The sequence below is a fragment of the Polypterus senegalus genome, chromosome 12 (genome assembly GCF_016835505.1).
Source record: "Polypterus senegalus isolate Bchr_013 chromosome 12, ASM1683550v1, whole genome shotgun sequence".
Classification (NCBI taxonomy): domain Eukaryota; kingdom Metazoa; phylum Chordata; class Cladistia; order Polypteriformes; family Polypteridae; genus Polypterus; species Polypterus senegalus.
The window spans coordinates 164599862-164658324 of record NC_053165.1 but is presented as its reverse complement, the minus strand read 5'-3'; the positions used below and the strand labels follow the sequence as shown (position 1 = coordinate 164658324).

Sequence of the window (58463 nt, the reverse complement as noted above, 5' to 3'; positions counted from 1 at the left end):
ATGTCTGCTCACTCTTTAGGGAGTAAATGTGGTCGCGATGCACTCCTCCAAGTATTTGGGGGTCCACATCAATGACAGGCTGGACTGGTCTAATAACACAGTGGAACTTGAGGAGAAAGGGCAGAGCAGACTGTAATGTGGGCAGTGACATCCATCCTTCACATCTTCTGTAACTTTGTGATGGCCAGTGTGGTGTGCTGGGCTGGTGACATCACATCAAGTGAAGCCCACTGAGTCAACAAGTGAATTAAAAAGGCAGGTCAGTTATGGGACACACTCTGGCCCCCCAGAGGTCATAGAAAAGGACGGAATGAAGACAAAACTGAATGCCAATATGAACAATGCGGCACATTCTGTCTCTGACAAAATGACCCTGAGGATTTTCAGCTGTGAATTGTTCATCAGAAGTGTGTCAGGAAACACCACTGGGGGCTCCTTAGTACCAACAGCAGTATCGCTGCATGGCGCCTTGCTGGCACTGGGACTGCCAAGTCAAACGTTTTCTTTCTTTTTAGCCATCCTGCTGTGGTCAGCCCACAGTGTCTATTTATATGTTTATTAATTTATTTATCGAGCTTCTGTAAAAAGGCAAATTTCCGCCAGGAGATAAATAAAGTTCTGTCTAATCTATCTAATCTAAAATAGCAATGAATTTAAAAAAATGACCTTCAAGATTTGAAGATAAGCGTCTTCAAAAGAAAATGATTTGAATAACCAAATGATCACATATTGCCATAAATAACACCAGCAAGATCAAAGTCTGCCGTCACTTCCTGGCACGCACCTCCAAGCAGACAGATGGCCCCGCTAAGCAGACTGACGAGCACAGGCAGCATCAGGACAACGTGGCTTCTGCTTTCTGGCAGCTTATTGAATGAAACGGGCAAAGGTGGCAAGCGTAAAAATTGAAACAAGATGTCCTTTTGACAAAAAGAGACGACATTTAGCATTCTCAAGGAAGAAGAAGAAGATAAGAAAGAGTTAAAGTCCTGACAGTCCAAATGTCACCGGTGTTAAATCCCAAAGCTTGGCAGTTGTGGCAGCCTGGAAACTGGGCAGAGAAATGAGGGGCTCTGAGTTTGTGAATTTCATAGAGAGAGCATTTGAAAAAGAAATGGCGACACAAGGATGAAGTTGGTCCTAATGTGTGGAGTTGTCAGACTCTCCTTGTGCTTCCTTGAATCAACTCCACCAACTGTGAGTCCCCAGATTTGTGTGCCTTCCGGCATGAAACGGCCTTCCTTCGTATAGCAGGAAGGGTCAATGCGTGGGCTCGCTTGGCATCTCAGTTTTGTTTGGCTGAAACTGAAGGAAAAACAAAAAACAATTAGGGGGTCTGAGTCTCAAAAACGCAAGTCAATGACAATGGAGGGAAGAGAAGTCAGTGAGTAGCAGAAACTCCTCACTGGTCAGCAAAGTGGCACGAAGGAAAACCTGCTGACACCAGAGCTGGACAGCCCTGAAGTAGACATTGACGAGTCCACTATGACCACTAGATCCTTCTCGTCGTTCTTAGTGTTTTATATGTTAAACCAAAGGGGGCAGGGCCACCTGATGGTACAGCAGTGGGGGTCTCTTCGCCATTTAAGGCCTGTGCCACCTCAGTTTAACGCTCTTGCTTGTGTTCTTTGGTTCATTTGATTTTGTAAATTCTCTTTGGTGATTTGTTTTCCACCTCATCTTTCTGATTTGGTTTTATTTTGTATTTATTTTGTTTCTTTGACTATTTCTGATATCAGCTGTTGATTTTGTACTTTTGAATAAACTTTATGATTGTTAAGAGACTCTATTTTTGTTTTTTGAGCCAGGGGTCACACTGCTCCCCTCTCCCTTTCTTGAGATGTATGGCTTGGCCCCTTGTGCTTGTAGGCTGCTCCTGCTTTATGCTTCAGGGCTTGGCTATATTGATATGGCAGGTCCTGCATACTGTCAGAGATGACTGGAGTGGCGACCCAGCCGGGATGCCCAGGAGGACCAGAGGAGGGCTTACATCCACCTCAGACCATGGGGGGGTGACCACCCTGGCTCCTATGGGCGCCCCTATGCCTACAGATCCCTGGAACTCAGCACTTCCACCACACCCGGCAGTGCTGGGGGGAAGAGGATCGGGGACACCTGGAGTGGTTCCGGGTACACAGCCAGTGCTTCCGCCACACAGGGGCGTGTCGGCGGAAGGTCACTGGAGGACACCTGGGGCACATCCGGGTGCATATAAAAGGGGCCGCCTCCCTTCAGACAATGGCTAGAGTCGGGTGGAAGAGGATGAGGTCTGGAGAAGAGACAAGGAGGTGGCCTGTAGGAAGAGACAAGGCATTGTATTGTGGCCAGGACTTTGGGGTTGTGTGGCACTGTACATAATGGTGAATAAACGTGTTGTGGATGACATGAACATGTCCACCTGTCTGTGTCCGGGCCGGCTGCCATAATACTTTGTGGGTAGAGGTGACCCACGTCATTCTGCTGCGCACTCTGTTAAGTAACAGTGTCCTCCTGCTGAGGGTCATGTTTCATACATCATCTGCTGTCCATGCTGAAGTAATAAACACCAAACAGAAGCAACAGCCAGCATGAATTTCCTGCCCAACATTTAGAAAACCTGCCAGCGTGAGTCAAATTTCATGAATTATTTAAAAAGAAAAGGACGTCCCCTGCGTACCCCAAGTCACAGTCCAGTACCACCCGCACGTCACTAGGGGTCACTGCACTCAGAGTCAGATCCTCGTTTGGTGACAGTAGATCCATTCACTTGATACCTGGCCGAGCTGCACCTCAGGGTCACCGTTGTCCCTTCTGATACTGCAGTGTCAGGAGTTATTGACACTTCTGTGTTCTTTGGGGAATCTAAAAACTGCAAGACATACGAAGAATGTTTAAGGGGTTTCAGTTATCAATGCAAAAAGTGAAAATGTAACCATGGACAGATGTGAGGAATTCCAAATGAGGAGGTGTAGTCCTTGAGCTCCACTGAAGCTGTGAGGGCCACATCAGCCATTACAGTACCTTCAGAAAATCTGCTGAGGTTTCAGGCTACGGTGGACAAACTTTGAGCTTTCCATTTGCACAATGCTTACAATACGCCGCAGTGTCAAGTGCTAGAAATCTTACATTTCACCTTCACTTGAATGCCTCACGCATTCCAACGTTTCCCATTATACACCACTCGACAGTGGATAAGAAGCTTGGAATGTCACAACAGATGACATGCAGTGTGGTCCCGTCCTCGTGCGTCACCTGCATTTCTGTCACATTCCTAATTAGGGTATTGCGTCACGTCAGGACCGGTGGGTCAGGAGGACACAGACAGCACTGGAGCTCTGCAGCTCTGACAGGTGGTTGTGTTCTCCATGATTGTTTCAATTCTGGGGACTACTGGCTTGTCTGGGTTGTCTGAAAATGAAAAATAAAACCACAGGGCGAATCAGGCATCCAACTGTAAGTAAAAAAACAAGGAGATGGACAAACAGATGAGAAGACAGGCTGAAACCGTCAGACGAAAGGAGGTTAGAAAATGAGACAGACAACAGGAAAGCAGACAAAGAACTGAAAATGTGTCTCGAAATCCGTGACTTCAGCACCAGAAGTTGTGTCGATGAGGGGCGACCTTTCGTTTTCTGGTGTAGTTGGACGGATTCTGTGTTGGACCAGATGGCTGAAGTTTATTTTTGCCTCTGAACCGTTATTTTTATGAATTTTATTAATGAACTGAACAAATATAAGAAACCATTGGACCCCCCAATCCCTAACCCTAACTTCAGCCAAACCAGCTAAATGATGACTCTCACGTTAAATAAATTACGTTACCGAGCCATTGACGTGACAAGCATATTAAACCTCAGAGCGATGAATCTGATGCACAGACTCGATTGTAGTCGCCTTCTTAGAGGACCAATGCTGCGTATTTGCACTGAAGCCCTTACTTGGTTTTACGTCAGTTTATATCGGCTTCCTGTTGTCACTTCACAGGACTAGCAACCAAAAATGTCCCTTGTTTTAAGCAGTGGCATGAAGTAAAGACCCTGATGTGGTTCACTCCCTGCATACTGAAAGGTTATGACAAGGAGAAGAAAGGGAGACAGCGACGTGTCAGACTGTTAGCACCCACCATAGTGACGGGTGAAGAGGCAGGATCTTCATTGAGTGGACTGGCCATTGATCGTGGCTCTAAGTAAAATCCCGTTGCCACTTGAGAATACTGTAGCATAAGATGAACGGGTTGGATAGAGAGGACCTTTTGGGAGGTTCGGGACTGTCATTGTGATTTCTGGGAATGCCAAGGAAACGGATGCACTATTTAAGTAGGGGTGCGAAAAGCCAGGAAGAGAAGGAAGAAAAGACAGCTCGAGTTTTTATGGTGGAGGAAAAAGACATGACCCATCTGAGTCCAGGAGAAAGAATGTTTTTGGGGAGCAGTCTGGGGAGGACACCTGGAAGATTCTGGAGACGCTGAGGGAAGTGAACTTTACCGTGAAAGGAATCGGAAGCAGCGTGAGCCGTAAAGCTTTTATTCTGGGATTGGCGTGTCTAAGAAACTGAACTATGGGGAAATAGGAGAATCGGATAAAAAAGACTAAATCCAATGGACGGTGGGGAATATTCTTGGGTACATCATTTTATGCCTTTTGTTCATTGTATGTATTGGAAGAAGGCGAGTTTTGGGGGATTGTAGAAAAGGTATTAATTACATTTTTTTTGTTGTATCTTTTCTCTGTGTGATTTTGTAAAAATCACTTTTATTATTATAAGTCATCTTTCTATGGGAAGGGGCTGAAGGAAGTCTGGAGTTGACGTACAATCATCAGTACAATTTTCACTGTAAACTTAGTGAAGTGTAGCGGATACAATCGTTACAATCTCCACATTCTATTATCTCTTTGGTGAAGTAACTGCCACAACGTCAAATGTGCCACCTCTCAAATCAGAAAAACAAAGGACAAAGGAGTGTCAGAGACGTCCTGAATCGTTACAATGTGCAGATAGCACAGATGTGCTGCTTGGCTTTAGGGTGAGGTTCCTGCCAATGGAAAGGAATACATAAATAAATATTATATTATGACCAACAACCACAAAAACCAATCCAACATTGGCTCCTTTTCAAATACACACCAGAATAACTGAAAAAGGGAAATAACTTGTGTGACTTGGCTAAAGATCAAAAGAGCCGTCCTGGCCCCAGTTTGGTGCTCTAAATTCATATTGCTGCCGGTATAACGGAGCTCCACTCCTGTTTCTTGAGACACTTTCATAAGAATGGACGCATGACAACCACAGTAGGTGCCCTTCGTATTTAATACCAACACACCTAAAAAGATTGACCTGCATATTCATGAAGGGTGGCACAGGTGATCTCCCGGCCTCCTCCTCCTCCTCCTCCTCCTCACAATTTGACAGTTTTGACTTTGAGTTCAGGACCCTGGCACTGCCTGTGTGCACTTTGCACGTTCTCTCCATGTCTCTTTGAAGTCTTGTGTCTCGGGCCTGCTAACGGCCTTACGGCCAGCACTACCAGGATGGGCTCCAGCTCCCTTCCACTCTGAAGTCATTGACTCAAATAGAAAATGGAAGGATTTATAACTGCACCAGAGGCCATTAAAATGGTAACCAGGACAAGTGAGCCACCGCAAACCTTAATGGGTGTAGCACATCTGATAGCATTTCAGTAGAATTGTGATTAAAACTGTCACTTCTGCTCTGTTTCATCTTTTGAAGTGATTTTATCATTAGCTTTCACTTCTCATTTGCCTCATGAAGGTTGGCACTGTCACTCATGTTGAGGAATTAGTCACAGTCAAGTGAGAGCAGAGGAGGATGAGGCACTGGACTGAAGACCACAAAGGCTGTCCATTCAGTCCCCACCGGTGACCTGCTGTGTCCCCTTCATCTGTCTGCACTCACAGGCTAAAGGACAGTAACTGTGCGCTCTTCCTGGACTTATAAAGCACCTCAGAGTGGTTGTCATTATTTGAATATGCCATCGGCTCAACTGCCACGTCACGTTTCTTTTCTTAAGGTATGTGGCATTGTCACCCCCTCTGGCTGAAGAGCCCCGAAGTTTTATTTTAAAAAGGGAATTTTCAAAAGCCCCTCTGAAAACTGATAAGAAGGTACTGATAACGAGCCGATAAAGGCGGCGCCACGACTCATCACTGCCCGCGCTGCACTTCACAATACGGATGACAGCACGATGAGGAGAAATTAGAGAGCCGAAGTCGGGCAACAGGAAGCTGTTGAAAGCTCCTCAGGTTTCCTGCATTTGACACCCAAAGATCCACAACATTTAAAAAAACTTTTTTTTTCTTTGAAATTCTTCTTTTTCTGCAAAGTCCTAAAAATTTTTCTTTGCGGAAAACATTTTTGGTGAAAATGAATTTCAGGCTGACGTGATTCTGCTACAAACTGCTTTGCCACAGACATCAGAGGGCCTCTTAGACGGAAAGACCAAGCTAATTATGGCGATGCCAATATGAGGTGGGCAGTGTGAACACAAAGAATATCACTTGAAAGAGCAGGAAAGGAGGAGGCCATTTTACAGGGTTTGGTCAAACAAGAGCCCCATTTATAGTGCCTTTGTGGATAAGCAGGTGACGTGGACTGACAGCGACAAGGAGGCCAGCAAACATATCGATGACTGAAGACATACGGGAGGCGCACGTGTTTGTACCGAGTGACCACCAGGGGGAGACAGAGAGAGAGAGCTGTCTGGGGTCAGTCCAGACAGTCGGGTCCATTCAGGCGTCTTGAGTCCTCGCTGCTTCTTTCCTTATCAGCCAGGGTCTCCTCCTCCTCCTCTTTTAAATGTTACTTTTTTAAATATTATTATGGATTACAGTTTTATCTCTTTTGAGTTAGAATATGTGCCAAATGAATACTTTATTTACAGTATTGTGTTATGTTCACATTTGTTGCTTTTGTTTTGTGCCTTTCTCACTTAGGATAAAGCCTCTGTGGCCTGGACCCCCTTGACATTGCAGCTGATGGCCCACCTTCTGTAATGTGTCTCTTTGAGGCTGCGTGGATTTTATGTTTAATTTTTGAGTTATTATTTTTCAGGCCTAAATGTCATTTTTTTGTGATCTGTCCCTTTAAAGAAGTTCTGCTCCTTGTTCTTTGTGGGTGGTGCCCTGGGAGGCGGGGCCACTTTGAAGTCACCCTTCCTGACCCCTCCCTCAAATATTGAAATTGGTTGAGAAGGCTCAGGAGTCCCTCAGGAGAACCAATGTTTCTTGTAAGAGCTTCTAGATGTTTCGATGATATCTCGCTTTGTTTTAAGGATTTTGATTTGTGGATATCAAGGTTGTCTTTTTGGTAACTTCTACTTCTTGAATTTTTGCACCTTTCTTTGTATTTTGCTATTTTATTTTTGAAAATATGCTGTTTATAAAGGTTCTGCATTTGCCTTTTTAACCACAAGCCAAAGGTTTATGGTCATCCCTGCTCTTGTGGGGCTTTTGTTATAATTCAAGTTGTTTTGCCAGCTCCACATTGTTGGGCCTGGTCCAGTTGAAGCCTGCATTTGGAGGCCTCACACCATCGTTGGCCTTGGAAGAAACTCCAATTCACTCTTCACTGAGACGTTTCACTCCTGTTGATTTCTCTTCAGCCGTTGTTTCAGTGTTTTGGTTCTCGACTTCATCTTTATCTTTTGGATTCTGATTGTGGATTATGTACTCTTTCTGTATTGCTTGGCTCTCCCAAGTTAGTTTTGACTTTGTTTTGTATGACGGAGTAGAAAGAAACAGAACAGTCCTTGATGGTTTCAGATTAAGTCTCAGGAGATGAAGTCAGAAAAGCAAGCTGAGGAAGATGTCAGTAAGAAGATGTCAAACAGAAACCAGAGTCAAAAAGGAGACAACGAGAAGGTCAGGAGATATGAAGTCGATTAACATTTATTAACCAATGAAAGAGACCAAAGTGGGTGTCAGGACGGCCAAACGAGTGAAAACCAAAAGATTAAACTCGTATGATAAGCCGCCCAGCGAGTTCTTAGACGTAATCTCAGATAGGTGAATGAAGACAGGGGCTCCAACTCTAAAAACGAAACAAAATGAAACAACGTTTAATGGTCTGAAGAGGATCTGAAAAGGAATGTAAGAGCAGGTGAGCGTCTGGTTACGGTTTGAACGTTTCAGACAATGGAATATTATACCCATCCTGCGTGTTCAGTGGGGTGGGCAGACGATGCAGTTATCCATAAAAACAAAAAGCAGACAAAGCAAAAGACAACAAACAAAGAACCATTTTTATTTTGTTGGAGATTTGATTTTTCCTGAGGGTCAAAAGAGTTAAAACTTTTAAACATTAAAGATGAAGCTGATCAAACTCAATTTAACAGTCAAGGACATTTTACAGGAAGTAGTTGTCCGTGTCAGAAAATGAGATAAATCAATTGGCAAACTTCAGTCCGGTGGCATACATGCCACGGCAGCCTGCTGTGGTCTTTTTCTGAGGTGCTGTGCAGAGATTTTATTTTATTTGGAGAGAACGGTGACGATGTGCTAGTTTTGGTCCTGCTTCTCCACGAGATACTCAAAACGAGATTGTGGTCAAACACATGCACCAGAGTCGAAAACCAAAAAGTCTCACCGATCTTCTACCGAACCTAAATGCTAACTAAACTATCAGAGGACCTCGGGTAGAGTGACAGCCTAAATATCGTGAGCAGCCGCAACCTCCTGGTGGATGATGGGAGTATCGTCATAGTAACGAGAATACTAATCTATGAGAAGAACAACAAGCGTAAAAATGGCGTTGTGGAATAACAAGATTAAAAATACAACTTTCAAACGATTCTCATAACGATAAAACACTCAGCGTCATACCGCTTACGGTCACATAGTGTAGAATTTTAAACTGGAAAAATAAAACTGAAGTTGAGAGAAATGGAAATGTCAACGACTCCAATTCTGAATGTCGTTTGCTTCTGTTCGGGGATTTTATACCCTTCAGTGTCCATTAGCTTCATTTATTTATGAAATCTACTTATAGTTTTCACTCTGGTTTTGATTTGGACCACCGTTCTGACAAGATTATTGTTGATTACCGTTGCTAGGGCCATTCTGGAGTGGGTGTGTCCTAAGTGGTGGTGGCCTGTCAATCATGATGTGACAAGATAAAAGGTCACCCAGGGGTCCGCTTCCCCATCAGACTACATGGATTCCAAAAGCCTTCAGACCTTTTTCTGAGAAGTCGTGTCCTCTGTGTTTTGTTTCTGTGGTTTTTGGACTCTCTGGGCTCCTCTTGACTTGTGATCCTTGGCTCAGGTTACCATTAGATGTTCTCCTGGTTCTGTCCTTGTCTTCCAGTCACCCTCTGAACTCTTGTGCCTACTGGGAATAACAGGAAACTCCTGATTTGAAATGAACAAACACCTCAACATTCGAATGACATGACACCATCAGAGAGAGGTCTGGTTATGAAGAATAATGAAACCAGGAGATAAAGTACGATACAAAGCTAACTTCATGAGCAGATAAGCAGTTCAGAACTCCAGTTTAAAAATCAAAGTGGAGAAAGCAAGCCAGAGCACGAAATTCAAAAGTCTTTTATGGACAAAAACACAGCAACAAACAGAAATGTTAATACGGTGGGTGACCTCAAAGATGCCAACCTCTGAAGTGTCGTGTGGCTGATGTCACCTGAAGCACCGTCTGCTGCTGTCTGTCCAAACGCATGACGATACTCTGAAATACTTTTAGTTCAAGTATAAGGAATTACTAAGGAGAAGACAGAAGTTATTAGGAACAGTCAGCGTGGCCTCAGACGAGGGAGGTCCTGTTTTACTAACATGAGGAGGCAACAAAAGGATACGACCAGAGTGGAGCAGATGAGATTATTGATGTGGACTTTCAGAAAGCATCTGATAAGGTGCCAGATGAAAGGGTGGGCATCAGACTAAAAGAAGTGGCAGCTCAGGGTGTGGGGTGTAGAATTGGCTCAGACACAGGAAGAAGCAGAGGGTGATGGTGTGAGGAACCTCATCAGAATTGGGTGACATTAAGAGTGGCAGTCCGCAGCGGTTAGGGTTTTTAATATCTATAAATGATTTAGAGAGGAATATAAGGAACAAGCTGGTGAAGTTTGCAGATGATACCAAGATAGGCGGATTAGCAGATAATTTGGAATTCGTTAAATCATCACAGAGGGACTTGGACATCAGACAGGCTTGTCAGAATCGGAATATGGAGAGTCCACCTTATTAGAAGGATTTAGGAGTCATAGTGGACTCTACACTCTCAACTGCCAGGCAGTGTTCAGAAACCATTAAAAAGGCTAACAGACTGTCAGGTTATATAGCGCCTTGACGTGTGGAGTAGAAGACACAGGAGGTTCTGCTCAAGCTTTATAACACACTGGTGAGGCCTCATCTGGAGTCTTGGGTGCAGTTTGGGTCTCCATAAAGACATAACAGCACTAGAGAAGGTCCAGAGAAGAACGACTAGGCTGATTCCAGGGCTACAGGGGATGAGTTAGGAGGAACGATTAAAAGAGCTGAGCCTTTACAGTTGAAGGATTAATGTGTTTAAAATGATGAAGGGAGTTAGTCCAGTGGACCTAGACTATGACTTTAAAATGAGTTCATCAAGAACACGGGGACACAGTTGGAAACTTGTGAAGGGGAAATTTCGCACAAATATTAGGAAGAACAATCAACACTTGGAATAAGCGACCAAGTCGTGTGGTAGACAAGAGGACGTTAGGGACTTTCTTGATATATTTTTGGAAGAATTAAGTGAGTAGGACTGGCGAGCTTTCTTAGGCTGAATGGCCTGTCCTCGTTCAGATTGTTCTAATGTCCTAATAACATTTAATTTAGGCCAAAATATTCAGCAGAACCATAAAGAGACCAGAAACAAACCCCACAAGCACATTGCATGGATTCAGCAAAACTAAAATGAGAAGCGCGATCGTAACTTGGAGCGCCGCTTCACAGACCTCTTGGCCTCGGCTCCCTCTCTTATCTGATTTTGTTCATTTTAATGTAAACTGGGCAGCATCTTACCCTGAATGCCACGCGTTAACACATAAGAGTGACATGAATTACATTTTGAATAACGCCACACAGACAGTCGGTGCTTCCTGACCCATCGTACAACATCTGATGACAGGACGGGCTCATGAAGAGAACTCAGGCAGACAGATCCGTTTCACAGGTGGTCTTTATTGGTGTATTATGTACAGAATTCCATTAATAAATAAGAGTGAGCTCGTCGAATTCGAGGTGTTAAGTGTATTTACAGGCTGAGGCGACGCTGCGACACGAGCAGAGCTGGGCCAGCTTTATACAGATTCGGAGGAACCCAGGAGCTTCCTCAGGCCGGCCTGTCGCCGTTCAGGAGTCGCTCCTGCTGCCTTTCGCTTTTCACATTTCCTCATTTTTGAGATTTACATAATAAAAAAAAGTTCATTTTTTTGTTTGTTGTATTCACACCATGATTAAAAAGGTTAAAGCAGAAGATCCAAGGAAGTGACATGAAGGTGCTGCCCTCAGGGAGACACCCTGCCTGCCTGCCTGCCTGGCCATCAGTGAAAAGCCGTTAGCATCACACAGTTAAGTTACGGTAAGTTTCTTTGCATTTTGCTTAAATGTCTGCAGCCGCACTTCAGGCCTCGGTGCTCATCCAATGGGCCTGAACGACTGATGTCCTCTCAGCTGATTTGCAGTGGTTAGTCGGGTATTTCTCATGCATACAGTCCTCGTATGTACAAAACACTGGAGAAGCCCACCGGAATGCAGGGGCGCGCTGATGGGAGGCGTCAGAGTTTTCTGGGGAGTGCTGGGACGTTCAGAGGCACTCTTCTCTGCTGCCGTCGTCTTTTTGCCGTATGTTGCTTATTTGATCATTTTGTTTTGACTTGAATGTTTTAAGGTGGTCCTCTGAGCCAGTCCACTGAGAAATGACGTGCGTGATATCTAACGAATACGGACATGCAGGTGTATAGCGCCTTTACACGTACACCTCGCTCACAGGGAGAGGGTTAGAGGAGCGGGCAAGCGAGCGAGAGAGAGAGAGAGAGGCTGAGGTGGTGAGGGCGAGAGAGAGAGGGGAGGTACAGAGGATGCCCCCGCCCACTACTGATGACATCCAATCAGCTGGTGCTTGTCTTTGTGCGCCTTTGAAACACAACCCCCGGCCGAAGATCTCCTGTTCTGGTTGCAGTCCCACTCTGTACCATCAAGTTCACCCCTTCAATGTTAAATTGGCATATTTAGTACATAAAGGTGTCTAACATTATAAACATTTAATGGATTTATAAAAATACCAGTCGGTTCTTTGGACTGGCAACCAGTCCTTCGTGAAGAATCCTGAAGTGAGCAGACATCCCAAGAATGGCAGACCATCTTATTCATGATGGAGACAGTTCAGGTGAATGGGCACTGCCATCCCCAGCTCTTGTGGCATTGCCCAGTACAAGGAACTGTAAACCTTATGGTGTGAAGGTGTGGTGTAATGTGGGCCTGGGCATTTGTTATTTACTGATCTTAAAAAAGTCAAAGTGATTGAATTACAAATTTACTTTACTCCTCAACATTCCCTTCCACTGTCAAAATGTCGAATCGATTTTGGATTCGGTGAATGTTGGGCATCTCTGAGATCCTTTGTCAGAGTTGGGCAGTTGATGAAGAATAGCTTCAGATATGGTCAGTCGTTGGAATCTGCCGTGGAGTTCATGCAAACACGTGGATGGGATGAGGGGGCAGGTGAGATGTTAGCTAACCAGATGGCCACGATGGAGAGCTAATATCTCAGTTGTCTCACGTCGTGATCCTTATCAGGATGGTCTGATGGGACGCCAGACGTCTAGTTAATATTCTCTGTTAGGTCACCTCCAGCACTTCTGTTCTCCTGAACACACAGCCCTGAAGGACGGCCTGCTTGGACCAGCAGTGATGGAGGCCCACCAAAGGGTGACCTCATAGTGCCTGCGATCTTCATCTTCTTTAATGTCATTAAATGGAGTTTCGTCCATCTTAGACCCTAAAATCCTTATGTGTTTCTATGTTCTTGTATTGCACAGCATGAAGACACTGCAGGGTTTAAAATGTCCTCCTGCTATTCTATCCTGATATCCTAGGAGTCGTCCCGGACCGGATGGACACCTGTGGTCCCAGGCTGCTTGGAGAAATCAAATGACTGAGAGCAGCTCCGGGGACATCACGATTTAAAGATGTGACAATCAGTCCCTTGGTGGACTCATTTAGTGGCAGCGTGCTGGGTTTGTGCTTCGGTTTGCGACTCTTCTTTTCGTTTCTGACTTCTTTCGATTCTCTCTGACCTCACAGTCTGGCCCGCTGACGTTTGTTTTTGGTTAGCCATCTTCTAGAACATTGCTTGTGTTCTGACATTACTAAGGACAGAAGTACAGGGAAACAAAAATACTTTGAATTGGGAAGAAACTACTGCTGAAAATATATAAAGCTGACGGAGGAAGGAATTAGTTAGGAATATTGAGCTTCTTTTGAAGAGCGGTGCTGGTTTGGGGTAATTACAGGGCTCTATGCCGCTTGATAGCTTTTGTCTTTACGATTTGATGGTGCTGAATTGGCCTAATCTTGGAATATTGTTACCTTCTTTATTCCTTGGTAAATACAAACATATTTGAGTGAGTAGTGATGGCCGTTTCGATTTGCACGCAGTTTCACCGACACTACCATCTGTTTTGCAGGCCCCGTTATGATTGCTCAACACAAAGCCCCCTAAAGAGTTTTTTGGGGTACAAACCAAGGAACATTGCTTCCTAAAGCTTTGTTTCCTCCTTCCGTGTTCGCCCATTTCTGTAGCACACGTGACGTGAGTTACGTCAATATCGTCAATTCCGTCTACGCCTCTCGTTCATAATCGCCGCGGAGCAGTGCAATACGTTTTTTCTTTTCCACGTCAATACGCACCGCCATGCGCTTCTGTTTCCTCTACTGCCTAATCCCGCCCCCTACTGCCGTTACCTAGCAACCATCATATCCGTGTTGAGGTTATGCACACGTCTGTCGGTTTGCTAGTTTTTGGACTGGAGGACTTTATTTAAATATTAAATCACAGGCGGACGTCTGTGGATATTAAAGCATGAAAAGACTCCCAGGCAGGAACTCGACGCCTTTTGTTTCAGGTGAATGACACAAAATGAACGACTTAAAAAGAGATGGAAAGACTCTGATTTACAGTATAAAGCAGTTAGAAGTTCAAAAGAGAAGGCAAAGTTGTTCAAACCTTACTGTCCTCACGTGTCAATCGCCAAGCAAAAATCAAAGAAGGAAATGGCACAAACGATGTGCGGTAATCCAAAATTGCTTGAATGGTAAAGTAAAGACCCTTACTGGTGTTTGTATCCAATACTCCGATAGTCGTAGACCCCACGTGCTGACCTTAATACGGGCCCACTGATAACGTCGCACACTCCCAGGGGATGGTGAGTAACTACCATTGTAACGGTCGATGCAAAACGTCGATGCCCATGAACAACACAAAACGCTGTCATGGGAAGGATTCATGGTAGGAAAAAACTAACATCAGAATTCCATTCCTTGGGTGTGTAAACCCCAGAACAGATGTGTAGATTGTGAAAAGCCTTCCTGGATATTCAAATCGTAACAGAGACCCAATTTATTTCACACATTGAGTTTGAACTGAGAGCGCAATTGCGTACGCGTCGTTCTGCTCATCGCCGTTTGCGAGTTTCATCCGCTCTTATCTGAGGCCCATCGTCAGACGAGACCAAATGACACCCAGCAGTGATTTACCAAGGAATAAGAGGGGAACGATATTCAGACTCAACTTCCAGCTCCCACCCGTAGGCCCGCCAGCTCATCGCCTACTTGATGTCGTCCCACCTTGAGCTCTTTGCTGCTTCCTACCTTGGGATGAAATCGATCTGAGGAATGGAAGGGCTGAGGAGATCAATTTATCTTCACTGACTAAGCAGGCCATTCATTCATCTTTCGAGGCCCCGTTTCTGAATGTTTGACAAAGATCTGCGTGTGTTCACTTCACTCAGCACGGGAGACTTGAAGTTTGGGTTACTCCTGTGTGCAAACACTCAGACAGACCCGTTGACAGTGGAGAAAACGGATTAGTTACTTTAATTGTGCATGCTGTGAATCCTTCAAAACTAACTGAGCCCAATGACTCTTGCATGTTTTAGGTCGGGATTCTCACACATCATAAAGGGAACAAAACGGCCCTCAAAATGCCCTGCACTTCACCACCCTCCTCAGCGCCAGCTCACACATCTCAATAGCTTGTTACTTTGTCACACATTGTGCAGTTCTACACAGTCCTGTACACAGAGGGGTGAGACAGGGGGTCTGGGGAGGGTCTTCTTCGGGCATCGTAATGAGGGCCACCGTGAGGACGGACGTTAAACTCGGCAGTAGACTGGCTCTTTGTGGTGCATCGCTCGGTTTTGATTTTTGTCAGACCCGGGAGGCCACAAACGTTGTGATGAGATGAGGAAAGGGGAAGATCAGCTTGGCGTGAGGCACTGGAGCGCACCTCATTTTCGTTTAATCTCCGTGTAATCGCTGACTATGTCTGTCTGGACAGAGGATTCCGTACACTGATGGCTCGAAAACTGTAGAGAGGCGTAGTTGAGCTCCTGCTCCGACTCCGAGGTGGCATTGGGGTACTGGTACTCGCCGTCATTGCCCTGTAAGACAGAAGGAGTTTGTCAGTAAATTGATGGGATAAAGGTTAGGCCGATGATGGTGATGATGATGATGATGATGATGATTATTATTATTGCATATTTATTAGCTGGTGTGGCATAACAACAAAGTAGTTAGCACTGCTACTTTATGGACCCAAGCACCATGTCTCATTCTTACCATGTCTACGTTTCGCATGTATCTGTTCAAATTTATGTGTATTTTATGTTTTATTATTGCTTTGTAAATTCTGAGTTATTATTTTTCAGATTACTTTAGATGATTTCATATTTAATAGTGCACTGTCACTTTAAAAGTAGTTATGTTCTTTGCACTTTGTGGGTGGAGCCACAGTAGGTGGAGCCAACCTGACATCACCACTCCTGACCCCTCCCCTCCCCTCCCGCAGGATATTTAACTCGGCTGAGAAGGCTCAGGAATTGGGACTCATTCTTTTACTGAGTTTTCTGTGTTGAATTTTCTGGCTGTTTGATTAAATCTCGTATTATATTGGAGCTTGTCTGCTGTGGATTGGAACTTGTTTGCTGTGGATTGCCTTTTAGGCAACTCCTTTGTGCCTTCTTTTGCTCTTTCGTGCCTTTCTTTGTGTTTTCCTATTTTTGTTTAATAAATCTTTCATTTGCAAAGGATCTTCATTTGCTCTTTTACTGCAAGCTGTGGGTTTACGGCCAGCCTCCCTCTTGTGGTACTTTTGTTACGCTTATCGTCATTTTGCCAGTTCTCCTGATTTAGGGGCTGTTCTGGGTGACACCAGCAGTTAGCCTTGGGGACCAGGCTGGGTTAAGGTGAAGCTCTGCTGGACAGACCAGTGAAGATCCTGCCCTCCTTGAGTAGCAGCTTTTCGGAGCCTCACAGTATTTTGCCTTGAAGGAAACTCCAGAACATAACAACATCCCCATACAGCATGAAGTTTAGGTCACTTGGTCACAGCAAATGGAGCCCTTAGTTTGTGTGTGTTTGTGATTCGTCCCCAATATGCTCTGAGTTTGAGTAAGTGGGCTTGCGATCATTGGGTTGTGTTTGGCACGTTCCTTTGTCACGAGATATCTGATCAGTCGATGTCACACTCGCTGCTTCTTGTGTTTGTGGTTCTTCTTAAGTGACTCGCTACACAGTCCTTTGTTCTGTAAACTTAAATTGTAAAAATAATATGAATGGGATGTTAAATGATAACGGCTAAGGCCCAGTGCTTAAACATCCTGTAAATACTACGTGACTATTTTTACTACTTCATGGAGTAACTTTGTATTTATTTCATTTTCATTCACTTATTTTCAATTTTATTAAATCAATTTGCATTTTAGCAGATTGATGACCTGTTACATGTCAATTAGCACATATGAGTAAGAATTTCAGAGGAGCCTCCACATGACGACGGATCCTAGAGTTGCACTATAAGCCTTCATTTCTTCCACTTTTTGTAGTATTTAGGTACCTAAAAATGTCCAATTTGAAACTGGATGTCATTTGTGCCACTGCCATTCATGCAGTCACTCAGATCACTAGGGCCGGGAAGAAGAAAATGGCAGCAGACGTCACCAGATAGGAAGTGTGGTCAGTGTGGTCAGTGTGGTGAGGTCGACTCCTCTGTCACCCTGTCTGTGTAATGTCAGCTGTGTTTGTGGGCCCCTTGGATGAAGGAGTCTGCCTGATGACATCTTAAACTTCCTCAGAGGCGGTGAGTCCACTGATTGGAACATTTTTGATGAAAACAGGCCATTCAGCGCAACAAGCTCACCAGTGGATTGTCCAAAGTCAAGTCAAGTCAAAGACTGGAGGGTCCCTAAAGTCCTGCTCTCCGCTCCACTACTTGCTCATTTACTGGATGTGTCTGAGGCTCTCACGGTGAAGGAAATCATCCAAACGTTTGTGTGAAATCCACCGTGAACGAGTGGGGACCTCGTGGAACTCAATTGGAGGTAACAGCCTGGCCTCACCGCTCTCACTCCTTCAGTCTCACTTCAGTCAGGTCGTCCCTTCATCTCCGTTATCATGGAGTGACGACCCGCACGTGTGCAACTATTGCTTTGTGCTCTGGACGCCTCCCGGTGAAAATACAGGGCGTGATGGAAGGATAGAAGAAAAAGAATAAATAGAAAAAACAACAGAAATGTGTCTCCGATCTCAAGAAGAAAACCTCTGAAGAGCAACGAGTGCTTCTCTGAAGTGCTGTGGATTTCTCTATCTGTAATTTGATCATTCTGGTTTATCATGCAGGTTATTATCATTAATATAACGCATTAATAAAGTCCTGGTATACAGTAATCTGACTTCAACTTCACTTCATTAGAAGATAATGAAAAAAAAAACCACATTAAGTCTGAATGCCCCACCAAGTCATTTAAAAATACAACATGTGGCATATGAAACATATGAAGCACCAAAAAGGAGGACGTTGGAAGAATGGAGAAGACCTTTAGAAGAGCAATGAAGATAAATAGAAAGAAGAAGGCCAAATATCTGAGGTGTAATGACAATCAGGATTCGGCGAATAAATTTAATTTAATTTAATCACGGATCAGTGGTAGCCCAAGATGGAAAATCAGATGCTGAGGTAACAATAATAAGTGCAGTGTGGATGGGACAATCAGAAGAAAGTATCAGGAGTTTTATGAGATGGAAGAATGAAGGTGAGGTGGTAAGACCAGCAATGACGTATGGAGCCGAGACACGAGCAGTTAGGGGAGCGCAGGGGAAGTGGAGGTGGCAGGAATGAGAATGTGGGCAGGGATGGGTGGCGTTACAAAAACGGACAGAGTAAGAAACAGGAGAGAGATCTACGAAAGCACAGGAAGGACGATTGAAGAGGACATGCGATGACATGAGAGACGAGGAATACGAGGACAAAAGAGTGACAGGAAGGAGAAGAGACGGAGGCCAAAGTGGAAGTCAATGAATCAAATAAAAGAAGATCTGAAGGTGAAGGAGTCTGACTGAGGAGGAGATGAAGGCTGGCCAGGGACATCGACACTGCGTAGAAGTGGAAGAAGAAGAAGAAGAAGATGAAATATGTCAGCCATAACACTGTGTGCGTGTGTGTGTGTGTGAGTTTATAATGTATTATACTCTGTGTCTGTGTGTGGTTCTCTGACTTCTGTGACTAATCTTATTTTAATATTATTTTTTTATTTACTTGTCTTTCTTCATCTTGTAATGCACTTTGATCTCCATCATGTGTATGAAAGTGTGCTCTAGAAATGATGTTGCACGTGTATACACAGTATGTGCGTCGTATTCCATACAGCGTTACACTGCAGATTCACAAAGTCTCCAGACGCTTCACTTTTGCACATTTTGCTCAGTTAAAGGCCTTGTGCTAACATCATCACAATTAATCCAAAGTCTCCTTCTTTCCTGAAGTGGCACAGCAGTGGACAACTTCTTGGCATCATGTGATTCACAAAATGGCGGCCGAAGCCAAAAACAACCTACAACATGGTGACAGGTGTGATAAAACAAAATGGCAGCCAGGACTATAAACAATGAACATTAAACAAACTAAATATCAGGACATTATAAAGTAATATGAACAAGAAAATATTACTAATGAATCAGTAATACACACAAATTTAAGAAATAAATGTAAAAAAATGTAACAAGATGAAAATGTATTTTAGTTGCGGTAATAATTAACAGAAGCTGAGACGAACTTGAAGGATCAGATTAGTTCACATGTGAGGCTAGCTAATCCAGTTCAGGGCTGTGGACGATGGAGGATCGAGCAGACAGTGAAGATGCAGTGCAATGGACAATGCAGGATGTCTTTAAATGTCTAGTTGCTCATAATGATGGCGCTCGTCCATCACTTCGTCATTTAATGTGAGGCACCCGTGATGAAGGCCGTGATGATTGTTACAGGCGCACAGTCAGGGTGCTCGTGATGATATGAAGCCGATGGAGATGTCTGGACAGTGAAAGACGGCAAGTCGTCGCTGAAAAGGTGAAATGTTAGGGCTGAACAGAATCCTTACCATGTAGGGCTCTTCAAGGATTGACGTAAACTTTGAACCCAAAAGTTCAGTCCTAATCTGTTAGAAGGAAAGATAAAACAGAAGCAGGCACTTCGGTCAGCTGAGAGTAACGTCAAAGGTCTGCACTTTATGGGAAACGTTAACAGGAATAAAAGCCCAAAACTAACAAAGAGAAAGAAGTGAATAACAAATACGCCTCAGAAACATCTCCACGGTTCATACTGGGATTCTTGATGGGACTGGGGGGCACAAGTGGACAAAGCCAAGCAGGCCACCCTGACCACTTGGCACCTCCTTCTGAGAGAGCAGGGGGCACCACCATGACTGCCTTCACGCCCGCTGTTGGGGTAAGAGATGTCCAGTTGAGCTGGCCAGCCGCAGACCTCAGTGAGACTCTGGGGAGTTTGTTCTTAGGACCAATGAAACAGCAGAAGAAGGGAAGCCAATGACGCTTCAGAACGGGCCAATCAGGGGCGTGGCTATGAACACCAGCCACCCAATGGAAAATCACTTAGGAAAGGGATTTGGCTTTTTATATTTCCTCTGATTGATTATTGGACATTTCAAATGTATGACACGATAGAAGAGACGTGATTGGCTGGGAATGTTAACAGCCAGTGGTAACATGTGTGTTATTTTTTTTGTACTTATTTGTGGAACCAAATCTTTAAAATATTTTGGATCAAATTCTTATTCCTTCATCTAGTTGTCTACTGATTGTTCCATAAACAGCTTAGCATCGCTGATTTATTGGTTTCTGTTGTGTCATTTCCTCTCTTTAGTGGCACAATGAAAGGTTTTGGAGTTGCTGCGGACTTCTTTCTCATCTTTAATTAAATTGTCCACTCTGCGTGTCCAAATTCCCATCCCAGAATGTCATCCTAGAAATGACATTGGAGTCAAGGCAAAAGAGGCAGCCATGGAGCAAATTAACATACACAAAAATATTATAACACACAGAAGTGACAAGTCAGTACATCGAGACAATGCCTCCCATGAAGCTGTCAGTCCATTCAGATGGTCGCCTGGGCTGTGGTGACCACCATCTCATTAATGTCCTTCGACGAGTCTTCACTTTGCACACAATAAGCTCCGCGTGCTTTGGCCCTCAGGGCACCTTCATGACTTTCCCTCACAAATGCGTCCTTCTCTCACTCCTCAACTTCCTGTCCACCACTCCTCCATCTCCATTCACCGCAGGGTCTACTTGTCCTCCTCAAGGCTTTGACCGCCCACATCCTGCTGCTGCTGTTGTGAAGGCTGAGAAGTTGCAGTCAGGAGGCCTTGCGCCGTTGGCTTTGTTCCTTTCTGTAGTGAATCCATTGGGAGCTGAGCAGGGCTGGAATTAACAATGTGACCAGCCTGCCTCTTGAGCTGTGGACCAAGAGAGATTGGGCTATGAAACGCCTGCTTTCATAACTCAGACCACATCTCCAGTCCTAAACTCATCAGCTCCAGTGTCAGCCTTTGGATTGGAAACAGCAGCCACTGCTGACTGGTGGACGGGCAGAATGGAGGTGGTCAGCTCATAAGTTTACTGCCGTGAGTACCGTGAAATATCCTGACATGCTTGTTTGACCGACATGAGCCACATCACCGCTCTCCAGTGCCACGGTGAGCAAGTCAGACGGGGACCTCACCTCGAAAACTCTGCATTCTTCAATTCTCAAAGTGATTTGTTCAGAATTTAGAACCATCAGAATGGAATTATGGCAAACAATGCAAGGCATTAAATATAAAAATGGCCGAAACACCACCTCATAGAAAAGACATTGGGGAAAAATTCAGACGTGAGCATCAGTAGGCTTTGTGCCCCTGGAACAGAATTACCCGAGCTATTCTCTAACGTTTTAGTTATTATTTACCACTCTGAACATAAAAGAGGTCGTTATGATAGCAATTGACGAGAAGAACTCATAATTAATTGGAGAATTCCGGTATTTGAGACTTCCTCTAGAGGACCTCTTTCTATTGCACGATTTACTCTAAAACTCATCGGCACATCGTCATCTCATCACAGACTTAAGTTTCGAGTTTGGTATTTTTCCATCCAGCCGTTTTAGCTTTCGAGAAACTGTGACACACAGACAGACACACACCATCATTGAGATAGCGATGTTTTCGGTATCAGGGGACCCTAAAGCGTCGAGATTCCTTGAAAACCAGAAATTGAAATTTTTGACGAACCTAAAGCTTTTGCTCCTCCCCCATAGATGATAGTTCACGGTGGGGGAGGGCGCTAAGCAAAAATTAGTGAACATTAAGATTAATTAACGACTGTTCTGTGTTAACTGAAAGGGCGTTTTAAAGAATGTGACTGGTGCAATAAAAGCAAAATTAAAATGGACAGAAAGTCAAAATGAAGCTAAAGGACTAAAACCAATAATTAGACTCAAAATCTTATTAGCTAAAAGTCAACGTCCTAAGTTGTTTCACACGCACCGCTGGCTACACTTTGAGAGTTTTGTTTTATCGAGTCGCCATCGTCAAAAACATCTCAGTGATGACAACAAGATTCACTCTGCTTCGACACCAAAACCGCGTCACAAGAAACAACAACTCGAAAAATACAAGAGAATGGCGGCGCCCACAATAACTAAACGGGGGTGAACAAATAAATAGACGTGATCATGGAGGTGGACCCTGGCACTGGGTGGCATGGAGGGTCTGAGTGAGAGGGAGAGAGAGCTCAGCTGATGTCGCCAGGAGGTGCCACACAGTCAGACCCCTCATGAACAATTAATGGAGTCTCCATCAGCTGACGCTTTAGGGAAGCTGCTGCCATTGCCATGGACCTTTGTCATCCAGACATCGCAGGTTTGCGGCCCACCACTGGCAGTTACCTCAGTGTGATTCCACGACAATACAGTGATGAAAAGTAGTTGGATTTTATAAAACAAGCTACAAAAATGAAAAGTTCCAAAATCATGAAACTCCCACAATGCAAATTTCAAAATGCATACACTGTGTATTGGTGTAAAATGACCAGCGACAGTTCTGAAATGTGCGTTTGGAAGAGAGCGGGTCCAATCTGGTCTGCCAAAGACACGAAGAGAAGGAATGAGAGAAGACCAACAGAAATCGCAAACTGCTTCGACGACAAAAGTGCAAAGCAGAAAGTCCAAAGGTCGTCTACCCAAACGTGAACACGACGGCCGACCCCCAAGTCAAACACACGGCGGACTCCCCGTCCTCTAGTATGGCGCTTACTAGCCGGAGCTGACAAAGACTTTCGATTCTTAGCCGGCATTGCAACCTCCTGTCACTGCAGAGGGAAAGAGGAACCGCTGACAGCAACAAGAACACACAAAATGGCAGGTCCGTAAAAAAAGAGCGATAACAATCCAGCAACGTGTAACCAACGATTACATAACGATAAAAAATCATCAAAACATAGATAATAAGGGCAGGAAAAGAAAACAGCGCACGCCAAAACCGCCCAATCAGAACACAAAGAGAATGAAATAAAAATGTGGGCGCATTACAGGAGGAATCAGCGACGTCAAGTCACCAAACTGCAAATGGCTTCCAGTCTCTCCTAACTCAACGCCCAGCCTACTCTTCTTCGTTCTTCGCTCTTTCTATAATTTCTCTCGTAGTGGACAATCACGAGTTTCTGACACAAAGTGAAGACGCCAGTCCACGCACACGGCCATCTGTCTGGACGCGTCACATCGGTGTTGACTCAGGTGGCTGGCCATTAACAATATAGCAGCCCCCCGTAAAACAACACACAAAATGACAACAAGCAAAATGGGGACACTGTGACATCACAAAATAAATAACAATACTAATAATAATCCGGAAAAATAAAGTGAATGAACGAGGGCGATACTTGACTTGATCCTGACAATTTGTGACTATAAAATACAACAATACAGTCACAGTGAATAATTAAAAACAGTTCAGTAAACATCATGAAATCAAAAAGGGTTTTACGGAATCCATAAAATACATTTTCTCCATATATGGTTATTGTTGTTAAATTTTTTCATCCTAATTTATTTATTTATTTTTTGTTCCTTTAGACCAGGGGTGTCCAGCTCTGGTCCTGGTGGGCCACAGTGGCTGCAGGTTTTCATTCTCACCATCTTCTTAATCAGTGAGCCGTTTTTGCTGCTGATTCACTCGTTTTGCCTTCATTTTTTAATTTACGTGACTCAGACCCCCTTTCTTAATGAGCAGCCAAACAATAATGAGACACAAAATGAGCCGCCACATGACCAGCTCACCTGAAAATAAAGAAAGGTGAGGGTCTCAGTCATGTTGGTCTGCTCAGGTCCCCCAAACATCTTGATGGTGGTCTTATAAAAAACAGAAAAGGAGAACAAGAGCAGCAGCAAGTCGTGATGTTCAGTAACGGCCCCTCATTAAGAAACTGGTTGGAGTTTGATGTTCCAGTTTAGCTGCTCATCTGTCGGCTCGTTTCATGTCTCAGTTCTGTTTGGCTGCCATTTAATGAAGAAACAAATCAACTCAGAGGCCTGAATCCTTAAAAACAGGGCTATGAAAATGAAGGGGAAAGTGTGGTGTTAAGGGTCCACAGCTCGCTGAACAAAGGCCGTTTTTAAATAAATAATCACCGCACTCGTGGCTTCATGAGGGGGCGTAGTAGTTGTAGCAAGCCGCAGGGCGATCTGCAGTGTGGGCATTTCTCACCGTGTGCACAGGTCAGGGACTGTCCACATCCATGATTGTTCCTGTGGCTAATGTGCTGCAGCTGCTATGGCCCCTCGTAAGATAAAAAGAAGCGCGAGTCGGTTGGGAGAAAAAAGAAAAAAAAATAGACAGAGAGAAAGGAAAAGAGTACGGAGGTTACAGGGAGCGAGGAAGCAAGTCAGTGCGAGAGATACAGAGACACATGGAGCATGTGGGCAAGCGAACAGGCGCTCGTGGGCAGCTGCGAGGGCCTGGATGTTAGGCCTACACCCAGGGGTTGGAGTTGATGTTGCTCCCGCTGAGCAACCCGGTAGCGGGAGTGAGCAGGGAGTGCCGGCGGAATGCCGGAAAGGCAGCGGGAGTCGGGAGGCTTGGTCGGGGAATGTCCAATGTGAGCATCCTGGCCGTTGGATTGAACCAAGTCTCGAGGCTGGGATGAGTGCCAGACCGAAGCCAGGGATCGGGAGGTCTCCAGTCTCGTGCGGATGTGAGTTGAAGAGGACAGCTGCAGAGAGAGAGCTGCAAAGCCTAGTCGGGAGAAGCAGGTGAGACGCCAGCATAGGAGACGCACTGAGCTTGTTGTTTTTAAAGATTGCTTCCTGTTGGACGTTTTAACCTCTGATTTTAAAGGATTGTTTTTTTTGTGTGTGTTTTAAACCTCCACGTTTTCTTTAATGGATTATTTATTTATAAGACTTTGAAGCGCTGCACTTTATTTGGACACTTTGAACATTTTTGTTTTTGTTGATTCTGATTTTAATAAAAGCTCTTTGCACTTTTTGAACCATCCCCTTGCTCAATTGTTGCCTCCACTGTCTAGCTCAACTTGGGTTCAAGGGCTCCCAAACAGCGATGGAAGTATGGAGCTGAACCCGCATCGTCACAGAAAGGAGTTCATGAGCAGTGAAAACTGATTAGGAAAAGGGTTAGAAGCCACAGCGGCCCACCAGGACTGGAGTTGGACACCCCTGCTTTATACAATGACCCCAGTTCTCTTCCATAGAGTGCCCCCTGTTGCCTGACCCTCTCATTCTAAGTGCCACCATATCCCTCAACAGGTGACAAGCCCATCAGAACAAAGTGACACTCACCACTTTCTTGCGGAGGCTTTCGGCTTCCTTCTTCACAGAGCTGTAGATCATCGGTGGGTTTTCTGGCTGCTGGGCGCTGCTGCCTGACGCGTTTTCCCTTGGTGAAGATGGTGTTGTGGTACAGAAGAAGAAGAAGAAGAAGAGGAGGAGGAGGAGGAGGAATAGATTAGCTGGGCTTTGTGTGAAGTGTCACTTTGCACAATTTTCACTGAGTCACTTACTTCTGGTTGTTGCGCCCAATGTAGCGCACAGCGGCGATGATGAAAGCGATGACAGCCACTCCACCGACGGTGCCGATGACCACCGCCAAAGTGATCTTTTCTGTAAAGTAGAGAAGAGCACAGAAGTTCAGAAGTGCCTTAAATTGGGACCCATGCTATTTACCAGACACTTGTGCACTGTCGTCACATCTCTTTGTCACACACTGGTAAAGAATAAGGCAGCTGGCAGTGCCCCTCATCAGTCTGTTTGGCAAACATGGAAGTCACTTGGATGTATGAGTTAAACATAACCAGCGCTTGAATGGCCGGCCCCTGAGGACAGACCCCGATCTCTCTTCATTTTCATTTACTGGCTAGTCTCACAGGGCTGGGCGTGTGTCTGGAAGCAAACGTGAATGCGATTGGACGGTTGACTGAGTGTGACATTTCTAAACCAATCCAGTGCCTCGTGAAGGCAGACCTCACAGAAGGGGTGGAGATTTAAACAGTAAAGAGCAGAGGGGCTCCGGTCAACGTCCTCCAACCAAGAGCAAGGCTGAGGTTAGGGTGGATACACCAGCTGTGGCCGAAGGTCCCTAAGTACGCGTGTGACGTGTGCGTGTGGAGAACACGGGTTCAAAATAAACACAACGTGTGACCAGGGATAAGCAGATACTAATGTGGCATTTAAGGACATCTCTGGACATGGCTGCCAGCTATGTGTGCCCTCTGTCAACGCCAGTCACAACCACTCAGTCAGAGCCAATCTGAAGTGTAAAGAACTGCCGGCTTCGTTTGAGAAAAGACGGACTTGGCATGGGTGAGGAGACCACCATTAAGCGAGAAGATAAAGAAGACATCGACTTCTGTAGTTTATAAAAACTGAAACGGTAAATGTGCCTAACGACTGATCATCTGCAGACACACAGACTGTAGACCTTGGAACTGCACGTCTAAGCAAAAAGTCAAGTAAGTCCTGCCTTGAACAGTACGGAATCAAACGATATTCTTCAGTCAGCCATTTTGAAATGCTACTGTTAATGTCGCCTTTCGCTGGCCTTCGAGTTGCCTGGCTTGTGTTGTCAGCTGTACCCAAAACAGTTACAGTGCACGGCCTGGAGGAACCCAAGGGTAGTTTTTAGAAGAAGCCCCTCCGGGCAAAGCCTTTTAGCAGAGCTGTGTTGTCACTGCGAGGGTCACGGTGGTCCCCATGAGACTACAGAATGGCGGACGGCACTTACTTTCCTGCTGCAGTTCCAGTTTGATGGTCTCGTTGCCGTAGACGTTGGACATGGTGCATAAGACATTGAGTCCGGTCGGCGGCTTCTCCTTCAGCTTGATCATGCCGGTCACCACGTAGCCGTCGGTGCTCGAGTAGTAATTGAACTCGTCCTCCGTCTCATTGATCGTCAGGTTCTCATCCGGCAGGGTGAACTCCACGCTTGGCTCCGGGTTTCCAGAGGCCATACACACACATTGGATTCCTTCCCGAATGACGGTGCACTTTGAGTCTGTCAGGAACACAGGGGCAACTGGAAAACAGAAGGTGGCACAGTTTAAAATGGAGTCTGGGGTTTGTGGGTACACTTTTATTGAAACTCTTCCTCCTTCTCCTCTGCACAGGTCAGCAGCCAGAATGACAGACTGGAGAGGAACGGAAAAGCCAAGACGAGCGCCGGCGATCATAAGGCAGAGGAGCTCATAAACCGCGAATGTCGAGTGCACAGCGAATACAAAACGGTTTCTGTGTTTAGAAATGTGGCTGATCGTCCAGACATAGCGGGGGGCTCAAAAACTGAACACCCGGTGAACGTCTGTTAATAACCCCTGACTGCTTGGAGGTCTCAACCAGTGGGTCGCGTTGTGTCGCTGGGCAGCCACCGGTGAGTCGCGCGTCGCTCTTCTTTATAATGGTAGTGGGCTGCAAGTGGGCCGCGTCTTAGGCCCCCCAACTCTGACAGTCAAGCTCGATTCATCAACCCACAAAGACACTTACACGACATGGTAACCAGTGGCTTGAGAAACGCTTAACATAGCATCTCCGATATTATCTTAGGACTTCAGGATTGAACTTCATAACGAAATGAGAGTTAAATCAGTTAAGAGGAACCTGGGAAGTTAAATCTCTTGAAAGGAGAAGACATTTTGAAGTTTTAGTTATCGTTACGGTTAAAGTTCACCTGTGAAGCCTTTACGGCACTCCGAGAAATGATGAGCGCGACGCAGAAATGAACTGATTGGAGTTGAATTCACGCTAAGCCTTCAGAGGTGGGATTTTGCCGTGAAGGCACTATATAAGTAAAGCTTTAATTGGCTCCAGCAGACCCCTGAGACCCTGTAGTTAGTTTATAGCGGGTTGAATAATGGATGGATGGATGAATCTGACTGAACACTTAAGTCGGCTGTTTGTGATTTCGTGAATCCGCATGCTCGGATGTAATGACAGTGGACACACTAATGCTAATTCTAGACATCCAATGGGCTTTGAGGCAGTGCCAGTGTGGTGCTTGTTGATTGGATCGTCGTCGTTCTCTTCTCATGTGACGACACTTCTACACGTGCCCCAATTACTACTACAGTGGCACGTTAACTTCTGATTGAGACCAGGCTGCAGTCATTTCACCCACCCTTGTTTTTTCAGGCGATATAAAAGGCGTCCTTACACTGGACAGTCACGTTGACATGGCTGCTGGCTCGGCCGTGTTCATTCTCCGCTAAGCAGCGGTAGTTGCCGTCACTCTCAAAGGTGATGTCACGGATTTCAAGGATGGATTGGCTTTCAGAGACAACACTGCTGACTAAGGTGCCATCTCTGAACCAGGTCAGTGTTGGCACCGGGTTACCCTCGGAGCTGCAGTGAAGTGTGATGGTCGTGCCTTCTTGTATGGTCACTGAAGAGTTAACTGATGGCTCCCGTGGGGGGTCTGAAAAGGAAAAAACACAAAAATACAAAAGACATTAGTCCGGCAAACAATTATCCCAGTCGGTGTGTGTGCCACTGTTGACCACTCAATGCAAAGACCCACTTCAGTCATCTCAGCATCCATCACAGCCACAAGAACTTCAGGATGTCATCGAGTGGCTGACATTTCTATCAAAGTGTAATGTGAAATCTTCTCTACACGACAAACAAGATCTGGAGTGTGAGACCAAAGTCATTAACGAGGGCCATTTCAAAGGAGTTAGGAGTTCTCTTTGATAGACGCTGATCCATGATAGTTACGATGTGACATAGAGTGTCACACACACACACACACACACCGAGGGGACACCTTCAGGGCTCTCGTGAGCCAAGGTCTCCCACCCAAGGACATGAGGGGGCGCTGTCGCTAACTTCTCTTTCTCCTCCATAGGCAGCTCCAGGAAGACGCTTGGCCACACCCCCAGCACTCTAAGAGGCCCCGCCCCTTGCAGACCCAGCTCTATATATTCAGTCCACTCACCAGAAGAGCCTGTTCAGTCCGAGACGTGTATGCAGGAGAGACGGAGCTCCTGAACTCCAACCTCCTAATTCACGCCAGTAACCGTTTCCTTAATTATTTCCTTTGTTTCGCACCCGACATTAAATGGAACCCACTGAGGAGGTACCCCCGCCTTTGATTTGAGGTCTGCGCACTTTGTGAGAACTGACAGAAAAGACGAGTTGGCTGTCATTGTGTAATAAAACTGCACAAAATAGTGAGAAACGAGGAAAATGTACTCATTAAATGTGATAGGTGGTCTTAAAATGTGTTGGCAGACTGAGAACTCTCACTCACGCAGCCCACCATAGTGACATGAGAACTACAGGCAGAGCTACTTGAACCTCCGAGATGACCTTTGGACTTTAGAGTCTCAAGTACGCAGGAGCTCATCGTTATTCTGGTGTAAAATACCGTTAACCACGAAGAGCTGCTGGACAAGAACTACGCTGAGTTTATCGGACCTGGGAAGGTTTAAGAGGTCCAACACTTGAGTGGGCTTTGCCCAGGTTGACGCCTTTTCTTCTGCCATGGAGAGAAAGCTGCCCAGAGAGCTGATTCTGGAGTGGCAATGCGCAGTGCAGATTACTGACCTCTAGTGGCTGGCACTTCACAAGACCTCCAGGCTGTCCTTACTGCGGCAGTGAATTCGTACAGCAGGAGGGGACTGACTGTCAACACTAGTGGGACTGTAGTGGTCTGTCTGTAGACTGCCAGGATCCCACCTACACCGCCACTTGTCCTCGCTGCTGCTGGCACTCAACTCTCAACTGTCTGGGGGTATTCTGTCTGAAGACAGCAGTGAGGACACTGAGATCCAGAACCACTGGGTCTTTCAAAACAAGACCCTCCAACTCCACTCCAGGCAGTCTGCATCAGTAGCCCCCTCTGCAGCTGCCACGTCAAGTCCCTGGAGCACTTTCATAATCCGAATGTCACCTGCTGCCCATTCTGAAATACCTGCAAGGACCAACTGCAGAAGTAGTGAGGCCACAATGGCCCAGCGTCACCAAAAATGGGTAGGGCATGTAATAAGGATGCCCCCTAATTGTCTGCCCTGCAGGGTGTTTTATGGCCAGTTACACATTGGTCAACACTCAGCTGGAGGTCAATATAATGACCCACTGAAAACCACGTTAAGGAAGTGTAAGATCCCACCGGGGACCTGAAGAAGACTGCTCTTCACCGCAGCACCTGGGGGCAACTGTGCCAAGAGGGGACCTGTCTGTAGGTGGAAGACTTTAAGGAAACTGGGCAAGAGGCTCAGGAGCAGCTCCCCCGTGGCTGGCACTGTCATATACACTCGGCCCACAGAAACAGGACATGTGGACCCAGGAGAGCCATCTGAAAACACACAGCTAGGGTTGTGGACGATGTGGACGCCATCATCAGACTTGACGAGAGAGCGACGGGCAAGCAATTGAGTGTGACAGGGCCACTAACTAATGGAGGACGAGGAACGGGCACTGAGGTCACTGAAACTCCACCCCTCTGGTCAACATGGCATCTAACCGAACTCGCCAGCAGAAGTCACATTCGTTATCCGCTCATCCACCGCAGAACACGGAGCTCTGCATTTTATACAACGGTGTTACATCGAACCTTCAAGTACTTTGTGTCTTTTAAACATTACAGATAAACGGGGGGCCTCCAGGACCCCAACACTCCGTATGTCGTCCTTTGTTAAGCTTTACGTTATGTTTATAGGGCCGTCATGTGACAAAGTGCATTACGTTACGATATTCAATGCAGCTGAATACATCCAAGTGATGTTTGCTATGCTATTCCTAATCTCTAAGCCCACCACTTTCAGAATAGTGGGGTCCAGCAGAGACTCGTATTGCTCTGAAAAGGTTCGGCTTCTTAACTTTTAAAATGACTTCCTATTGGACTCTTTGATGTGTCACCCGGATGTCGGTTTACGGTCACAGCGGAGTCGGACCTTCAGCTGGTGTCTCACCACAGGACTCCCATAAGTTCTAATCGAAAGGCAAATCAAATTTAACAGCTAAAGTTGCCCGATCCCAGAGTCTCTCAGGGTATCAAGATATACGACGAGGAATTGTGGGGGCTATCGATTATGCGATTCCCTCACGACTGTTCATCACCGTTCTAAATCTTGTATCACATCACAAACCAGTAATCAACTGGGAGCAGAGTGGAATAAGAAGAGCCAGTCATTCATCCGCCTAGTAGGTCACTACAGGGCAGGGCAGCTCGGCGCAGCAATCTGGTGCGACTCACACTTGACGGCCACAAAGAGGGAATTGTTCTTCTCCCCGTATTTGTTATCGGCGTTGCACGTGTAGATGCCCTCCTGGCTCGGCTGCAGGTTCTCGAGGACCAGCGTGGAGTTTTGTGCCTCCTCCTCCTTGACGAGAACATCATACAGGTACCACGTGATGAGCGGAGGGGGGTTGCTGTCCACGATGCAGTGCAGGACCACCGTGCTGCCTTCCATCGCTTCTAAGGACATGTTCACCTCCACTTCCCGGGGCGGATCTAAAAACCAAGAAAAAAGAAGATATTTAAAGGAAAAACATGCAAACCTGCACAGAGGACATCTTACTAGCGGGATGACAACGTGACCGACACACACAGCCAGGGCCTGCCTTCATCACTGGCTAGATAATAATGTGTCACCAAAGACTGGACAGAGGACAGAGTGAAGACTCACACTTGACGTCCAGAGCGATCATGCTGCCATACGACAGGCTGCTGTTGGGGTAGTGCACCTTGCAGCCCAGCTCCTTGCCGTTGTGGGTGTACGAGGGGACGAAGGAGAGCTCAGAGGACACCATGGTGTTGTCCACATCGTCGATATATTTGACCGTCACGAGCGGCTCTTCTAACCCTTCCGTGTTGAACCAGTTGACCTCGGGGGCCATGTCAGGGCAGTTATTCGGGGCAGAGCAGCTCAGCGTCACCGCCATCTCATTGATGATCTCCTCGGGTTCGTCGATGATGGGGCTGTCTGGAAAGAGAGCAGAAGGGAGAGGTTTACAGATTCGGGAGGCAATGGCGCTACGCTGACGTCGTAAACGTCCATTATGTTACTGTTATGACAAGCGACGCTCTCGTAGCACCACTTTGAATACGTTTTTGTCACCGATTTTGTGACCTTAATCGCCTGGCTGTGGTCATGATATTACAGAGGAGAGCGCCAGGGTCACAACGAGTGACATCATCACACAATCGTTATTATTTGTAGAACAAGGCATATATGAGTGTCTCACATACCTAAGACCCTGACGTCTGAAAAGTCGGGGTAGGTGTAAACGTTCGAGCCCCCCAGATCCGCTCTGAAGAAATACTTTCCCCCGTGCTCGAGTCCGACGTTGCTGATCTGCAGCGTGCAGTTCTTCTCCCGCAGGTCTCCCAGCAGCTTGGTGCGGTGTTTGTAGCTCTCGTGAACAATGTCCGTCCGGGACTTGAACACAACCGGGGGGTACTTCTGAGGGTAGGGGTCCCCGAAGTACCATATGCCATGGACTCCATTTTGAGGCCTCACACTAGGAGGGTACTGAAAGTTGCATGGGATGACGATGCAGGAACTCTTCATGGTGGACATGACCTTGGGCATCCATACTGTCCATTGAGAGCCGACACCTGCAATGCAACGCCTGGAATGAGCGACGAAGACCACATTCACATATGTATCCCCACCTGTACACATCTACGTATGATGAGCTTTATCTCACAGACATCGTGGACCACCAGCAGCGGCCGCCTTCAGCTTTACGCTACAGGACAGCTGCTTGCATGCAACACAATACAACACAATACAACACAATACAATACAACACAATACAACACAATACAATACAACACAATACAATACAATACAACACAATACCATTTATTATCGTGTAGCCCAAAATCACACAAGGAGGGCCGCAATGGGCTTTACCAGGCCCTGTCTCTTGACGGCCCCCCCAGCCCAGCTTGACTCTCTAAGAAAACAAGAAAAAAATGGAAGAAACCTCGGGAAAGGAAATTCAAAGAGAGACCCCTTACCAGGTAGGTTGGGCATGCAGTGGTCAATAAAAGGGGGTCAATACAACACAACACACAGAACAGAACACAAGTCATCCTGAATACAATAGAAATATGACAAGGACAGAATGCATCACATCACCAGTCAGCTCCCCGATGACATCATTAAGTGACACTTGTGACTGATGGACGCACTCACATGACCTGCTGTCCTGCTGGTCACTTACCTTTAATGAGTAAGAAGACAGGAAGGACGAACTGTAGACACGTGGTGGTCCTCATGGCGGTGGTGCAGTGCTGCAAACAGAGAAGAGAAACAGAGAAGCAGGTGAGGTCCTCTGTGGCACACACTTATCTTCATGTAGCGCCCACCATAATAAAAGAAAACACAAGCAGAGAGAGTGGCATCAGACTTACGCTAGATGGAGCAGAGCCTTCAGCCATCAGCAAAAAGACTGAGCCAAGACCACCTAACCAGCCAGGCCCATCTTAGAGCCTCTACCAGGAGTTTATCATGAAGGTCTGCTGATGGGCTGCCATTGGCACTGCTCTGGGCTCCCAGGTCATACTGGCACTGATGCCACAGCAGGGCACGGAGATCAGCAAGTGGCGTCACAAGGGCCTTGGTGTAAGGGTGAGGCCGAGGGGCTCTGTGGCTGAACACCTGGCATCCTGCAGGGCATTTATTTTTTTATCCTGGGCATGTTAAGGAGGACATTTGTGACGCCTTTGCTGTCAGCTTTGTGACGTTCATTTCCAACAGCGCCATGGCTGAGACGCATCGGGAGCTCAACGGTTTGAACGCTGGATGATTTCCAGCTCTTTTTTATTTCAGGTACAGCTGACTGAAGTAACAGAATCTAACAGGACCCCATGGGGTGGGTGACTTCCAGCCAAATGTTTCACCTCGCTGAATGCTTTGCTCTCCATGTGGAGCCTCTCTGGGACAACTCTGTGACTTCAGTCCTTACCACCAAGTGGCACTCTGTCCCCTCCAGTAGGAGCTCACGGCAGGGTGCTGGCTGAAGAGCTTCAGTGTGACGTCTGCAGAGCGAGTGACAGACGGACAGGAGGAGACATCAGAGGGGGGCCGACTAGAAGAGAAGTTACCAAAGGGGGAAACAGAAGAGCAACCAAAGATTTAACCCTGAGGTGGACGTCTGCAGTCACTTAGGAGGGAGCAGGTCACTAAAAGTACTTTAAATGACCTCAAAGTCACACATTCATTACAAAATACAACAGGAGGGAAGGAGGGCAGCCAAATGGGCACAGATGGAGGGACGTGTCACACTTGTAGAAGCCATGCAGCTGTAGGTCACACTTACTTCAGTGTTCGTAGATTGAGAGGATGAAACAAATCAGGGCTCTGGAGGAAAAGAGAGGAAGACTGGGGGCAACTCGGGCAGCTGAGCCGTGGCAGTGAAGACTGAAAGGGGTGCCACGGGAGATATGAACTGACCAGCTCGGCGAGCCCAAGGGACAAAGAAGGGGATCAGACAAGAGAGGGGCTATGAAAGAGAAAAAGCGTCATGTAAAAAAGGGAAGGCACCGCACTATAGAGTGGGAGGAAAAGCTCTACAAGATCACTAATCTGGCAAATCATGAATAATAAAGGCGCTATATAATGGAAAACAAAGAACATGAGAGGTGGGCGCAATAAAACAGGCTGATACTAAAGGCAGCACATAAGAGAAAGTTAAAGAAAGGCGCTATATTAACGGCACTTTATAGTAGAAAACAAGAAAAGCTTACTGACATGAAAGGCGCTATATAATAGATAGGACACTATAAAACAGCTAGGCAGATATAGAAAGGCAGTAATAACAGAAAAGTAAAGAAGATGCTATAATATAACTGAACTGTACATGTGACAATAACAGAATAATAGACAGGAAAGATGCTTTATCATAAAAAACAAGACATGAAAGACGCTATATAGTAGATGGAGACATAGATAGGGTGCCATGAAAAGGGCAGACACAGACAGCGGTGCATAACAGAAAGATTAGAAAGGTGCTATATAATAGACATTAAAGGCACTTTGTAACAGAAAACAAGACAAACACGCAGACGTGAAAGGCACTATATAACAGGCGGAGACAGGCCGGTATAAAAGGCAGCACAAGCCACGTGGCAGGTGGTCCCGGGTTATTTGGCCACCAGAGCCTGTCGTGGTCTTCACTACGATTTGGCGTTTTTGCACACTTTGCCTTTTCTTTAGCCAATAAATGAGGTTTCTGTGTGCAAACTTCTTTATTCTTCATTTTACTGCTAAACCTCGGTGGTCCCTGTCACCACTTAGCAATATTAAAAGGCACTGAGACCTTCAGAAGGACAGCAGGACAAACAATCTGTCGGGTACAGAAGTGTCCACTCAAGAGAGTAAAGACATTGTGGCCAGCCAGGCATGTGGACCCTGCAGCTCACAGGAAGGCCCCCCGGCCCCCTAAGGAGCTGCCATACCAAGGAAAACACAAAGCCTTCAGGGTCAGGAGGTGACATACTGTGGCACTGGGCAGCACGCCACATTGTACCAAGGCTGAGGCTTACATGACGTCGCTGGTGGTCCTCTCCAGTGACCTGCACCCTGTGGAGTTTCAGTGAATTCCCCTCATGCTTACGTGGGACGGCCTGGTCTTTGGCCAAAGACGCGTTCCATTGTAGGACACGTGGGGCCAGCTGATGAGCGCTGCGGAGCACAAGGTGGCCCGCTAAACCGCAGAGGGGAGTAGGAGGACACGGGCGTCCAGTAATGGGGGGGTCACTTTGTAGATGAAAATATGTGAGAAGAGGGGCCGGTGACAGAGGGGCCTTCAACTCACCACAAAGGGGTCACCGAGGACTGGCGTGTAATGACATCAAAAGGCCACATGCAAATGAAGGACGGGTGGGCGGGCAGCAGCAGTGAGGCTTTGGGGCGCTGTGGCACTAAATATGAAACAACTCTTCGTTATTAAAACATGGAAAAATCAAAATCAAAATCGTTATGAAAACCTGCAGCTACATAGTTTACAAGTGAATTACTACCAATATTAAAGAAATGTTTAATTATTAAAAATCATTTTTACAGAAGGACACAAATGATTACTTATTTCAAACTGTTTATCCAAATATTATAATGCTATTAATTTGAATTTTGTTACAATTTAATAAATGATTAATTGTATAAATAATTTGCACATAATTAAACATTTTAAAAATTATAAAATATTGCAAAAATGTATTCATTTTCAAAACCAATGTAAAATTATAAATTTAAAAATATAATATTATATATACTTTATTAAGTATAAAAAATCTTTTTACATTACAAAATAATTAAGAAGTAAAATTCTTTTTTTCCAGAACATCACATATTATTTATCATTTATCCAAATATCATAAACTAGTTGTATCTTAAAATGATAATTATATATATATATATATTTTTTTTTTTTCCTTAATTGATTGTCGCCAGTGCCCGCCCCCCAACACGAGCGCCACGTGGGCCGCGTCCTAACATGGCGGCCTCACCGACGCCTCGCCGTTCCACATGTCTCTCCGTCGCCGTCTTACCTGGCTGACTCGTCGGATGAGCAGACGTCTTCTACACAAACATCGGCGGGGGGCGACGATCCTCTGAAAGCAGACAGAGACACACAGTCAAGGTGAGGGCAGCCATCCTCCAGAGCCAAACTTTCAGTCAGTTTATATACAGTAGCGACTGTCACTTATATGACCGCTGGCCGGCTAGTGGGCTCGTAGCTGGTGTCCGTTGTCCACCTCCTGCTGAGGCCCCTCTTACTATTTTCTCCTGCCATTGGCGGTGCTGCCCCCCTTAGGTCACGTGACCACATTGCCTCTGTTTTCTTCTTTAGGAGATTTTTTCATAGGCTTTTCTGATTCCGGTTGGCACTGGTTATGCCTGGTCAATTTACTAAAAACGTGGTGTCCAAAAAGGAGGACAATTAAAATGTGAGGGCGTATCAAAAGCAAGGTGACAAGTGGCCCATTTTAAAGATGTGACCTCTCAGGGGCAGCTGAACGTGTGATTGAACGTCTCTCAGGTGGTACAACATCTTAACGCGGGCTCAAAGCCATGTGCCTGATTGTCACACATGCCATTCTGTATGCAAGCTGCCTGACCCCACAATGAGAACACCACTGGGGCATGGCAGGTGCCCTCCATCTCTCTGGTCCTATGAGAAAACAACTGGTAGGTGGTTTGCAACTCAGGGGATGAACAGAGCGCTGGTTTAAATGTTCTTTACCACGTGTTAATGTTCTTTGAGGTCCACATGCTGTCCACATCATCACTTATTGTCATTGCCCCAGACTTGACAGAATGGCCAGTGTCACCCATGGTCACAATGTGAAAGCTCAGAGGATGCTGGAGTCAAACATGAGCAAGGCGCTATAGCAAGACTGTCACAGGAAGTGAACGTATTGGGCCACACGGAGGGTCTCCTTAAAGTATAAGGTGTACCGGGGCTGAGATCCATCAAAGGCTTCCTGCACAATAAGGAGACGGAGCTTCACCACCGCACAGGGTTTCAGGACGGATTGAGGAGCTCAGAACAGGTGGTGAGCGTGAAGAAGGTGCGGGACGCTGGTCCAGGTCCACTACTGACGATGACGACGTTGAGCCTCCTGGTGCACCAAACAGAGAGAAACAAGCGAGAAAAACTGAAACAACCAGAGAGGCTGACTGACGAAGACACAGAGACAGCAAGGGAGAGCCGCTCAGCCAAGGCAGAGGACACGGCCACAAAGGCACACGTCATTCCAGACTCATCCTCGTGATATTTTAGGTGTTCGCCGCACTTTACCTTTTCTGACTGTACTTCAATTTGTAGGTTAATGGCTGTAAAACTCCCCCTGTGCATAGCGGGGTATTTCTGTGTGTAGAGAGGAGACATCAAGTGCTTTATGACCTCTGATTCAGCAGAAATCCACCTTTTCAGGCCCGCCACATCCTACACAATATGGGAGGAGAAATGGAAAAATACGAAACAGGCACCACCACGACATGCTGAAAGAACGTGTGCTCCTCTACCGAACGACAAGCTACTGAAGAAACGTCTCAGAAACGTCTCAAAAGTGATCTTACCAGCGACAGGAGATGACGACACCCACCCTTCGGCACCAATGCGACCTGAAACTGTCCTGGACTGATGGCCGCTGCCCGACTGGCTCTATCGTACTGTAAAGGAGGGCTGGCAGCGTGACCTCCCACCTCTGAAATGCATCGTCCAGTTGGCACAAACTTCAATCAGCCCTCAAATGATGTAACCAGTCGACCAGGAAATAAGATGGCGAATCTAAACACGCAGAGCTTAAGGGGAAGCAAACTGCAGAATGGTAAACGAGGTATGTGACTGGTGTGGCCTGCAGGGGGCGCTCCAGCCACCCAGACCTGACACAGACAGACACCAGGCCCAAGCTCCCAGCACAGCACACTTCATTCTCAGTGGACCCGCTTCCCAAACCGTCCCCACGAGCAGCAGAGCACAGTAAAGGGGGACTTCAGAGCACCCGGCACTTTCTTTCTCCTTCTTTTCTCTCTCTTGCCCTCCACTCCTCCTCTCCCTCCCGACTCTGGCGCCCTTCTGAGCTGCTAAAGGTGACTCGCTGGTGAGGTCTGGTGAAAGCCCAAAGTAGGGCACTGCAGCTTCCACAGCTCCCCCTGGTGGTGCCCATGGAACTCCCAGCGTGCCCTGTGGGGATCTGTGGTGTCACAGCAACCCTGTTTGGAGGCTGACCTCTAGTGCCCTGAAGAAGATAACACCCTGACTCTGCTCTGTCCCTCAGTCCTTCCATCCCCGCCGTTCAGGACCCCTGCTGTCCACGACACCAGAAAGTTTGGCGTCTCTGCTTTTACAAGGAAAATGAGGTACCTTGGTATTTCAAACCAACGTGTGATGAATGGCACTTAAACAGGCGCATTAAAGACATACGTATCACAGCTCATTGGTGTTCTAATCATTGGTGGGAGTCAGCAGTGGTCCTGCGGCCCCCTTAGCATCAACGGGATTGCAGCCTAACATCACCAATGATCTGCCATGGACTGAGCACTCAGGCCAATCCAAAATGGCAAGACAGTGTCTTGACCCTCTTAGACAGTTGAGGACGTTTCGGGTCTCTTCGGTGATCCTAAGAACGTTTTACTCCGGTGCTGTTGAGGGGGTCTTGACTCAGAACATCACCTCCAGGTTTGAGAAGAGCTGTGCCCGGGTCATTAAGGAACTGCAGAGAGTGGCGGACCGCTGCACCAGATCTGATCTCCACAGGACATTTACGGCAGGAGATGAGGAGCAGCGCAGAACTTTGGACCACCAGAGACTCATCTCAGCCCATCTGTGCGACCTTCTGAAATCAGACGAGGGCTTTAGGAGCGTTATGGCCAGAACAGAGAGGCTCGGGCCTCTGAGAAGACTTGTTAGCCTGGACAGACCACCACAGACCCTTTCAACTGTCCATTAAGTCTTTACATTTACTGGCACACTGGCACACTGGCACACCGTGCTTCACGGCACAGAGATGTTCTGTTCTGTTACATTTGCATGCTGCACAGATTGTGTTTAAATTGTAATGCTCATTTGGATATGCGCTATTTTCCTATCTATTATAGCCCCCTTTAATTTTCTTTTTAATTTAATTTCTTCTTTCTTTTTTAATTTACATGAATTTAATTTAAATGTTCTATTTGTTAGCATAATTGGCAGAGTCTCATGGCCGACTCGGGGTCATTTCCCTACATGCTGCACTTGTATAACTGTGGATGTGACAAATAAAGAATCTTGAAAATCCAAATAAAACACTTCTAAAAAAGCCCACTAGAGGGGGAAATCACCTGTGAACGCTGGCCCCGGCACAGACAGATGGACGACATATTTTCACCCAACACACTTTATTTACACTATTTACAATTATATAAAAGTCACGTGCACTCACGAACCCCAGCACTGATTCCCCCAAGTCCAGGGCCCACAGTCCTTGTGCCTTCCTGGCCGCCTCCAGTCCTTCCACAAGCTCAGTCCTTCTGCCTCCCGACTTCCACCACCGACTGGAGGGAGGCGGCCCCTTTTATGGGAACCCGGGTGGGTTCCAGCTGCTTCCCGGCACTTAGCGGTGGCCGAAGTGCCGGGCTCCCGGGATAAACAGGCACTGGGGTGCCGCCTGGCGGTGGCCACGGGTCCCTACCGGGCTGGGCTTCAAAGCCCCCTACCCGAGGCCCCCTGCATAACCAGGATGGACGGCCCCTCACGGTCTGGAGGAGGCACAAGCCCTCCTCACGTCCTCCTGGGCGTCCCGGCCGGACCACACACCATTAAACCCTGGTTGGTATTGAGGGCAAACACGGAGTCTTTACAAATAGAAAACACACGAGCCCAAAAGGCAATGCAAGTAAACAAGTCGCAGTACGGACATTCAAAGAACGGAGCAAAGGGTCCAAAGAACCACCAGAGCACAGAACTATGGTACATAAAAACAGAAACCCGCCGTATTTATAGGGAGTGATTGGCAGGTGACCCCGCCTCCTGGGGGACCACCCACAACACACATGGAACATCACCGAGGTATTGAAACGAATGAATACGCACAAGAGAATCAAAACGAGCAACATGACAACATGAAGTGGGAGGAGCCCTGGCTGAGATGTAACAATACGTTTAAGGCTCACATTTGCTTCGGTCTCAGAGGTTAAGATGTGGGGTGTCATCCTGGGGGGCTCATTTGGAACAACAAGGGCTACATGACAGGTAAAGAAAGACCTCAAGGACCCTCAGGTCAAAATTACCTCCACGTCTGTCACCCCACAGCCTGGGAAAGCAAGACAGATAACCTGGGAGCCCCCCAGGCCCAGCTCTGGATGGAGGAGGAGGAGGAGTACTTGCACGTTTAAGACCCCCTACTGTGTATCCAAATCTGACAACCTGAAATTCCTATGGATGGACTCCAGTTTCCCTATGACCTTGCTCTGGAAATGCTAGTTCAGAAGATGGATGTGCAAAACTTTATATTTACTTACATGAAGTCTCCTCTCCCACAAGCCCCCCAAATCTGTTCAGGTCCACCTGTAAAGACTCAGCTGATTCCACATGATCTCTCCGTCCACATAGCTTAGTGTCATCCATCCATCTGCTAAACCTGCCTATCCAGAGCAGGGTTATGGGAACTCATCCTAGTAGGCATCAGGACACCAGGGCATGACACTGTGGAGACCCTCACACTCACATCAGGACTACTTTAGTGCCGTCACTCCACCAGATCACCGTGGACACCACCACACAGATGGTGAGAAGATGTTAACTCCTCACAGGGCGCTGCTGGGTCTCCCTGTGGTGAGGTGGCAGCTCTGCACTGTGCCACCCTTGTCTGCGTGTCCTTTATATTCTTCTCAATATTAGTTATGAATGTGCCAGGGTTCTTTCCACAAGGTGCCAGGTAATGGAGACCTGGAGGAGGATGGAGTCCATGAGGCCAGCCGAGCCGTGTGTATTACTACTGATAATGAAGCTCTTTATTTGAAGCCTTTCTCTTCTCTCTCGGCCCCAGAGGGTGATGTATGTCAGAGTCCCCCGTCCTCCACACACACGTCACAGTTTTAACACCTCAGCTATGGAGGACAAGGTGCCCTCCAGACTCAGAGCTCTAACCCTCACCCTAAGCCTCACAAAGACAGATGAAGGACTTGCCTCTCGTGCCCGCTGCTCCTCTGCTCGGTTCAGCTGCTTTTCTTCAATCAGCTCTCCCTGTGAAGGCCTTCATAATCCCCGATTGTCGCAGCCTGGCCAGCGAGGAACTGGAGCTGCTGTCCGTGAGTCGAGTCTTCCCAGCTCTCTGTCAGTGGGCAGCTTTAAATATTCATCTGACATTTTTTTGCAGGACTGACAATCCCACACCACACATTCCTCGCATGTTGTCTCAGTGCCCTCCTAAGACATTCCAGTTTGTTTCCATTGTGTGTCCTGTGCACTCTCTGGGGAGAAGCCATTAAATAGGAGGGGGACCTCCGCTCAGCCGTGTTTGAGCACATCACCAGGGTGTGTGGCCCGAGTCAGAAGGGCCGGCCGTGTGGACAACAATTAAAGACCACCTCACCCCTTCATCCACAATGACAAGAGAAACTGAGCAAAACGAGGGGTCACAGAGGGGGTCCAGCTGGGCATTAGAAGTCTTAAGCCACCATTGTCATTTGTCCCATCTAGAAAGTCCTCTGCTGCCACTCAGGTCTACAAAGATGAGTAGGTGTGGATTTGAGCCAGGCAATGAAAATGCCATTGGTAGACCAGGAAGTGACCTGAGACCACCACTAGAGGGCACCATGCATTTGTTTGAGGTACTACTGAGGACCGTCACACACTCGCCGTCTGCTGAGATTCGTAACTGGTGTGTCTGACCAACAGGTGGAACGTCGCCGTATCACCAGAATGAGACGTTAGGGTTTGGCTTGAGACCTGCAGACCCCCTTCTTGTAACCCCCAACAGAAGGCTGAGAATCACATTCAGAATTGACAGCAAAACCAATCTGCCTAAATAACAGATCTCATTGTTATAACTGTGTAAAAATAAATCAAAAACAAATTAATAATAACCTCATCAACGATAGCTGGGTGGGATGTTTGAAAGGTTCAAATGGAATGTGTGTGGCACAAGGACTCAGTGACAGTGACAGAGTTACAATGACAGAGTTACAGGGAGTGACCCAACCCGCAATACTTACGAGGTCAGTCACATAACGTCCCAACATCACATAACGCCCATGTCGTCTGTCACAAAACGGCCATCGAGTGCCCAATTAGGGATATGGGAGGGTCACCTGACACGGAGGGCACATTGTGACTGGTGCTGGCCTTTCTATGACCTACTGTATGTTATACTTATAGTGGGCTGCAGTTAGACCATCACACAATGACCAGCTCAAGCCACACGTCTGCAAACGAGCAGCAGATAGGGGGCAGTAGCCGCGTCTCTAGGAGGACGCCGAGAAAGGGCGTAGTGGCTGAGTTAGGACGTGTGCACAGGACCAGCATGTCCCATGCCACCACTCTCTGGTGCCATGATAAACTCTGTTAACATGTGATTAGTTAGACATATGAGAAAGGCACAATATAACAGATACATAGATAGCTGGATGTGAAAGGCGCTATATAACAGATAGATGGGAAGGGCACTGCGTACGAGAAAGACATCTGGCTGTGCTCTGTAATGGACAGAGATAGAAGTAGGGATGAATGTGAAAGGCGCTTTATAACATTCAGGTAGGAGCAGCCAGGGTACTGGCATACTGTACAGTATGTACAAAAAACTCTTCACATCACGTCTGAACAACATGCAACATTTCACCGATCTCTGGCACCACAATAGACAATTGTACATGTTAAACTATACTAGCCGAAGCCTGCCGTAGCATACAGTGAGGTAAGAACAGGAACGGAAAACAGTGAGAAAGGAATTCAGAAATCAAAGAGAAAGAAATACTTCTTGAAAGACGCAGGTGTGAACAGGTGTTTTGGTGGTGACGACAGATAATGAGTCGAAAGATCTAACTCTAGAAAAAGCGACGTACAACTGAGCGTGGCTGAAGACTGGTTGTTAGAATTATTGTGCAGAGTAAACAGCATGTGGGTATGAAGAAGGCCGCGCTTCTGAAATTCGATTACGTAAATATAATCAATAACAACCCCAAAAAGATGTTGTGGTAGAATATCTCTAAGTAATTCCTGCAGCGTAATCCACAAGACTCGTACTGCAACACCAGGTCTGTGCTCCGGTCTTTGGGTATCCGACAGCGCAGGTTGAATTTCCGGCCAAGTAGGATTACATGTGAAAGTGATAAATAAATCAGGCTTTCCGAATTTACGTACTACGGCCATGGCATCCTGCTAGTTTTGTTGTATGTTTGTTGGACTTCCTGGAAATGTGGACAGTAATTTGATCATTTTGTCTACTCGTACGTTGTCATTTTCAGCCTTTGCGTGCAGTGAGCCTGATAGTCCTTTGTGTTGCTCCACACGCAGATCTTATTGATGTAATCTGAGACAGTTGAGACGCGCGCGCTCGGTTTTAACATACGCATCTACGACGTACTGTTGGAATAGTTCGCCGCTGGAGTGCAAAATACTAAATGGATTCCTCATTGATAATCTGTACGCCTAAAATTGGCATTGAGTAACATGGGACAGATGCAAATGTCCCTTTCGGCATGCGGTTCGCCATCTTCTCCGACGAAAATCGCTGCAGCATTGGTGTGACATGTCGGGGCATTGTATTGTCGTAAATCCTGCTTAGGGTTTTCCTCAAAAAGCATTCGTACAGATGCTGTTGGATTGGACTGAGCGATTTCATGCATGTGTTTGTATGATTTAGTGAAGGGGCTGATGGCTCTGAGCATGGAATCCAGCTGGAGAAGTACATTTTCGCTGCATGTAGAGTTTGCTTTATTTTGTAAGCGTACTTGAGAAGCTTGGTGAGAAATGCCGTGTCGGCTGCGTGTGGGCAGGACCGGTTTTCAGGTGGAAGCAGGAAGATGGTCCCAGCTTCCTAGCTCTGATGGTATGAATCAGGGTTTAGTCGACAAAGGTTTTCTCTGTTCCTGCAGGACCATCTAAGAAGAAGCATGTTTGTCGCGGCTGTGAATCGCTGTATGCAACTCATAAACATGTGTTTGGTGAGGGGTTGGGGGCGGGCACATGAGCAGGCAGTGCGGATACCTCGAGACGAGGGTGGGCACGGGAGGAGGGTTAGAGTTGGCGGGCGGGGCTCTGTCATGCGTATCCCAGGATCAGGCGACTTAGTCAATTATAGATAGATATATAGATAGATAGATAGATAGATAGATAGATAGATAGATAGATAGATAGATAGATAGATAGATAGATAGATAGATAGATAGATGAAAGGCACTATATATCAGATAGATAGATAGATAGATAGATAGATAGATAGATAGATAGATAGATAGATAGATAGATGAAATGTGCTATATAATAGATAGATAGATAGATAGATAGATAGATAGATAGATAGATAGATAGATAGATAGATAGATAGATAGATGAAAGGCACTATATAGATAGATAGATAGATAGATAGATAGATAGATAGATAGATAGATAGATAGATAGATAGATAGATAGATAGATAGATAGATGAAAGGCGCTATATAACAGATAAATAGATGTGAAAGGCGCTATATAACAGATATATAAGCAGATAGGTGTGTAGCTGTGATACTCTCTAGACGTCAGTGAAAGGCCTGTCTGTGTCTGCCATCATGCCACTTAAGCCCACTCTCTACCACCAAACCAGAACCCCCCTGAAAGAGCCAAGTGAAACGCAACAAAAACAAAACTGAAATAAAAACCCAACACAACACGTGAGTGGCCAAAATCAGGGCTAAATTGTCCGTGTTTAGCTCCCCCTGCAGACCAGTTTAAGCCACTGATGGGCTCCTAAAGTGAGATCTGATGTCGCCGGTGTTGTCATTTGACAGAATGGTGGCACACATGATGTGATGTCCTCGTACACCCGATGACAGTGACGCCACCACTTCACGTCGCTGGACGGCTCCCGCCCTCACCAACCTGAATTAATCAGTTGTGAAGAAGCTGAAGGAGGTGGTCTGTTTGCAGGCCCCTCTCTGTTGACTCCTCGCTCAGGCCGCCTCTGACCAGGTGGTCCCACAAGCTGACCTCTGTCTGTTGTTCTTTTTGGCTCCTTCAGCAAAGGCTGCCTTCAGGACTTTTGACCTTTCCACAGGCCATCTCCATTCAGAGCAGTGTGCTTTGGCACAGGGCTGCCATTGTGAGAGAGCCCAGCCTAGGGATGGCATGCATGGTACGAGTGGGTGACGTCTAAACGGGCTTTTCATGAATGGCATGGCGTGTGTCATCATGGAAGTACAATGAAGTAAGGCCATGTGCGAGGTCTAAAGAGCCTCTGTAGAGCCACTCAAAGAGGGCATTCAGCCAAAACGTACCTACTGCACTCATGACCCGAAATGTGTCACAACAGATGTCCAGTGTGACGTCCATTTGGCTTGTGTGAGACAGCAGGTCGTGTTTCAATTAAACTTACACTCCACAGATTTGTTCAATTTCAAGTTTTGTCAGATGGCCACCTCCGGCCCCAGGGTCCCAGTTTCCACCCCTGAGAGCTGAAGGGCAGAACGATGGGCACATTCGGATTTCTGTTTCAGTTTGTGATGAGCCCTGTGCCCTAAGGGTATTAGTGCCCAGGCATGGACATCAAGTATTGGGGCTGAGAACCAGTGGAGCAGAAAAAAGAGAAGAACAGAAGAAGTGCACATCAAAAAGTAAGGAGTTTATTGAGCAAAAATCGAGGACACAAAGAGTCCAAGTACGCGGATTCAAAGTCTGGTGACAAATACGCAGTGAGAGTTGAGCACGAGAGAGTGGACAGTCCTGTTCAGAGGGGTGACGGGAGACGGGAGCAGTTAGTGACACCATCTCTGTCTTTCCATTAGAAAGGAGGAATGTCAGCATGAAGAGGACCGACATCACTCCAACTTGAGGGCCCCACGTCACCTGGGAATGTCACCGCTTGACCGACAGCGCTCTTAATGGAGAAGACTGCAGTCCAGCCTATGGCTTAACCAGACGCCGGCGTCACTCTTCTACTAGTCATTAAAGGGAGACCCCAGACAGTTCCTGGTCTTGTGTCCGTCAAATTAAAATCTTAATCAATAGAAAATAATAAATTGAAAGGACAAACCTGGCAGCTCCTGAAAATCCTTCTTTACTGTTCTGGCTCCTTATTCACAGCATCAAGTGACCAAAAGTGACGAGTGAAACGATTCGCATGAAATTGTAGAGAAAGGCCGCGATTCTCTTCTCCATTAAAACAAAAAAGTGGAATAAGTTCCGTTTCGCTCATCACGTGCGTTGAATTCCCGTGTCCTGAATTGTCCTGAGGAGACACCCCAGTAATGCGCATGGACTGTTCTGTGGTGGCGGGACACGTGAGCGAGACACAGGCGGACACAGAAGTGACTTTACCGGTGCGTGTAAGTGACACGACTCACCCAGCTGCAGAAAAGAGCTCAGGTAAACACGGACGAGCACCGCTACACCCCCAAAACACTTTACAATCCCCCAAAATCCTTTCAAGAATTTTATGTTTCACAATTGCACAATAAATTTTTGAGTCCATTTCACAAAAACTACATGCAAATTCACCAGCGACCGTCCATCTCTGTTAAGGACCACATCAGCTGACCGCCTTCTTCTTGACCACCTCCTGGCATCAACTTTAACTGACTAAATTCAAAGGGAGGAGCAGCACTTATGGGTGCTGCTGTTTAATGGCTTCATCATCATCATCATCATCATCATCATCTCACACGCATACACACACGGGCACACACACAGCCTCTGGCCCCACCCCTTCTGACATCATTTGTGTTTGTCTTTCAGGCCCCGCCCCCAGCTCTCCCTCTCTCTCAGGCTCCGCCCCTTACGACTTCATCTCTTCCTGTCTCTCAGGTCCTTGAGGCTCCACCACAAGCATTCATGCCAGTAATGCCACTGATTCCTAGGATGCCAGTTTTGAACTTTGTGGAACATCCAGGATCAGAGGACATGGACACTGTGGACACTGAGAACTTATGGCCTTCTGCCCACCCTGAGTGATACATGTCAGACTACTAAAGATTTAAGGAAATGGGGCTAACTCACCAATGATGAGTGCTGCTTATAATGCTGAGGGACATTTCAGCTATCAAATATGACAAACTAAACAGCAAAGCCAACCTTAAGGGGACACTGAGAGACACAGCAGATAAGAGCGATGCTAACAAAGAACACCAGAGATGACCAGTCACTTAGCAAGAGAAACGTCTTCTGGAAGCAATAAAATGACCACATATATTACAAAAAACATTGGCAAGTGCTTAACGGAGAGGCCAAAACAGGTGATGCAACATATGACACCAACTACACCATGCCACCAAGTGCCTGGCACTGACTCTGATTCAGTTTACACCAGAATAGAAGAGGAGTGGAGTGAAGCAGAAAGACATGAATGGAGCTGTAGGAGCACAGAACTAAGTGGTTTACTTGTAAGATTGGCAGAGCAACACCCTAGTCTTGTGTGGCAGTTTGGAAAGATGGGCAGGAAAGACCCAAAGGTCACCACCTGTCAGTTCATAAGTCCAGACAGTTTGGGTGAGCTAAATAAAAAGCTCACAACAGCGGGTGTGGACTGCACAGCCAATTAACATGTCCACTTGCATGTGGCTTAGCACACAGTGGGTGGCACTATTTTAGAGTGGTGCAGGTCACCACGTGATATATGCCAGCTTCATGTGCAGCTGGTGACCCTGGCATGGGCTCAAACCCGTCAAACAGCCCAAAGAAAAGGGAAGCGGGGACAGACGGCTTATTTCCATCTTCCGGAAGGCGCCTTGGAGCAGCTTGTATGACCCGCTGAGCTCCGCCAGGCCTGCCACGTCTTGGTGACATGCCAATGGGATTAGATGTTCTTGAGAGGAATTTCCCTGCCAGGCTACAGATGGCATACACCTGGAAGACTCGAGAGATGGCAAGTCATCAGCAGGCAGTTGACTTTGAGTTCTGAGAAGACATTTATTAGTTTAAGTGTCCGTTCAGGAGCGAGGCAGACGAGCAGATATGCAAGTAATGGTCACCTTTGTCACCTCGGGCACCTTTACCTTGTTTAAAGGGGGTCATCAATGAGGATTACAAGTAAGGTGTGGAGAGACAGACTGGCATTGCAGGGTTTATAACAGCATGGCATGCTGAGTGGCTCTGGGTTCAGGTCCCACTGTGACCACACTCACATGGCATGGCATGGCATGGCATGGCACTCCCATGTCCTCCTCATTATCTCCTTGAGCTTTTCAGGTCAATCGGCAGCTCTAAATTGATTTGGGGTGTGCACTTGGACTTCATGAGTGTTGGGCGGCCCATGGACCTTGGCGCTAATGACGATGATGATGGCCGTCGATGAGTGAGTGCGACGTGTCGCATCCACAGCGTGACGCCTTCAGTTCATTCAACGTCAAAACGACTCTCAGGCTTTGACCCTCACCAGGCCGTGTTCTCCCTCAGACGGCGTAAATGTGAAACGGAGCCGACATCAACACTTGTGAGTCAAAGGGCTCTGAAAACAAAGAGCCTCCAGTGCCACTGTGGTGCCCAAGTAACCTATAAATTGTATAAATGGAAAGTGTGGGCACTGGTATGGTTATCAGAAGCTCCAGGAGTTGGTCTCCAAGCTTCAGTGACAGTCACGCGGCTGGGTTTTCATTTTAAAAAAATGGCGATTTTAAACAAAAATGACCTCCGTCCACTCGGGCGTTCTCACTTCATTCATTCATGAAAGTTTATCAGTGCAGAATGAAATGGCCTAAAAACACATATGACGTAGACATTCGCCTAGACGGTTGGCACACGTGTTTAAGTACAAAACTCCATAAAGGGCTGATTGATGCCCCCCTTGCCACAGGACGTCTCACAGAGCGGTAAATGATTTGCCATTGGCACATGTATGGGGCACTCAGACAGTCGAAAACGCAATTTACATGCATGTAGGTAAGCAACACAGCGAACGCCATATAAATAAGGTCAGGGAACGAGATGTTAATACGCACACACATCACAACGCTGAGACGGCTTTCTGAGATTCTGGGGAGTCTCCGTTTTGGGGGTTATAATTGCTAGGGCATGGTGATTATGAACTAAGGGTTAAACAGAGGCGTTTTTAAATCAAATGTCCAAGTGTGGACGTAGCCGGGGGCTTGTGCCCAAACTCAAGAAGCAGGCTTCTGGCCTGCACGGGTCCAACTGAGAGGGTAACGGCTTTTAATTCATAAACTCTAAATTGGGGGAGAGGAACCACGAAAGCTCTGGCCCACAGAAACCAAAGCAATGACTCTTTACAAATGAAGAGTTTATTAGCAAAACATATTCAAAAACAAAATAAAAAACACAAGTGCAGATTTAAGTAAATCTTACTCACAAAACAAAACCAAAGTCCAAAATCCAAAAGACCAGAAAAAAAAACACACACATACTATAAAAAAGAACAATCCCGAGTCCAAAAATGAGGCTGAGCAGAAGTGTGAAGAGATGCCAGAGCCGCCATTTCACACACCGTTGGGGTGGCAGGGTCAGGGGGTCCCGCCTCCCCAGGCTCAAAGCACCGAGCTTCCAGAGCATCACTTCAGAAACAGAAGACGTTACAGGACAATAACGAGGACGTAATTACAAAATACCCGAAACTGGAGGGAGGGAGAGCGGGGCAGAGGCCTGTGAAGCCATGACAGTCAAAGTTTGTCAATCACCAGAGGACTCGTAACTGCCATGTTGAAACCAGAGGTGGTGACGTGTCACATGAGATTCACTGTGACAATAAGGACTCAGACATCACAGAGGACAAAGAGCTGCAGATGGCCAAAGCCATCAGTCCTGGAATTCCGTCTTTTTATATTAAGTCCCAGATTTTACAAATGTCCCAGTGTGTTGGCATACAGTGGGGATGCCACTCTGGATGAACATGACTTCACTTGACAGCTGGTCAGCCAAAAGGGTGACGCCGACCACTTGATGACTTCAGCCCTGTCATTGCAGATATTCCAGGCCCGGACCACCCCATTGTTGTGCATCTGCCTATGCTCTTATATTAGACATTGTTTTAATTGTGGAGGGCATCGTTGCCCTGTGCCCAATGCCACCGGGCTGGGCTCAGGCCCACACCATCCTAAATGTGAGTGAACAGGCTGGGTAAGAGGAGCAGTGCTGCCACCTCATGGACCCCGTCTTGTGGGCTCAGTTCCTGCTCCTGCATGTTCTTCCTTGGACCAACAATTGTGCCCCCCACCAACCTGCGTGACTCCAAGCTGGACTAGCAGGGCTTGAGAAAGTGAGAATAATAAAATATTCAGATGGCACCTTCCCTGTGGACAGTTAATGGACAGTTTGGTGGGGAGTTTTGAGGTTGTGGAGACTCAGAAAAGCTCATGGAGTGAACATCTCAAGCAGAAAACCTGATTGTTCTCTTTACACTCCTGGTGGTGTCCGTTATACAAAGTGGAGACTTTAAATTCTGTTACTAATGGTGGGCTCTGACACCCTGCACAATTCGTCAGCTCACCTCCTTCCTCCAGGTGGTCTGGCGGTGCCCCCTTCTGAAGAGCACAGTATCCTGCACACTAAAGATTTCTGTTGTGTCCTCATATTAGGAACCTTTTCAAAGCCAAAGGAGCCACCGTCACAGAATGCCAAGCAACAGCAAACTGCCTTCACAGAGCTGCCATTTTAAGGATTGGCATGAATGGCGTGTCTGCGGTGGTGCGTCCGGTCATCGCATGTCCGCTCACGCACTGATTTGAATTCAGGCGGCTAAGCAGCGCACCCCCGTGTCGACCCCCCATGTGTTTAAATCGTACTTGTGATATTTCACACTGCACGTAGGCCCCGCTTTGCACAAACTGTCGCAGAGCAGTGACAATGGCAGCCTAATAAACCGCAGAGGGCCGTGGGCGGTGCCAGTCGTGCGAATTCTTGTGTAGGCACAAGTGCGGTTGGCAGATTCTCGGGCTTGTTTGTTTCTGCTTTCCAGGAACTCCGAGACATCCACACGAAGAGAAGCACCTGTGGCTGCCAACGGCCGCGGCAAATAAATCACCAGAAGAGAAAGGAGCGCAAAAAGCGACACTGAGCCGTGACTGGGGACGACAAGGGGAAAAAATATGACGGCCTCCGCACGTGCCGCTGCTCTCGTGGTGACAAACAGAACCGGGCGGCCCGTCGGGATGCGGAGATAACAAAACCCTAGCGAGGGGCGCACAGCACGGACGACGAGCTCCTTCGTCTTCTTTAATGACATTCGTCTCTGGAGCTCATCGTCATACATGAAAGTCGCTCAAAGAAAGTTACAAAAAAGTGAAAAACAAAAAGAGAATCGCAATGGGAGCCTAATAAGAAATTATAGATACAGACTCCAACTGACGGGATGCTGGAGGTCCGGACCCCCTCCCTATCGAGTCTGCTGTGACCCGATGCCCCTTTACCAGGGGCACCACCACCTCCCTGAAAATGGACTGAGGAGTCCAGGAAATGGTAGATGGGTGGCAGCGTGATGACACTCGCCCGATGTCTGGGACGGACGGGTCAGGTTAGACTCTTACGTTCTGTAAGATCGGTCGTCTCTGCTGTCGTCACATCACTTGTGGTATAAGCAAGCAAGATCTTGGCATTACTTTAACAGTGGCCAGGATGCCCAGAAATATTCCATCCATCCATTATCCAACCCGCTATATCCTAACTACAGGGTCAGGGGGGTCTGCTGGAACACAGGGCGCAAGGCAGAAAACAAGCCCACCAGCCCACCGCAGCCCAGAAATATTGTTAAAATAATTTAAATAACACTGCCCAGTCCAACTGAGGTTCACGAGTTGGAACCCATCTCAGCAGCACCGGATGAAAGGCAGGAGCCAAACCCCCATATGGTGCCAGCCTAGCGCAGGGCACACTCAGGTTCACACCCGCATTGGCACTTCAGACGGAGCCTCCTCTGCGGCTTTGACGGCGTTATTTTATGTAAAAATATCTCGTGGGCTTTTTCTAGCGATTACATGTCATGATTTGTGTTTTTAATATGCTGATTTTGGACATTGGTGGTCGCACTGTGTTAACTTTAGATTGTCAGTTTTGTTGGTAAAGTGCGATTTCTGGAAGGAGGAGGGGTGAGGCGCACGCTAGGCGAGTCGTGCCTGCCCATGGTGGCACCTGCCGATGGTGGCACTGCACACGTGCTGCACCTAATTAAGATGTTGTAAACTGGACACGTGACGATACATTGGAACTTGAAGCTGAATCTCATCTAATTAGGGCCGTGTGGGCGGGGCCACACTCATCATTGACAGCCGCTATAATCGTTTCCGGAACACCGAACTTGAAGTGTAATTCGATGAAAAGACTTCTCGGGCCAAGTCTCGTGTCCGGGAAACATCGGCCATCCTCTGAATATCAGATTCTATCATCGCTTCTAGTTTTGCTTACACGAAGTTTTTCTCCTTTAAAAACATTTTGAAAGACAATACACAATACGTTTAGCATTGGAGACCCTTGTCCAAATCTTACCCGGTATTTGTGATTCCATGATAATGGCCTGCCTCATAACATATGTATAATAATAATAATAATAATACATTGCATTTCTATAGCGCCTTTCCATTGCTCAAAGTGCTGATTCTGTAAAAGGAGCTATATATCAAGAAGGCTGGTAATTATTTTACAAAAGTTACATCCTATCGTCCATTTCAGTTTTGCTTACACGAAATGGATCTTCATTGTAAACATCGTGAAAGGCGCTATATAAATAATTTCAGCTCCGGACATGCTAGCCCAAGCCTTACCCCACATTTCTGATTCCATAACACATGTTCGATATTGGTTGTCTCATTTCAACAAAGACTGGTGATTGTTTAACAAACGTTTTATTTCATTGCCACCCTTGTTTTTTCTTCCATGAAATTGATCTTTATTACACACACCGTGCAAGGCACTATATTCAATGACTAGGAATGTCGACATTCTCGTCCATGTTTTACATTCTGTCACAACATCGATTTACGATATTCCGTGAAAGCAGAGCCCACATAACAAGCGCCTCCTGCTTTTGCTATCCACGCACCAACGACTGTTTCTGTATTATTAATTATGATTATTTTTGGTTTTATTTTCTGTCATCACACCTCCTTCTGATCTTACAACACCGGGCGTAATTTAACGTAACAGGACCCCCGTTCAAACCTGCTTAATTCATTTCAATTCGGTCAGGACCAGCCCTGGCCGGGATGCCACTTCATCATACAGACACACGCGCGCGCGAAGCTCGTTTAGAATCACCGACATGCCTAACGTGGGGACATCACGGCGTTCACCAGAGTGCGACTGTCGCTTTCCAGCTTCAAGATTCCTGCTCGGCCGCTTTGTCAGGTGTTAGAAACGGGTGGAGGATCTCCGAGGATCAGCGAGGACTAAAGAGCGCAGGCGCAGTTCAGTGCGTTCAAACGTTAATACTAAGAAGGCGCAAACTGGAGCGGAGGTGAAAGGCACTATATAGAAATCAAACATTGTAACTTTCAAGAGCAAATCGTAAGGTCCGTACGTGTTAATTGAGTTACAACTGCTTCAGAAAGTAAGACAAGTCACAAAGCGAAAGCCATGAGTTGGTTAATCCGCGTTGGCCGCCCATTCGCCCCTTTCGCCAGCCACGAGAGGCCGCCTTCGCGCGCTCCTTCCTACCTTCCAGCTCAGGCCCGGCTGCCGAATGTCCTCAGCATGGCGTCGTCTCTCAGTCCCCAAGCGAATGCCCGGTGGAGCGTCACATTGTTTTCTTATTACTTCGGGGGGCCTGTACCAGGACACAACACCCCCCGTATGGAAATGAGGCCCCCCGCTCGGTGTGACAGGAGGGGTCATTCATAAATTCAGCACAAAGGCCACTCTGTGTTGCGCGTCCGCACGGCGCTGTAAACATCGGAGGGGACAGGAAAGGCGACTTCATGTGATGAGCTTAGCGAGCGACACGTTAGGACGGCGCGCGGCCGGGTGGCTTGGAAATGCGGGATTGTGCGGCCCCCGGGGCTCAGCGCTGAGACTAGTGGGCATCGATCGTTGGGGTCTTTTTCGGGTCACCTTTCGATCCACTCGGTTTTGGTTGACTGTTCGTGTAATCGAAGTTGTATTTGAATGGCATTTGCTTCACACCTCTGAACTCGTTAGGGCGCCCCGAGTCCGCACTCACTCAAGAAGACTCGGAAGGAGCGGAATTCAAATAAATGGCAGCGCTGAGGGTCCGAGGCTGCCTTCGATTATTTGGAGGGTAGGGTGGCTCTGTATATAGCGCCTGTCAAAGTCTTCAAACCACTTCACTTTTCACACAGTTCCTCATGTTGCAGTCTTGTGTTGAAATCATTTTTCTCTCACCCATAACCCCAAAATGACCAACTGACAGCAACATTTTAGAAATTTCAGCAAATGCATTTCAAATAAAAACCTGAAATATCCCAACGACTCACTGCTTTAAACCCCTCGGCAGCCACTCCAGCCTGACGTCTTCTTAGTGTGATGGGACAAACGTCACACCCTGGACTGCGAGCTTTTCTGCCCTTCTCCTCTGCTGATCCTCCCAAGCTCTGTCAGGGTGGACGGCACATTCCGGGTCTCTCCAGAGAAACTTCACTGGCTTCAGGCAAACGGGAGGCCCTGAGCTCAGTCTGGACGGGCACAGCAAGGGGTCTGAAAAAAGTCTCACTTTTTCATTTTTCACACGTTTATAGACCTTTCTGTGAATGTGTGCCCATGTCGTCATTAAGGGTTGTTGAGGGCAGGTTGATGGGCAAAATGTCAAAAGTGTCCATTTCCAAAGAAAACTGCACAGCACAATAAAGAGTGCAGGACATGAAGGGGTCTGGAGATTCCATGGATCCGCTGTGTGATCATCACATTGACTGGCTGTGCCATCCTTCTACGATTAGCGGAAATCTAAATAATCGACGCAGACCTCAGTGTTCACATTCTCAGTGCACCATGCAATGCGTGTGTCTCTGTTATGTGCCATCTGGTATGGGCTTTGTTAAAGCAGTGCAATTGTTTGGGATGCGCCATCTGTTGGAATGACAAATGCAATGAGTTTTATTACTACAGATATTTGTGATGCGCCATCTGTTGGAATGACATTGACGTGGCCACCAGAAGGACACACAGGCACCTATCCTTGTATTAAGGTGGATTTGTCTTTTCATCATTTATGTAAAATGATGTTTTTAATCGATTATGTCTTCTTTTCTTATTTTATGTCTAAATACTGTTTCTCTGTGCTATGTAGTGTTCTCCTGTGTCCCATGTGTCTTGTGGGTGGTACCCCAGGAGACAGGCTGCCCCGATGTCACCTCCTCTGTGACAAACCCAGGCCTGGTGTCCTGAAGTTGTGCAGGACGTCTTTGTAATTCTTGTTTTCCTTGATGGAGTTGATGAGTTTTTGATTATTTCTGGATTCTGGTTTGACAGACGTGGGCTGTGTGGGTGGCCTTTTAGTCAAATTCTCTTTCCATTTTTTGAGCATTTCTTCTTTTTCTTTCTTTTCTAATTTAGCTCTCATTCCTAAAGATTCCTTGCCTTGGTTTGTCTCTTCACAGCAAATTGTTGGATTTTTTTTACAGTTTCCACACCTGAGAGAAACACCAAAGATGTGGCAGAGACCTCTGGGGTCCAAACCTGAGGAGGACGTGCTCCTCAGGTGACATGAGAGGGACATGCTCCTCCTTAAGTGACGCGGACTGCCTAAGGGGCCAGGAATACCTGGAGAAGCCGTCTATAAAGTGAACAGCAGGTAGAAGGGGGCACAGACTTGGCACATAGAGAAAGCCTGAGACGCGTCTTCTCGCTGCTGGAGTCCATCTGAGCTGGCATATGGGGTGACCTCTGACCCCAGGTGAGCAGGGTGGGGTGTGCATGATCGGGCAAAGAGACACAGTGGCTGGGCATGAGTGTCACCACTGGCGACCTGACTGGCATGGTGCCTGATCAGCACTAAAGAAGCCAATTGTCCTTTTTGGGCCAATGACCAGCAATGGACTTCAAGAGGTCAATTCCATTCGTCCATCCTAGGTCGATGCTGCATTTTAGAAGCCATCTGAAAACCTGGTTAGGCCACAGCCTGCAGGTGGGAGCTGGGTGGGCTGGACGGACCCCTCGAGATCCTGACCTGCTCCATGTTGTGATTGCTCTGGTGGCACAAAATAACAAAAGGGGAGATGCCTCTAAAATTGCCCACAAAACAGATCTCACCCCAGGGCAAGCCGGAGGCTTCAGGCCTAACGAGGTCTCGACATGAAGGTGGTGGCGGTGATAAGAAAACAAACAACTGAGTAAAAAAAATGGCCGCCGAGGGCATCGAATCAGAACTTCAGAACAAACTGGGCGCACAAGCCATGGCGTCTTTATCAGAAGTGGAGCCGCTCTTCGTGGTCCTTTGTCACCAAGCGTGCCTGCCACATCACAAGGACGCTCTTCTCTACCTTGACCTGTGATTTGTCGCTAACGGGCCTCGTCTGCTGGAGTTTGGGCTTCCCTATGAATTGGATTATGAAGGAGCCACCTGCATGCCCACTGCAAGTACCAACGGTCTGTCTCAGTCCACCCCCCCCACCTCCTCTCATCTCCTTGCAGATTTTCTTCACACAAGAGAACAACAAGACCCCCGGTGTGAGACAAGGAGCCAGCCATGACACACACTTACATCACACTTGTGATTCAAGTGAGGGCATGGCATCATGGTGGCATTAGTGACCAGGATGGCACATGAAGCAGAAGTGCTGTGGATCCATTCTGCTGCTAACAATGAGGATGTGCCCGGCTGTGAGAACATTAGCTAATGTTCCACACAAAGAAGCTGCCAATTGTTTTGCTCTCCGCGGCCCAGCAAGACAATTATTTATGTGCGGGACTCGCTGGTATCTGGCCGGCCGCTCAGTGACAGGCCCCCGATTGTACCAGCAGAGAAGTGACAAAGAGCCCTGTGTGCGCGCGGCACATCCACCCGAGACATCAACCGCATTGTTGAGAGCTCTGAACGAGGGTCCCTGAGGCGAGGGGATTGGGCTGAGCATGACCAGCACGAGGTGTGTGTGTGTGCGTGCGTGGGCATGCTTGGGGGGTCCGAACACAGGCCTTGAACCCGAGACCACTGACAGTCAGCCAGGGCAGTGAGGACGCACCATTCAGCAAGAGTGCTTTGTGCTTTTATTAACAAATCCAAAGTGTAGTGTGGGCTTCTTCACTTTAGAAATAAATCACAACAAGCGCTCTGGGGGGCTTTGAAAGTCACAATCAATAAATGACAATCCAAACCTGAGAGGTGACATCCAAATACCATCCTGCAAGCTCATTGTCCATCTGCGTCTTGACCCCTGGCCATCCCGACCCGCCAAGTCCTAGGGCCCCATGGCCACTCCCAGATGCCACCGCGTCACAACCCTCTACTTCTCTCAGCTCCACCCTCTCTCAGCTCCACCTGGTGGCCTGTCAGTGGACACGAGCGGCGCCACCTGTTGGAGTTCATCTGGCCGATACGTAATCCGTGACACCTCCCAGTGTGTCCTCGTGCCGCTTTATCTCTCTCTGCTGGCAGTCGTTCTCATGTCTCTCATTTCCAATTCACCTTCACCGTCACTATAATGGAGGACGACTGAGCTGATCGCACCTGCGTGTAACAAGCAATCAGCTCGCCTCCCTCGACATCCGCCAGTGATGCTGCTGTGCCCACCAACCCGAGTCACACTGTTTTTAATTTAAAGCTCCAAATGCCATGGACCCCCTCAAAGAACCGAGAAGACAGTGGAGATGGATCAGGAGATAACGTAAAGAAACAAAAGGAGCCATGAGTCGCAATTG

The 58463-nt window shown here is 47.0% G+C and overlaps 1 protein-coding gene across 2 annotated transcripts; it reads right to left on the bottom strand.

Annotated features, from left to right (window-relative positions):
• Positions 1-11135: 11135 nt before the first annotated feature.
• Positions 11136-54419, bottom strand: mag (myelin associated glycoprotein). Of its 2 annotated transcripts, XM_039770636.1 has the most exons (12): positions 54312-54419; positions 36589-36651; positions 33261-33330; positions 32278-32646; positions 31715-32011; positions 31282-31539; positions 28240-28500; positions 26818-27108; positions 25598-25697; positions 25377-25473; positions 19627-19683; positions 11136-15636 (listed from the first exon to the last, which is right to left on the bottom strand). In XM_039770636.1, the coding sequence occupies exons 3-12, from the start codon at positions 33313-33315 to the stop codon at positions 15484-15486; spliced, it is 1938 nt and encodes a 645-aa protein (XP_039626570.1). In that variant the 5' UTR covers positions 33316-33330; positions 36589-36651; positions 54312-54419; the 3' UTR covers positions 11136-15483. The 2 variants fall into 2 exon arrangements, with proteins under 2 accessions (XP_039626570.1, XP_039626571.1); XM_039770637.1 differs by lacking the exon at positions 19627-19683.
• Between the last annotated feature and the right edge of the window lie 4044 nt (positions 54420-58463).

Excerpts from the sequence above, each read along its gene's own strand:
- mag (XM_039770636.1), bottom strand. The coding sequence starts at position 33,315 with ATGAGGACCACCACGTGTCTACAGTTCGTCCTTCCTGTCTTCTTACTC. Across the intron at positions 31,540-31,714 it reads GATCGCTCTGGACGTCAAGT|ATCCGCCCCGGGAAGTGGAG; the intron begins GTGAGTCTTCAC and ends CTTGGTTTTTAG. Across the intron at positions 28,501-31,281 it reads CCTCTTTGTGGCCGTCAAGT|ACCCCCCACGGGAGCCATCA; the intron begins GTGAGTCGCACC and ends TTTCCTTTTCAG.